The 72,089-nt window shown below is 38.8% G+C and overlaps 1 long non-coding RNA gene across 3 annotated transcripts; it reads left to right on the top strand.

Annotated features, from left to right (window-relative positions):
• Positions 1 to 22,500: 22,500 nt before the first annotated feature.
• On the top strand, positions 22,501 to 60,989 carry LOC136010933 (uncharacterized). Of its 3 annotated transcripts, XR_010611085.1 has the most exons (4): positions 22,501 to 22,727; positions 29,173 to 29,347; positions 58,244 to 58,554; positions 60,933 to 60,989. It is a non-coding gene; the product is annotated as an uncharacterized LOC136010933 (long non-coding RNA). The 3 variants fall into 3 exon arrangements; XR_010611083.1 differs by lacking the exon at positions 60,933 to 60,989 and having other exon boundaries at positions 58,244 to 58,820; XR_010611084.1 differs by lacking the exons at positions 58,244 to 58,554; positions 60,933 to 60,989 and adding an exon at positions 41,989 to 42,361.
• Positions 60,990 to 72,089: the final 11,100 nt, after the last annotated feature.

Raw genomic sequence — 72,089 nt, 5'->3', positions numbered from 1 at the left:
AGTAAGTTTTCAAAAGTGCCACGTTCTTTCAAATTTACAGATTACTTTTTAATCTCACTTTGGTGCTGTTGTAGATTTTCAATCTCTGTCTGAGACCGAACATCTGAAAACTCCTGACAACATTAATCCACTTACAGATAAGCAGAGACAGAGTTTGTTTTCAAGGAAAGAGATTAAGGAATGTAACGTAAAGTTATCAGTGTGAGATTTTACTATCAGTAATGACAAGTTTATATTGTTTTTCTCACTGCTTGAAAAGGATGTAAAAAATAACATTCCAGAAATGAAGAAATGGAAATGTTAAGAGTTTATATTCTACAACTGGTTAAACTTCCCTATAGTTATCTGTTCAAATTAATTTCAGCCTCCCAGGACAAGATCCTCAGACAGTACCTGTAACATAGCTCCATGAGCATTGGTGCGATAATGTAGTTTTTGTGCAGTGGACTTTCTGACAGAATCGAAGTTTTGGAATTCACAGATACATTGATGCAGTCTGCTCCCCTATAACATATGCAGAGAAAGGTTGGGAAAAAACAGCTAATGTCTGTGGTAACCAGTGCAGGTAAATCCAGTCTTCTGTCTTCTTTGGGAAAATTTATTTTCCAAAGAAAATTTAACTTGTAAGCCTTCTTCATTCTAAAATTTTGCATGAAGGCAAAATCTGCTTTTCATCTGTTCATCATTCTGAACATCAACTCATTTATTTCTCACTCCAGAATCAGTTTAAAGACAAATATTGGGAATTGCCCATTAATTTACTCTACTTGTCATGTGCAAAGCACCGGGAAAAGTTCTTTTTCTCTGCATCAGACCATACCTAAAGCAAAGTTTTCTTCTTTGAAAGCAGAAGTAACAATGGGCAAGCAGAGAAAGGGCAGACAGTGAAAAAATCCTCAGTAGTATGACTCCCTTTGCTTCCATTTTCTAGAAGAATCTATCTGGAAGGTTTATAAGCAACAAACTGGCATTTCTCTGTGGTAAAGCCCATCCATCACAGCAGAGCTGGAGCCAAATGCAACTCATAAGAGCTGGCAATGGGCAAAGTACGGAGAAGTGATGGCCCCGTGCTGGAGGGACAGTGGGAGAATTGGCATTTGGCTGCTAGAGCAGGTGGCCACGAGGGTCAGTTATCACTTGCGTGGTGGGAAGAGGTACTGCATTTGGAAATTTGGAAAATATTTGCCTGGTGCAAAATTCCATGCAGAATTGCAGGTCTTGCATGAATGGTAAAAGTCTCCGGGGAGATAAATGGAGATGCTGTGAAAAGGTTTGGCTGCAAGTTGGAAATGTTTCTGTGATCATAAACCAACTCAATTAGGCTAAGGAACATTAGCCTTCCTGAGCTGGGAAAAGGTACCTGGTACTTGGGGAACAGCATGAGCATCCATTGCATAGAGCAGAGGTGCTGTGGAGTGTGCGATAGCACAAGACTCAGAGATGTTCTCAGCATCATTCAGCTTTGTGGGAGGACAGCAAGGGAGAGGAGCCAGAAGTGGGAAGGAGCGAAACACATTGTTGCAGCTGGATTGAGTTGTTATTGAACTGAATCGTTACCTGTTAAGGAGCCACTGTTCACAGATGATAGAAATGTTTGTGGTCTGGATGCAGGTAAAGGCATGTGAGTGGTGAAACAGCTGCCTGGTGAGGGTGGCCGCTAGTGGGGAGCTGCAGAGGACTAAATCAGGGAAAGTCTTTCAATTTTTTACCTTCACCCCTGTCCAAATCCTACTACGGAGTCTCCATCTGTGAAGTTATCAAAAAATGCCCTGGACAAGTCCTGTGCAGCCCAGCCTGTGTGGCTCTGTGTGGGCATAGGGAGCTCCAGGGCTCCCTTCCAGCTTCGGCCCTTCAGTGAGCCTGTGAAAACATAGTGCCTTTAAGAATTCACATTTTGGACTTGTCTGCCTCTTCCTGCCAAAACATCACCCTTTAAATGCAGCCTTTTGTATCTTCTTTTTTTTTTTTTTGGCTTCTAATTCTTCAGATCACTTTCTGTGAACTATTAAAATGTGTGCTAAAACGTGCAAAGCTCTGGCTAATTATGATGTACTGATTAATTTCAGCAGACAACTGTGGCAATTCTGATGAATATTAATATTTTTTTTAGGCTGGGAGCTGCTGGCAAGAGGAACAAGTTTTTTGTAAGAGTAGTGAGCATGGCAGACCACTACAAGGTTGATCAACATCTTCTTGACTTTGTCCAATAATGATCGACTTTCCCCTTACAAACATAAACTGTGAGCAGCTACAAACAAGCTATGAATGTTTCTTATTAATTAGAATAATCCAAAAATCACTGCTATTGCCTGAAGAAAGGCAGAATGATTCGTTGTTACGTTTCTATTGGACATCACCCACTGTAAAGTATTAGGAATAACATGCTATTTATTGAAAGTTAAACAATGAGAGTTACATTTAAATGATTTTCAGGGAGAACAGATTTATATGGTAATATAGAACTTACCACAGATGCAGCAGCACACAAATTTGTACACGTGGGCTGCTCTGCTTACTAACAGCTCAGTCTGCAACATCAGCAAACATAACTAGCGGCAGGAGTAGAAAATTTCATCCTCCGCTTTGGTCATGTTTTCCTCCTTTGCCAACCACCGCTGTCAGAGCATATAAAAAGCTGTGAAAACACACATGTTAGTATGACTGTCAGTCAGAGCTAGTGCTCCATCTGTGGCCAAGTGTAGTGCAATACTGTGGCTTTAATCAAATGCAGCGATATTAACACAATGTTTTTTTGCAAGCTGACAATTCAATTATGAGTGAAAAGAAACTATTCAACTAAATTGAGAGAGCTATGGAAAAGTTTTTAGCTTCAAGGTTTTTGAAGCTCATGGCATGGAGGCAAAACCTCAAGACCTGTAATCACAGGAATGTGTCCTGGGATACTTCCCAAAAAAGTCATATCTAAGGGGATAACAGTGTCAGGGCTTGGTTTGTATTTTGAAGGGATGTAGGTATACTTATTCAACTTTATCTAAGTACTATCACACACAAGAAGTACAGAAGATGTTCCCTTCCACCCTGTCTTCTGACAGCTGAGGTTTCTGTGGGAAGGTCTTGGGGCATGAAATGCATTATGCATGTTGCAGGTGCCTGAGAAAGTGAGAACAAAGTTCCTGTGATGTTTTTAGGTGTTTCCTGCACTGATAAGGTGGCCTGGAGGCTAAAGGAAGTGGTTGTTAAGCTATGCCTAAGGTAAATTAAAGGAACCTTTGAGATATTCCTGCTAAAAAAGCCCACAAGTAAGTTCATATTTTTGTGAGGTATCAATATTTTTTTCAACTATTAAAAAAAAAACCCCACCCAAAACTATATGTGGTTGGTTCACTTTAACAAGCACAGTGTGTGGTAGTCAGATAAAGAAAACATAGGTGTTAATAAGAAAACACCTTTTTTTTTTTTTTTTTTTTTCATTACCTTTTTTTTTTTTTTCCCCCAAGAAAAGAGCTCTGGGATGCCCCCTGGTGCCAGTGAACACTGCGGAGGAGGTGAGGTCAGCAGCACAGCCCTGAACGCTGTGTTTGACCGTTTGGGTCTGCCTGCGTGTTTCTGCTCATGCCAGCTTTTTCAGGAAGAACTCAAATGAAAGTAACTCTTCCAGGATTGCAGGCAGTGATTAAGATGTTGGAAACTACTGGGTTGTGTGATTTTCTGTAAGGAGTCAGACTGGAAAGAAGAAGCATAAAGAGGGGTGTAATGCAGAGGGAGGTGGCATTTTGATTTGTGGGATGGTTTCTTAGAAGCCTCTTTCCCAGCTCAGCACAGGAAAAATAAAACATAGGTTTCACTGCTGAGAATAAATGGCAGAAAAAGAGTAAACAAGGTAAAAATTTATGTTAGGGTTGTTTTTTTTGTGGTTTTTTTTTTTTTTTTTTTTTTTTTTGCACTCAGGGTGAGGGGGAAGGCAGTGCTTGAGTAGTTCCTCTGGCAAAGGTGTATGGTAGAGGAGAAGAGTGAAGTAATAGCTTCAGATAAGAAAGGGTAAGACACATGGAGATATGGAAGTGGTGCTTGGATGAGCTGAAAGTTGCTCAATTGGTTCCAAACCATGCAGAAGGTAAATAACCATTGGTGCATCCAACATCTGCCATAAGTCTTGACCTGTGAATGGGATGGTATGTCTGCCAAAGGGTTTACTTTCTGCCTGCTGCCTTTCTGCAAAGCATATCTCTGCTAAGCAAAACAGGGGAGTTCGGCTATCCAGGGACTTAGCCTTTTGCTTCATGTGGCTTCACACCCCTTGAGATTTGCTGTTCACTTTTCTTTCATGTAGCACATATGTGGAACCAGAAACTAGGCTTAAATATGACATTTGTTTTTGAGGGAAACCTGAAGTATTTGCATTGTTTTTAAAACCTTTGGGAAATGACAGGAGAAAGATTAATAATCTCACCAATAACCTCCAGCCGCCAACAGCTGGCTGATGGCCTTCTATTCTTAGAGGTCTGGCAACTTAGATATAGAGGAGATGATTTACAGTAGTGTTCAGCTTATATTTTCTTAACAAACACCCCTCAAGAAATAACCAAAGGGTCATATGTAGTAGTTTTAGTTTGAAGATCACTGAAAAACCTCTCATAATTTGCTGAAGGTCTTTCAAAACTCAAGATGATTTTTAAGGTGATAGAGCTTGTGTCTGTGACTAATGCTGACTTCTTGAACTCTAAGTGATTTTATCTGTACCAAAATTAACCTGGACATTTTAATGCAGTTATGCGTATGCCAGGTAAATGCTTCTGGTATTATTTTGAGGCATGCAGTCATATTTAAGACAATATTCCTGTCATCTGTGTAATGCAGCAGAAAGGTGCGCAATAGAAAAAGAAGTGGCCTTACCTGAACCTTCAGCTTCCTGCTCAAATAGCCTTTAATTATATAAAACCGCGAGTGAGGCTTGGTCAGGAGGAATCACTGTTCTTTTCCCACAATGTTGGATTATATCAGTGTCGCTCTACAAAAGTCACTAGACTCGAGCAGCTGGCAGTTGGCCCAGCATAGTGTTTGAAGCATCTGTTTTAATAGCTGACTGCCATAGTCTTAAAAAAAAAAAAAAAAAGAGAGAGAGAGAAAAGAATATTATGGACTACAACAGCTCTTCTCATCAGGGAAAAAAACCACACAAAATTATGATTATATAATTATATTATGTAATATCTATTATCTACATAGAAAAGCTAATTAAATCATCAGAACACCTACAAAAATTCTAATCCCAGTTCTATCAATTAATTTCTAAAACTGTCTACAAATCTCCTTGGTAGCCAATTTTATAATTCTGGGAAGAGAAAATAAAAAATGAGTAACAAGTAAAATATGCAGAGGATTGGGATTTTTTTCTTAAGGCAGAAAGCTGACCATGAATTTAATTAGTTCTGTTTGATACCCTACCTTGGCATTCAGTGCAAGACCTTAACACTCATCTGCAGTGATAAAGTATACAAAACTGGGTAAAAGAGGGGAAAAAGGTTATTAGACCTGTTCTTATAATACATATGAAACGTATTGTGACCCACATTAGGTTTTACAACAGGGGGAGTGACAGAATATGGTGACTCAGCCTCATGGATACAATTAAGTTCCAGAATATTGTTTCTTGTGTGTGGAAAAAAAAACGGTATTACTGTAATTGCAACTAAAATCCAATGTGTTCTGCTGTTCTTAAGCTCAGATTGAATCAAGGAATTGAAATAAATTATATGGCTTTACATATTGTCAGAAAGTAGCTTTCTCCATTGAAGAATGTGGTCTATATAAGGATGTTTTACAGGCTTACAAACAGCATCCTAAATCTACGAAATCTGCTGCTGTACCTTATTGCAGCAAGATTTATCACAAGAGAACATTTTGGCTAAACTTCTTATCTGTCCTGAGCTTTGCTCTTTTCATTTGTTAGTTCTTTGGTCAGAGCACCTACAAGTTGGGGAGTGTTTTCGTGCAACAAACTAAAGTCCTTAGATGAAAAAGCTGATTGATGTTATTTACTAAAAAACCCTAACAACAACAGCAACAAGTTTCTGTTAGTTTTTTTTCTGCCTGAAAATCACAGTATAATTTTATATATGCTTTCTGCAGAGTTAATATACATATGGAAGAAGGAGACAAAACTTCACCATACAATATATACAGATAAAATAGGACTATCAATAGCCTGGATTTATTACATTTATACATAAACAATGAAAATCAGCTTGAAAATCATATGCAGACTTCCTAGCAACTCCTAACGAGTGCAAGAACCCACCTACCAAATGAGTGAAATGGGACACGAGGGAGCTGGGGGTGTGTTAGAAACTCCCAAGATTTTTAACCTGAAAGCTGAAGGACTTGTGCCATCACCTCTTTTAGAGACTAAACATTAGTTCATCCCTACCAGGTGGGAAGGGTATTCCCTGCCCCTCTGTTTTCTCATCAGGATGTGGTTGCCAGTCATCTGTAGGTTTGTCATTAAGGTAAACAACTGTGTATTGCTCTTGATGTTTCAATATTGGAAATACATTTCTGGGTTAGGCACCAGTGAGGCTGGTGGATGCTCCAGCTGCCTTTCAGTACCCAGAACTGCATGGTGCAATTAAGCTTTTCTATGGAGCCAGATGGAAGAAATAGCAGCTCCCATCCAAAAACGCTGGCACATGCCATGTTGTAAAGTAACATATGAGAGGCACTAGTACTGGGGGAGGTTTTCTGCATTTTAGCTGCTGGAAGGTTCTGGCTGCCTCCAAAGGAGCAGCAAAAAGGGTCCTGGAACCTGGGGGAGAGTATAGGTTAGGGAGTAACTTGAGCATGAGGTTCAGGGGTGGCTCTGTCCCTAAATTTTGGGCATCCAGGAGATAGGGGAATGCTCTGGTTTCTACTGGAGGGCTTGCACAGGCTTGCAGTGAAGAGGCCTCTGCCTCCCACATCAGTTCTCTGGGACTGAGACAAATTGCTCAGCTCCAAATTGTTTACTGAAAGTTTGAGGTCAGGAATGGACAGAAAGAGACTAATTTTTTAATGTGTTCAATCTTAAGTTTAAATGAAGAAAAAAATTCAATTTACATTTAATTTAATAGGTAATATATGATAGAGTGTAATTCACGTATATTACATTAAAAAATTAATCCCTAAAACCCTGAGGAGTTGCTGACTGTCCAGCAATCCTTATGATTTTTTTATCTTCCTTCCTCTTAGAAAAAAAATCACAGTCCTTTCTGGGACTTTGAATTGAAACTTCAACATCTGGATACAATGAAAATTATATTACTTTAAATAGTGGCATAAATCCCACCCCCCCCCAAAAAAAAAAAAAAAAAAAACCCAAAAAAAAACCCCCGAAAAAACAAAACAAACAAAACAAAACAACCCAAAAAACAAAAAACCCCAAACCTGAGCAAATCAGTAATTTACTGTTTTTAATGTTTTTTTTTCTTGATTCTTATCAGGAGACAGGGTTAGGGATTGGAGTGTGAGGTGCTCCCATCTGTCTCTCTCAGGCAGGCCACCTCCATCACCTGCCTGCTGTGCCCTGTGCAATAGGTCAGGATGAAGGACCCTGACACATTGTATTAGCTATAACTCCTGTTGAAGCAGTGTCTACCCCAGTCACCAAAAATCTACACTAAAATTATGCTGGGAATACTGATTTTTTGAATTCACGGGGAAGATAATTAAATCATGTTCTCTTCTGCACCTTCAGAAGGAAATCCCATCACCATTCGGAAAGTGAGAGTAAACAATAAGCATGCGTCTTTGTTCACATGACATCCACATAAGGATGATAAATCACTGCTTTATTTTTACTTAGGAGAACTGAAATAGCAGAGATGACGACATCCCTCCTTTTGGAGATGACTACCATAAAGAGAGGGAACTCTGATTAAATGCAACATTTGTATAGGTTATTCTCAGCTATGAGATGTTTTCAGATTATGGTCTTCGTACATTGATTTTTTTTTTCTTTTCCTTGGGATTTGTACACTTTGCAGCAGCTGACACAGAGAAAGTAAAACCCAGGAACTGCAACAGTTTTCCTCTCTAGCTCTTTATTCTCTCCTCCCCAACCTCACTGCTATGTGTCCCTTCCACCAAATAATCATTACTAATCATGACCAGGCAGCCAGATGGACCTGTTGCTGCCAAAACCAAGGCCCTGGGTCAGCTGATGTGGATGTCCCTGGGGAGCTGCAGGTGATGCCAGCTGGGATACCCCGGGCATGGGATGACTATCTGTAGGAGTCCCTGGGATGCAGGGCAGCATGTTTCCACTACTGGCCCCATGGGTCTCCAGGCAAGGTGGGTGTGATGAAAGGCCTTGGTATTGTGCTGGGTTATTTTTGTCCCTATTCAGAATGTCTTTTGTTTTCAGTCAGGCAAAGCTTCTGCTGGAGACAATAGGACTTTTATGGCAGCAGGGAATGCTAAATAGGGCCCTCACTGAGTAAACTGCAGTTATCTTTTCATTCCAATACATAGCTGGGTGCAACTGATATTATCAGAATTATAAAGGACTGTTCTTTCAATTACATGCTTGATTTAAAAAAAAAAAAAAGTCTAGCTTAAATACTAGCATTTATGTATATCCCTTGCCATAGGTAGCTAAGCCATATTGTGTGCAACAGGGGTGCTTGCAGTCCTCATCACCTCTCCCTAGGCCTGCTGAAATCATTGCCACACAGGCTGGTTGCAGATATTTGCTGACAAACCTTTTCAGTATAATCCTTTATTATCTAACCACAGTCAAGAGCCTACTTCACATGAAATATTTTCTGCTACAGATGGCAAAGCCTGAGACTGAGCCAATAACAGTGTAAAAATACATTTATCAATGCAGAAGCCCTCAACCAGCCAGCTTTTTCCATTTGTCATGTACAAGAGATACCCTCTATAATGTTTCAAATTTGTTAAGGGACTACATGGACAAAAGTGTTCTATTTTAATAAAATGTCGCAATCATACAGCACATATTAAACATGTTTTTGTGCATAGAATAGAAAGAAAGTGGGTTGTGGGCTGTTGGTTCAGGTTATCTATTGCTCTTCATCATCAGATATCCTTATTAATTCATTACTTTTATAACTTTATTGCTGGTAAACTTTAAAGGCTTTCCCTCCTCCCTCTGAAAAAAAGTCCTGGAACTAAGGTTTGGAATTGTTTATCCCTCTTTCCAAGTCTGACTTATTTAGAAAATGGTGATTTAATTTCTGCTGATGGTTCTTCCCAGGAAAATGAGTGTGTGAGTGGTGTGGTGGGATCAAGGGGTCCAGCTTTTTTACACTGTCACCTTCTTCAGGCTCTGGAGACACTGGGATCAGAGTGGGAATGGCATGGAGGGAGACGTGAACTGCCAGCTTCTTAGCATCCACCTCTTTGGACAACACAAACGAACAATTATAGCTGGAAACTTAGGTTTAACGGAGATAGTAAACAGAGTGATGAGAAAGCAATTTTGCATAATTAGGAGAATACCAGCAAACTACTTACTGACATGACATTTTACATTACTGTAATTGTTTTGATGAAAAGGGGAGATGAAGAGCATTTTGCTTGCAAAGCTAAAATACCTCCCCAGTTATAGGGGCAGTCAAGCAACCATGGTGATTCCCGTGCATGAAAATATTATAAGACCAAGTGCAAGAAAAATGCACAACAAAAATGAACTATTTGACAGGAAAGCAAAAGAGTGTATTTTGCACCATGAGCCTTTCATTTTGGCTTGTGCCATTTGTAACACTGACATTCAGGATTTAGGCACTGGCCTGGTATATCTGTCTCCCTGGCAATAGTAAACTGTGTGTAAAATCTGTGCAGGATGCTTCACCAGTGCTTTCACTCAAGACAAGGCAGTTTATTGAACAAAATCCATCAAGGTAGGAAGAAAAAAATGACTTTATTTAACAGCTTCCAGAAAATGCATGGTGTTAATTGACAGTGAAGAAAACCCTACAGGGTTGAAACTATAAAAGCTCAGGCAAAGCCTGTGCAGTGTAGCATTCACTTAGAATGTTGTGCTCTGTAAATAAAGAGTGCACACAAAGCCTGGAGCCTCACAAGTGGGATATGAGGGGAGTGTGCCCAGACTGACATCTTGCTCTTCAGTGATGGAAAGGCTGCCCATGGTACTGATGCTGTAAGCAAAGGGCGGAGCTTTGCACAGGTTCTCAATAAATGTTACACAAAAGGGCTAAGTTTATGCAATGCTATACTTAAAAATGATCCAGATTTATTGGATAAACCAAGTTTTTTAAAATTGTCTTTCAGAGCTGGCTGGTTGATTTTTCATCAGAAAATAATTTTTGATTTTCCAATAAATTTCTCTAAAGATAAAAAAATAAAATATTTTAAGGGTAGATTGAAGATCTCTATCAGCATATCTATGGGCACTCAGCTGTACCTGCCAGCATGGCACAGCTCCTCAAGGGGGCTGCGGATGATCCCTCTGGGATGGCCCCCATCTCTTCTGAATGGTTTTGTCTGGGGGATGGCACAGCAGAGATGTGACTGCAGTACCCAAGCCACACAGCCTGTCTCCTGGGGAGAAACAAGCCTGCAGCACACTATTAACCATGTGGTTAAGAAGTTATAGCTCAGTATTAAGCTGCCCGAACACAGGAGATATCAGTTTTTTAATTTTTCATGCTGATTTGAGATTGAAACACTCAGTATTAGCAATGTTCTAGGATGGAAACCTGAGGGATATTTCTGTTCAATTTTATTTTGAAAGACTTTAAAAATATCATTTTAGGCATTGGAAGAGATGGTTCATACTCCCTAACCTGTGTCCTTAGTTCTCACAGATTATAATTAAAACAGTCAAAATCCTTTGCTTTTATTCCCTGAAAACAAGCTTCTAGGTAAATACACCTCTGGACTCACACAGTTGATATGCAGGCATCAATTCATGCTTTATTACAGTATATGATGGACTTACTATTTTCCTATTGAAACTCTGACAATTCTGCAATTATGTTTTCTTATCACCCTAACCTTCTGGAAAGAAATGACTAAAGTAAAACATATTTTCATTAGCATCTCTTGTATTTTGATGAAGTCGGAACAAGGTTGTGCCCCTTATAACTAAATAATTTTGTCCCCTTACAACTGAAGGAGAGACTTCTGGCTCAATTCAACCACTATACTGTTTTCTAATTAACCCCCCACCCCACCCCAGTCCAAATTTCCCATTATCTTTAGTGCTGAAATCAGGCTTCTCTTCTCAAGCTCAGACAATCTTTATGTACTCTCAGCTGGGAAAAGAGGGGGTCAGATGGCTGAGATGAGTCTGGAGACTGAGAAGTGCTTCTAGCAAACCTGGGCTTGGGCACTATTAAATTGCCATTGTTCTATACCAGCACAGTAATGGATAGGGAAAATATAAAAATCCCAGGTAATTTCCTGGAAGAATTTGCCACATTTGCTTTGTAACATTACAATCTCAAAACCTACTCATATAAACTGCATCTAAGACCAATATTATTATCCAGCTTCGAGTATCTTGTATCTCTAGAGATGAGATGCTGTAGTCTGTTGTTTTGGGTTAACACAAAATAATGTCATGCATATGTATGTGCACAGATTCCTATATACCAAAACTGCTTGCTTGATCAAAGGATAAAATATGGATACTACTGCTTGTCTGATCTAAGTTTAAAATATGGATACTACTTTTTGTCTAACTTTTTCACCAATTCCTTAGTAGCTGTATTTCATCAGACTGAATCTTCCTGCCTAGGAACATCACAGAATAACATTCTGAAAAAGAGACGACACTGAAGTATTGTCTGCTTAACATAATGTTCACAATATTTCCCTGCTGAAATCTCCTACGTGGCTAATAAATATTTAATGAACAATGGTCCGACTGGTGACAAGATATTAATAACTCCAGAGGTAAGCTCTGTTGGACTTCAGCTGCTGATGGGAACTAGAATTTGTTTTAGTTTATGACCAGGAAGATAATTTTTAATATTTATGCATTTTGATGTTCTGCATATACTGGTAGGTTTTAGAAAAACAATATTAAAATTCATTCAGATCAGCTATAGAACTTTATAAGATGGAGTGAATTTAGATATTCTGGATTCCTTTGTTGCTTGAGCCTAAACTTCATCAGCTAGTTTGATGCCCCTCTTTTGGGACACCTCTACTTACATATATATAAAATATATATACTTTACTGCAATAATTTTTGTTTCATTTTTAACTGTCATGTGACTCCCTACCAAAGTAAAATCAAAACATCTGATATACTTGAAATCCTCTGGCTTTGGTGATGAGAGTTTTGTAGCTTCAGGAATCCCCATGCTGGGAGAGTACTTCCATAGATCACTACTATAATCTTTGTAAAAAAATCTCACCATTTCTATAATCTTTGTAAAAAAATCTCACAATTCATACGAAAACCCATGGACATACAGGCTCAGGCCCAGGTTTATCTGTTTTTAAAAGCCAGATTATGACTATTAGTCTGATCCTTCCCATAACCTGGGCTATAAACTTTAACCAGCTGCTTGGCTATCAGATGTGTGTTGCGGTTACTGGGTAGCTGAAAGTTTTCTAGCTTTCTCAGAAGGACCAAAATTTGCAGTTTTAGCCATTACTTAAAGCTGTATTTTTTTTCTTAACAGTAAATGGTGTTAAAATGGTGCTATGGCTAACTTTGTGGTACATCTTTTGTGGTCCTCTTTATTTAACAAGATTATCTTGTCATATCTTTATTTTCTTCTTTATGTCTTTATTTTCTTGTTAAGGCAGCTTCTGTGTAAATAAACCCTGTCATGGGCCACAATACAAGAGAACAGCTCTGGTAATTGTTTTCCACCAGCTGTAACACAGGTAGAAATGCTCACTGCTTTTCTAATGATGATTCTTTAATTATACATCAGATACAACCCAACCTTTACTTAAGATTGAACACAGAGTAAGTCCTAGTGAAGACAAATGAATATGACGTGCATCAATTTGAGGATTTTTAGGGATAAATATTAAATTGATGATGACTATGAGAATTAGGATAATTAAGATATTACACAGTTCAGCATTTATTGTTGTGTTGGAAATGGGATGATATGGTTTAATCTGTAATTATGGTGAGAGGAGTTAGGCAAATAATGTTTTGCACAAGGACCCAGCCAAATTTCCATCTCCAGTTCATTTTACAGCAGCAGAAAATATATAATTTTTTCAAAACTTAAATATCTTACACATTTCTTCCTACTCTCTTTTGAACTTCAGCATGTTTTTGCAAAGAGTGACAAACCAGACAAAGGGTAACCCTGCAGTGTCCCTCTTACCATATGTGCTCTTGCTCATGAGATGGACCAAGGACCTCAGTTTGTTTTGTTTTGGGTTTTTTTTTTTTTTTTAAATGCTTCACAAGTAGTATTTGAAGAATTGTGGAGGCTTTAAAGAGTTGGGGATCTGGGGTGGTTTCAGCCCATTTTCTTGGTATTTGACAGGACAGCTCAGCTCAGGAGCGTGTTCTGCCTTTTGATTCAGACAGAGGTGCAGGCACGTTCAGACACTCAGAAGCTCAACTTACTCTGTATTTAAGGTGAAAAAGTGAAGGAAACTCCAGACAGCTTAAACTCAAGAAGCAATAGCAATAAAGAAAACCTGTTTTGAATATACAAGGGTGACACACAGATACCCTCTAGATATAGTTGTGCCACTTTTTAATACTCCTCAGCTATCACATACCTCTGAAAAAAAAAGGCACTGACAACAAGCTTCTGTATCTCTGCTCACAAGGGTGATGAAATAGCCAAGCTCAGATTGTTCTGACTGAGAAATAACGTGGAATGAGCAAGTACCAAATCAGTTTGCAATGCACATCCTGCCACGGAAAATCACCAGTGCGCCTTTGCTAACTCAGCTTACACAGTAAGTTTTAACAACTGCATTGCTAGCTGTAAATTAGAAGTCAGATATTGGCTGATTAGACTATTTTTGTTGTGCATGGTGTCTGGAAAATTTCACAGGGTTGCTCCCTTTGTGTTTTCTTTGCAAAGAACACAAAGGATATTTTTCCTTCCTTTAACCTGTTTAACCATCTGCATATAGAAACATTATAATACTGTGTTTAGATATAATTACAATAAAATACATCAAAAAACTGCCAATCAATATGGTATAACATCTCCATCATATTTTTCCTTGTACCTCAGTTTAAATTTCAAAACCACAGATAGTCTGTGTTATTTCTGTTTCTCTGATTTATATTATCTGATGATCCCTTTTATAAGGTCCTGCAGAGCTGTGCACCTAACACGGGACATTACTTATGTTGACGAGCAAGACCAGGGCCCACTTTCCTTCCATTTGGCAAAGGCTTCATCTGCTGCTTGCATTTGAGACTTTGGAAACACTCCCCTTTGGCTTATTCTTTTCCTATTGCTACACATGATAAAAATAAGGAAAGGGGAAATTAAAATAAAACAAAATAAAACTATACTCCAAACTTTTAAATATCACTTAAACAATGCTCATCACTATGTCTGTACAAGAAATGGCCCATAGCCAAAGGCAAGCCTGAGCCTCTCACCCTCGTCTAGCAGGCATTCAAGACGCGATGCAGTTGTCTGTATTTGGATTTAACTGGTGGGTTACAACAGCCCTTGGAGAACTGGGTTTGTAATAGGAACCACCAAGAGGCCATAAGCTATGAAGATGCCTCCAGCTACTACCGTAATAACTTAAATCAACTGGGCGTCAAAAGTGGTTTTTCCTTTCCAGCCTACTGAAACGATAACAACCCTAACGGTCATTTGCCGAGGTGTCTCCAGAGAGGAGCCTTCAACCCCGGAGCGAGAGGAAACCCCGCGTCCGGGAGCCTCAGCTCTGAGCGGCGAGGCCCACCCAGGGAGCCTCGAGCCCTCGCCCGGGAGCCGGCAGCTCCGCCGCGGGGAGCAGGGACTCACAGGGGGCGGAGCCAGGAGGGACGGCCCCGCCCTGAGCGGGCAAAACCCGACCCAGGGGGCGCCCGAGCAGCGCGTGGCGCCGCGGTTGGTGTCGGCAGCGGGAGGCGTGGGGAGCGCTCGCCTCAGGGCCCGGGCCCGCGCTGGGAGCTCCGCTACGGCTGCCCCGGCGGTGGCAGCGGCGGCACCGGCCAGAGCCGGTGGGCGGGGAGGCGGCAGCGCGGAGCTCGGGGGCAGAGAGTGCCGGCACCGGGCTCGTGAGGCGAGGGTGCGCCCTGGGGGAGGCCCTCCTGCGGCAGGGGCTGAGCTGCGGGCGCTGTCAGTAGCTGAAAGATGTCAGGGGAGCTGAGAGGCAGCTGGGCTGCTTGCTCCAGGCCCAGACCGGGGCCACAGGCGGCCGCCATGGGGCATACAGAAAAGGAGGAGGGCATCGATCCAGGAAGCTGGGAGCTGGTAACATACAAAAAAGGAGGAAGAGGACAGCTAAACCCAAGGGGCTTCCTCTGCAATCCACGTCCCCACCCAGAACCACTTCACAGCTCTGCAGGGCTGGTGAGGAAACACCCATTGCAGCTGATGCATCGGTGAAGAGGATCACTACTGGTGCCTCCAGGAGGAAGTGGTGGGTCACAGTAGTAGGTGACTCTACTTTGAGGGGCATGGAGGCACCTGTCAGCCTGACCCAGTCTCGAGGGAGGTGTGTTCCCTAGGAGGGTCTCGCATCAGGGATGTTGCTGAGAGGCCGCCTGCTCTAGAAAGTCCCACTGACCATTGCCCACTTCTGGTGGTCCATGTGGGTGCTAGTGGTATAGACAGCAGTAGCCTGGGACTCATTAAGAAGGGCTATGGAGCCCTGGGAAAGGGGGTTAGGGGCTCTGGAGTTTTTTCATTGTACTTTTCATCATAGCTTTTTCATTGATCATCCAGGTCAAAGGGGAGGACCTGGAAAAGGCCAGGTGGATTTGGCAGGTTAATAAATGGATAGAAGGGTGGTGCCATAGTCAGGGGATTGGTCATTCAGAACATGGGACCTGATTTGGGAGGCCAGGTCTACTGGAGGCTGTTGGAGCTGGTCTAAGGGGAAGAGCTGCTTTGGTAGGGGACTTGCCAAGGCTGATCAAGGTAGCTTTAAGCTAGATGCATTATGGGAAGGAGACATCAATTCATCCCAACATTTCCAGTCAGTTGCCAGCATGTGTAATAAATGCTTGAAGCAATGCAGAGCTGTTTCAGTTGCTCCAGCCAATGAGTCGGCTTCATCTGGAGCTTCGCTTAGATGCCTCTAAACAAGCTCCTGTGTTATGGGGAATAGACAAAAGGAATTGGAGGTGTGTGCACATCTACATGGGTATGATATCATTGGCATCACAGAAGCATGGTGGGATGGCTGTTATGACTGGAGTGTTGGAATGGAAGGTTACAAGCTCTTTAGGAAAAACAGGCCAGGCAGATGGGGAGGGGGACTTGGTATTTATATCAGTGATAGGCTGCAGACTGTTGAACTGTGTCTGGGGACAGGTGAGCAGTTTACAGAGAGTTTGTGGGTCAGGGTTAAAGGGAGGACAGCTATGGGGGACATTACTGTGGGGGTCTGTTACAGACCGCCTGATCAGGAGGACTCTGTGGGTGAAGCACTCTATAGACAGATATGAACAGCCTCATGCTCACAGGCCCTTGTCCTCATGGGGGACTTCAACCACCCTGGTATCTGTTGGAGGGATGGTATGGCCCAGCACAAACAGTCCAGGAGGTTCATCAACTGTGTAGAAAACACCTTCCTCCTGCAAATAGTAGAGGAGCCAGCAAGGAGAGGGCCATGTTTGACCTTGCGCTCACCAACAGGGAAGGGGTGGTTGGAAATGTGATGCTCCAGGGCAGCCTTGGTTGCAGCGATCATGAGATGGTAGAGTTAGAGATCCTCAGGACAGTGAGAAGAGTGTGCAGCAAGCTCACTGCCCTGGTGATATTGAAACGGAAACTAATGTCTTTTTTTTCACATGTGTGGTCATGCTGGGAAAGATACCTGAACACTCAGACCTTGTTCATAAACTGAGTGCTCATCTGTTATTTTATCCAAGTGAAACAATATTATAAAAATATGCAGTTATGTTACCACAGAATTATGCTAAACTATAATCAATCTCATATGCACTATACTTTTAAATAAAATCAGACTTCTAGGTATAAAAATTTCCCAAGTGCAATCATAATGTATCAGGACAGAAAAAAGCTGAGGCATTAAGCAGCCATTCCTTTTTGCATCAGTTAAACTGTAGAATAATAGTTAAAACAGAAGTATATAGCTTTAGTATACAGCTATACTGTAGCTGTAAAAACTGGCAGTATATAAAAATGTATAATACTTTTGTGGTTAATTACAATTTTTGGCCACCCTCAGGAAAAAATGGTGTCTTTCGTCAAATTGCTTCTGACTGTACAGTTCAGCTTTGGGAAGATATTAACAGATGCAAGGTTATTTCCTTTTAGAAATGTGAAGTTGTTGAATTTATAGATTTTGTGCAATATTTTCATGGATGACACTTTCTCCTACTTGCTAAACCAGTGCAGAATGATTTTCTGCTTAGCAAATACCTTCTCGTGCAATAAACATTTCCTGTATAAGAGTAGGGAAAATTGATTCTTCTCACTGAGAGAAATTTTTCTGGACTTACCTACAGTTTTATGCTTCCTATATTATCCTGCTCTCCTCCACCAGAATTATGGATGAGTAGTAAGAAGCACATATTGGTAAGAGCAAAATATAGCCCAGGAACTCAGTTTAGGCTTCTCTTTCTAAGTGTACCATCCTAGACTCAAATTCACAACACTTAACTTCACATGTGTGAAGTTGATGATTAACCCTTAAAAATACAAAATCCTAGTAGGAGAGAGATTTTATGTCAGAATATCTGATGTTATGTTTTAAATCTTATGAGGCCAGGGAAGTAGAGGGATGCTTTGTTCAGCCACCCCAAAACAGAGATCTAATGTTTGGATCTGATTTCTAGTCAAAATACTAATCTATTCACCTTCCTAAGTAATCTCAGTGTTTGAGTTTAAATATTTGGGTTTGGATGTCTGAGCCCCATAGCTCTTTCCAGCACCCTGTGCAAGTCAAGGTGAACTGTGGCTACTTGCCTGGTGGGACTCAGTGGCCTAATTTCAAGAAATATTACCATGTTTATTTGTAGTTCCTCTAACAGAGGGTTTGCTGGAGGGCAGTGATAAATTTCAGATTTTCAGTCCCTGGCAGGGATTGGCAATGTCATTCCCAGTAGTTTAGAGAACTGTGGAGGAAGCAGGGAACATTAACGTGTTTTTGTATTTGCTGCTTTGAGTCTTGGCAATAAAAAAAAAGTACTCCTGAGGACTGTTGATTTATTTTGTTATTTCAGTACAGCATCAAAGGGTGCTTTGTTATTTCCTTATGATTATGAATATTTTCAGAAAGCTGAATAATCATTTGGTATCCAGTATGAAAATGCAGCCTGCTTTGTTGCTGGAGGAGTCGGTAAGTGGACAATGCACAGGGGGGAGAAAAGAGTTTGTTTTAGCATTAGGGTTCTGCAAGCTCTGCAAAATGCAACAAATAGACAAAAATGGCCTTTGCTGGTACCTCCTATTAGAAACACTGAATTCAGTAGGACTCTTTGGAATCAGTAGCTATCTTGTATACCAGTTCAGTATCAGTTAAGTACCGTTGAAAAGATGACTAATGTAGCAAAGAAATCTAATAATTTAAGGCAGATACAGCAAAACTTAGCTTCAAAAAAATGTCGTTATGGAGGCAGCGGATGAGGGCAGGGACTCTGCTGGTCAGGGATATGGAAAGACAGCTCTGTTTCTCCTTTGCTGTGCTGCTAGGAAGGATTGCTGGATGCCTTTGGGAGAATCGGTCAGTTAACTCTTCCAGAAACCCTAAGTAATAATAATGCTCCATATATATATTATTAAAAAAAAAATAGAAAAGAAAAGGTATTTGGTCACTAAGAGGACACCAGAAGTCCTCCCTGCCCTATCCCCCACCACCTGCCAAAAAAACTGACCACAAGCCAGAAAAAAGCCCATGTTCTAGGTAGGCTCACAACTGGTGAGATCTGCCTTGGTGAATCCTGAATCCTTATGCGTTTCTGGACAAGTGTGAAATCTTTTTTTGGTTTTAGAGAAGGGTTTCGAGAGCCAGAGTGAGCCATGATGGCCAAGGGAACCCTTGCACTCCTGAGTTGTCCCACTGAACCTTTTGTGGCTGTGATCTTCCACCCCCAGACTGCCCTTTCATTTCTGTTAAAGCTCTAATTTCCAGTTATTCTGAGACGATGTTCTCTTAATCATCATCTTTTAATCTAGTCTTAATCATCATCTTCTCTGCCTCTCAACATTTTTCTCAAGTTTGATATTTCAAGAGTGCTCATTGGTTCTTATTGGAAATAGCCTGAATTGCATAAAACCAGAATATGTCTGAAAAGCTACATATTCAAAGTCTGCAACAAGCTTCAGCACATCTTTTCACTCCCTGAACAAAAGGAGGGCCCCAGTATTCACTTCTGTGCCTACGTCTATGAAGAGCCTACAAAACATGCATAAAAGAAAGGTTAAAATGCAAATTGCTGTAAGACTCTGAAGTATAATAGCAGGCTGAAAATATTACTTAAAACTTTGTAAAGGCTGCATTGCTTTCTGGAAATCACAGAGAGGGGGGACCATGCTTTCCATAGTCTTTTATTACTGTACATCAAATGATGGAGCAACCAGGACTGATATTAACCCCTTTGCATTCATTGGTGTCATTCAGAGTCTTTCTGCAATTTGATCATTTTTTTCTGGCTGTAACCTTTTCTTTGGCCACTGGGCTGCCATGTGGTATGTCTGGGAAGCTGCAGAGCTCTCAGTGCCTAATGTCAGGGAATTCCCACTATGTTGCAGAACTGGAGTGCCTGAGGCTGGAGTTCTTCCCTAACCCACTTGCAAAGACAAAGATTGAGTTTCCAAGCACACATGGCTCCAGGCTGCATCCCATGATGATGTTCTCATAACTTTGCTTTTCAGTTCAGTGCCCTTCTTCAAATACAGTGGTCCCGTATTGACTATCACACTGCAGAATGGCTGCAATGGTGAGAAGGAGCTAGGAAAAGATTTCTCTCTCAAATTCCACAGGTGTAATGCGTTGTCAAAAAACCTTTCATTTTTAGAAACAAAATATCTGGTAAGCATGGCTATGACAATATCCTCCAGGTTTTGGTTCTGGTTTTCCCTAAAAAGTATTATTTCCACTGTCTGTCCTTTTCTAATGAAAAGTAACAAACAGCTGTTGAGATGTAATAACATTCCAAACCACTGCTTTCATGCATCAGTGTATTCAAATATATGAATATCTTCAGTGGAATAAAAAGTATTCTTATGGAATGTACTCTCAGGCTTTGGTTATGAGAAAGTTTAATATCACTTTTGTTCTTCTTATCTTCACAATAGTGTTTCCTAATGCCATAGGAACTTGTCTTTTGCTTTGTTCTATAAAATAATTTGCTCCTGAAGCTATGCATAATGCTCAGATAAATATAATTAATCATAATACTGCTTATTATCTTGGTTTCTATAAGGACAGAGTTTGTGCCTTTCCCAATGCCACCCCCACCCCCCAAGTCATGTGGGAGGGTTTTGAGGGTCTCTGTCCTTCCTGTGGACCTCCAGACTCTTTGGGCTGGTCCACTTGCCCGAGCCTACCTTTGCCCCAGCAGATGCCCTCTGTTAGCAACAAATCATACATGCCCAATCAGCACTTGTGGTGGAGAAAGGCTACTAGGAAGAAAATTAAATCTATTCCAGCCAAACCAAGGACATATCTGCATGCATGCAGGAAAATGAACCAATTGGGGAATGTTTATGTATTTCAAAGGGAGAATTGGGAAGTATTTGTGGGAGGAGTGGGGCCGCTAAGCAATCTGTGCAAAGAATTTAAAGCTGTCCCAGTACCCATGTTGCTGGTTTTGACCGTCTCACAATGGAAAGATTTCTCTTCGCTGAAGTAGTAATAATTTTCTTTAGAAACATAATTGCAGCACCCCCCCCCAACAACAACAAAAAAGGCAGCATTTCCAAATCATCAGAACAAATGCTCTGATTAACCTAATCATGCTTTTTTTCCTGCATATTTAATTAATGATTTTTGTGAGATGGTGATTATTTTGTCCAAATTCATGATCAGAAATGTGAATACTTTGCCGAAACAGAAAAAAAATCACACAGCTCTGAGAAATCCCCCAGGCAGGAGCAGGGAATGGAACTGCTGATAGATTTGTTTTCATTAGGTACCTGAATGCATTACAATAATTATATCAGTGCTGAGCTTTTCCCATCTGCAGCCCAGCCCTATAGCAGTTTGATTAGAAAATAAAAAACCTGAAGGGAGCAGGGTGGAAATATGAAACCAAGGGACACTGAGCTGCACAAGAGCAAGGAAATGATGAAGCAGGTTCCTCATTATTCAGCAATGGGTTTAATTCAGAGTGCTTTTGCAAGAACAAAAGCATGTACTTGACAATGATTTGTATGATTTCTGCACGACCATATTCTGGGCAGGAAACCAACTTCTGCTAAAAATGCTTCTTTAAATTACTCTGACTGGAAACATTCAGATAATGCAAACACTAACATCTGCATATCTTGGTTTTTGGTTTTTTTTTTTTTTTTTTTTTTTTTCTCTTAAGGATAAAGATTACTTTAAAATGAAATAAAAACTATAATGTTTCAAGACTCATCCCCATTCCAAATATAATTGTATTAAGTGACTGTCAGCAAACTGCATCTGCTGCAGGATGGTGCTCTGGAAGAAGCTTAAAATGATAATTTTCCTACAGAATTGCCTCTCTGGGGAAGTCTGAGACCCTTTAATTTACTCTGTGTTTCCCAGCTGCTAAGCAGGCAGTAGAACTTTACTGTCTAGTAATACGAGCAAGATCCCCATCTCTGTTACATTCAGGCTAACTCTGCTGCCCTGTGTGGTGTTACTTCAGTTCACCACCATGTAATGGGAAGCAGAATTTGGCCCTGAATTAGCTCATATTAATCTGGTACTAATGTCACTGATTACAACTCACTGTGATGATTTAGACAATAAAACGGAACTCATTGGTAATCCGTTAACATTAATGCAAGCAAAACTGTGAATTAATGTTGGAAAAGAAAAGCTCTGCATTTTCAGCTGCTTTCAATTTTGGCCTAATTAAATTTCTTTAATGCAATCAGAAATTAAAGGGAAGCCTAATAATTAGTCGTTGAGGTGAAGGGAAGTTTGATGTAAAGGCAGCAAGGGCACATGCTGAGCTCTGTGCTTCCAGCTTCAGCTGTGAGTTGGTATTTTAAGGTTGAAGAATGGCAGTTTTATGAATCATAGAATATCATAGAATAGTTAGGGTTGGAAAGGACCTTATGCTCATCTAGTTCCACCCACTCTGCCATGGGCAGGAACACCTTCCACTAGGCCATATCATCCAAGACTCCATCCAACCTGGCCTTGAACACTGCCAGGGGTGGAGCATTTATCACTTCTTTGGGCAACCTGCTCCACTGCCTCACCACCCTTACAGTAAAGAACTTCCTTATATCTAACCTAAACTTCCTCTCTTTAAGTTTGAACCTGTTACCCCTTATCAGTACAGTCCCTAATGAGTCCCTTTCTAGCATCCTCATAGGCCCCTTTTGTATAGTGGAAGGCTGCTGTGAGCTCTCCATGCAGCCTTCTCTTCTCCAGGCTAGTAGTAACAGTGTAGCATGTAGCATTCATTTCCCTTACTAAATAACAGCTTTTGGTCTGGCACAGAGAAGGTAAGTTGTAATAATTTTTCAGTACTTCTGGAATATGATACGATAAACTTATTTCATGTGCTTATTTTGCAAACACTTCTCAAAACTTCACTATTTTGTAGTGCTGGAGCAGGCAAAGAAGCACTGTTTTAAATAAAATATGCATAGATTCTACTATTAATTAGTTTGCCATTTTTAAAGGTTGTATTTCGTCTTCAATGCAGCCTATCCAATGCCATCTTTATAACAGGGTATGAAATATGGCATTCTAATACTTATGTCCCAAATCTATTACATTATCAATACAGACATTCTGTTCAGGTGTATAGAGGCCTACAAGGTAAGGTCCCAGATTTGGGCTATTGCTATGGAACTCACTTTAAAAAGTGTTTGGAAACTTTTTTTTTAAGAATTATGGAGGTGTTCTTTTTTTTTTTTATAATTTTTTGTGAGATGGGATTTCCTTGGAATCACAAAATGTGATTTAATAGTTAATCATTTGCAACCTACTGTCTTTAACTCAAATACAATTGTAACAAAATTTTAAATATTAATTTTCAGGTTTGAGTTTAGTTACTAACCTTTACAGACTGACCAATGTGGGAAACCAATCAGGAAATGTCTCTTAGCTATTCTAGCTATTGGTAATACTCTCTACATGATTACCATAGACAATGTAGTGTTTAATTGTTTTTATTACAATAAAAGAGGCCCAAATTTTAGATAATATTCACAAGGCTCAATTAAGCTAAAGAATGTGGATATTGTTCTTCTAATACACAATTTAAATGTGTTCAGATGTCTGACTACCCTACTCATCTCTTCCCTTAGCTGTTTAATACTGTCTTTAGGTACAATATTTATACATATCTTTTTCTGATGTAGCCTCTTAATTTTTTGTTCTATTTCAATATTTTTTTTAAATCTACAACATCTGGAGTATTGCAGTAGTAACTCTAATGAGTGGATGAGTGATTTTTTTCTCTCCTCTTCATTCTGTTCTAGTTTTCTTAACGATATAACTGGTGGGTCTTACAAAGACACTGTAATTAGTTACTGAATTAGTAATGACCTGTGTCATTTAACACTTAAGGAGACAGTGTAGTTGGAGTGGGCTCTGCAGCTCCGAGGCAGCTTATCCACAGTAATTTTAAGAGTGGTGTGTAATGTCTAGGAGCAATTAATAACATCCTGATGAAGCTCTTCCTTAGACAGTTGTGCCAGCTCATGAATGTTTAAAAAAATTAAAAACTCAATTAAACCTCCCCCCCCAAAAAAAAAAACCCACAAAACAACAAACCAAACAAACTCAAAATGAACTAAACCCCCCCTATTGGACTCTTACAAACACTTTCAGGTTTTGGTTAAGAGCTACTGGAGGCTAGAGGACAGTGTAAATTATCTGGTGCTTAAGCCAAGCACAAAACTAGCACATCATACCCATTTTGTTGCTTGGTGTGCTTAGAAAGCTCATCTGTGTCCTTTGGGAAGAAGGCTGAAGCAGTTTTTTAAACCTACTGATTATCCCAAATGGTGGTGTTGCCTTCTCTGTGGTTCTATCAAGCTGCAGGACTGCCCAGACGCAGCCTGAAGGTGGGTGAAAAGCAAAGCCTTTGCAAAGAATGGCGGAAGTGTATAGTAACTGGTTATGACCGCTATGAGATGCTGTGCTGCCAGGACAAGGCTTGTGGTGCAGGTAAAATGGTTTTATTCATGTGCAGCAGAAATTGTGTGCACCTTCAGGGAAAAAAAATAAATTATTCCCAGCACCATTTTGGACATTTTGGTTTATTCAGGTTGCTAATTTCCTCCTGATTTTTATTCTCTAGTCTTAAATTTCTGTTATTTTTATTTACTATTTTGGTAACAAAGGCAGGTGGCAGGATATCTGCAAGTATCTCCTGCTTTTCTGGGTAGGGAAAATGGGCTGAGAGGAGAGTAGTTATGTCCATGCCTTGGAGAGGATGGAGAGCTGTTAGTCTCATTTTTCCACTCCTTCCAGCAAATATTTGTTCAGTAACAAAAAGCAGTTACAAACAGTCATGAATGCCAGTAGGGTGGATTGACTGGATGATCTCAATTAATATCTGAATTTAGCAGTGTAGTATTTCACAGGACATGAGTGCAGACAAAGAAATTTGCTTTATCTGTAAGGGAGTCACAAGGGCGTATCTCTATGTAATATCTATGCCCCTATATAGTTCTTGCTCCTAAAGCATTTTCCTTTGCCCAGTATGATGATAATACTGTTAATCTGTAAATAATAAAGTATTTACAATATTTACGTTATATCTGAGGGTTTGTGGTGTCTGTTTGTGTGTGTGTTTTGATGCATTATGTGTAAGAGAGGAAAAATAAAGTTGGTGACATTTGTAGCCAACTTTAAGTACGTGTCCCCAGTCAGTAAGATGCTCTCCAGGTAATGCATAATGAGATATCTGAATCTTTTGAATTAATAAATGCTCTTGAAGCAGCCTTTATATAATGACAGAGATAGCTCTCGAGATATCAGAGAGAGAAGATTGATGGGCTATGCAGATGCTTATGCCATTAAAAAGACCTTCAGAAAGAAACAAGTAGACTTCCTAAAAGCGTTGTTTTAAATTAATGCCTGACTTTGAAAGCAAATTGATGCCCCCCCAAGGTAATTGAAAAAGTTAGGAAACAATAGAGGAGGAACAAACTGAGACTTTGTGAGGGACAAAACCCCCAGATAAAGGATGTCATTAAATTCTGGTTCCAGAACACAGATGTTTCTTCTATCTAAGCTGGATTTTTTTTTTATTTTCTTAGTCTTTTTTTTTTTTTTTTTTTTTTCCTGACAGTGCAAATCATGCCTTTGACACAGACAGGACGCAAATTAAGTTCCCAGAATGAGTTTTATATAGGGAAGTGGGTTGCAAGACCTTTCCTATGTACCTGCGCCAGACTCATGTACTATGACATAAGTGGTACGATGGTGTGAAATAGATGGCTGTGAATAAAGCTGCAGCTGTTTGGGTTGGCTTTGTAGTGTCAGGGCTGGACACTCCTGGACTGGTCGCCTTGACTTGGTACTCATCCATGCTTCTTCCAACTCTTTTGGCTGTCAGAGCTCCACTCTGCCACACCTCAGCTATCACTTCGCCCTGCTTCGTTTCAAACCAGATTATCAATTCTAATTCAGGTGGTTTTGTCTGAACAGATAAACCATCCCATCAAGCAATTTCTAAAATATTTTGGCCCTCTTATTGCTTACATTGTGGTTTCATGGCTTTTCTAACAATATAATATGTCAACCCGATGGTATTGGCTCTTCATATAGTTTTATAATTAATGACTGATGACTTATATTCTCACATTCATAAACCTGAATTTTTCTAGTGAACATAGCTGTTAAATACTGCAACTGAGCATGTAATGTTGAGGCAGATTAGAGAGGATACTAATATCAAAATGGTACTGAAATAAACCCCAAAACAACCCTGCCCCTTGGCCTTGAGATTTGGCTATATTTTAATAAATATTCCTATATGTCACTGTTAGCTGTGACATGATTAGTTTCACACTGGTATGACAAGAATATTTCCACTTAATTTTTCTGTGCCAATGCAAGCCCTCATTATGATCAAATTTGGTTTTGGGCAAGTACTTTCATGCAATAAACAAATTCATGTGAACTCATGAGCTATTACATCATAACTACCAATGGAATCAAATATTATTTGGTAGCCAGTATGGCATTTCAATAAATGCAGCTCCACTAAAATGTTTACTTCAGTAGGAAGAGAAGGCTAATAAATAACGGGGCTGGTGCAGTGCTCCCCCACTAAAACTGTCCATCGCTCTTGTGCTAGACCTTCCATGATAACTGTCTGTGAATTCTTTCCACTTTTTGAATTCCTGTCTTTCATCACTTGTGGGCCAAAAGCATTCGCCTACTCAAAGCTGAGGCTTGCTCTGCAACCTTGGAGCTAAGGTGTGTGCTGAAAACCCTGCCTGGCTTGGCAGGTGCCCATTGCTTTCATGATGGAAGCTTCAAGGCTGTAGGTATCCATTGTTTTCTGGTTTTGCAAGGGGGAATAATTTTCTTGGTTCAGGCTGGGATCTGAGAGCATCAGCATATTTCCTAAAATTCTGAGGGTTACATGAGGCAGAGCTCAGTGGAAAGGGAATATCTTCATTTATACTCTATAATTATAGCAGATACACTTTCTGCACTTGATTAAAAAAAAAAAAAAAGAGAGAGAGAGAGAGAAAGCTTTAACTTAGGCTTCAGCAATTGTAAAGCCTTAGTGTGTTTTTTATAGATTTACGAGAGGAGAGGCAATTTGCTACACCAAGAATGCTGCTCTGAGGGGCAGCTGGGAGCATGCTGGAGGCATTGAGGTAGTTTAAGTTCAGGATGCTTAAGGTAGTATCTTGAGAAGTGTGGCAAGGGACCGGTAATGAGTTCTGCTGAGTAATACACACAATAATAATATGAACTATTTGTATACTTATTTTTAAACGCATTTCTTACATCAATGCCAACACCTTCAGGGAATAATTTCATTTCCTATTTAATTTCAGATGTTGCAAATGCCTTAAGGTTGTTATAAATTATGTATAGAACTAAAAGTTACAGTTTCTATTCTTTGCTGGCTATGGATTTCATTTTAAGTTAAACATGCTGTAGATCCACAGTTGACCAGGACATTCGCTTGTTTCATTTGCATGTTTCTTGTCTTGGTGTCTGCAGTCAGCAGCTCTGAAAGGTGTGAAGTCTTTTATGTTTCACTGCAGGGTAATCTGCATGTTAAACAGCTCGTTGTGAAACTGTTCACTTGGGAGAAATTTGAAAATCTGAAAGCATGGAGGCCCAAAGTTGTATATCTAGGCTTTTGCATGTGATATTTTCATGAGTCACTTGTTTGTTTTTTGTATCTAGTACTAATATTATTAGTACCTATATTCTAATTAAAGCCCCAGATTCTGAACTTCCTGGGGATTTATATATATTAGTTTCATTGTCTCTTGATGAATTTAGGGTAATTGTAATTTTCACGGGTGCAGCAAGGCTCACTCAAGTTCAACTTGCTGTTAAGATGTTCAAATAGAAAATTTGTTGTTTACAGACTGTCCTCAGGGGCTTTTTTTTTTCCTTTTAAAAACTTTCTTGTTTTTTACAAGTGATGTAAGGAGAATTAAATCAATATGGGTTTCTCCTGTGTAAACCATGTGCCATTAAATGGATGAATAGAGCTTATATCCTCTGTTCTCATTACCTACCTATTACAGAAGATTTTCAGACATTGCAAAAGGAGCAGTCATATTGCTACTACATATAGCTCTGATTTATATCATTGCTGAAATAGCTGTCAAGACAAGCTGCTAATATCTGTGAGTCAAACAGTTTTGGGACTGGATATTTCCATGTTACTCACTTGCAAGTTAGTATAGGTCCATGCTATAGGATCACTTTGATCCCCTTGAAAGGCTGGAGGTGTGAAATGTTTCTTAGCTCCATCTTTAACTAATTTATGAGTGATTAGTAGACCTTACTTATATTCTGGGATAACAGAAGCATTTTATAAGTGAAGAAAAATAATACATATGTATATATATACACACACACAAAAGAATAGTATTTTAAGTGTGAATTATTAACAAAAGCTGAAAAAGATTCTTAATAGTTGCAATAAATAATGATAAAGCAGTAAATAAAATTATGCCAAGGTCATGGTAATTTATTAAATCCTGTTTGTTATTTTGGTGAGATTAACTTAGGCAAGTTGAGCTAGTGAAGAGTTTGTGCTAGTGAGCATTCATTAAAAATGATTGCAAGGATAATAGAAGTAATCATCATTAGCAATGGCTGTGCTATTACCTCATTAAAAATGTTTTGTTTTTAATGTCTCCTTCAGTCAAAATTGTAGTAGGGATAGTTGATATAATTTGTATCATAATAAAAAATATGGTTCACTTACATTATAGGAACTGAAGCCTTTAGCAGCTGTGGTATATGATCTGAATAGCTTTACTGTAGGTAGGCTTAGATAGTTTAATTAGAAAGGTGGAGTATTTGAACACTGAGGGCAATAAGAGTTATGCTTTTTCAGGATGTGACAGTTAATGATCATAAGATCATTTGCAGCAGCTTGTAATTAAAGACAGGATCTCTATGAGCAAAAAACTGGGGGTGAAAAATTGTTTTCATTTTTAAACAGTGCAAAGCATTTTTGTCAATCAGATTTACATTTTCATTAAAAAAAAAAAGGTTTGGAGGGAGAAATAGATCTATCATTTAGAAACTCTGCCTTCAAGCTGACCTTATCTGTCTATTGCAAGCGTGTCCATGACGGGATGTCTCAGTGTTGCCCTTGCACACCCAACCTTTCTGCTCTAGGTTTCTAGCACAGATCTTGGCATTGCATGGAAATTAATCTGGTATCTGATGACATTCAGTGACCTGTGTGACAGCATCATATTTTGTTGCTTTTTCCAGCAATGTCCTGACAGATGCCTTCTAAACAAACAGTACAATATTGTGAGAGACGATTCTTCTGCTGCTTCCCAGGGTCTGTCCCTGTACCTTAACTACCAATGCCTATCACCTGGCTTCATCCTTCTGTGACACTGTGAGAAACAATGCGGGTACAGAAAGAGATCTGCTACAGGGGGTATGTAGCCTCATTACTACCAGTAGCATTTAAGACCATGTTTAGAAGATGTCTTAATACAGGAAATTCTAATAGTATACATTTTTCTATCTATCTTTTTTCATTTGCACTCTAGAATTGTGTATGTTAGGAAGAAGCAGCACAAGTTTGTAATGGGATACAATCAACTGGTTTCTGGGTGAATTTGCCTGAACTTTTTTCTTTGAGAGATCCAGGTGTAGAGAAGAATACTAGCATTTATAATAGCCAATATTAATTAATACTAGTGAAAAAAATCCAACTTGGGGTTGTATAAATAGCCAAAACAGAAACTGAGAATACTATTTGTCCATTTTGAGGGCAAGGAAAGTGATATTTCCAAAAGGCCCTGGGCTTTATAATAGGGTCATGTTGAGGGTCACCATATGAAGGTTTTTGCTGAGCCGCTCCATAGAGTGACACTATAGAAGCCGGGAGGTCTGAAAACTAAAAGGGTAAGAAAAAATCACTATCATGCAGTGTGATTTTTCTGAAATACTTGGGAAATATGCTACTTTAACTAACCTAGGACTTAAAACTGCTGACTGAGCTGTGCAGAAAATGTGTGAGCCAGGCTATTAAACTATAACCATCTCAAAACAAAGTGTGGTGCTTCAACTAAAGAGCATCTGAAATTTTTTCCATATAGTAAATCACCTTCTTCAGCTGTGAAGTCATTATATAGCTGGTATGTGAGTACGTTATTTGAATTTATGAAAAAGTCCTGGCTTTGTGTATTCCTGAAAGAAAATATAACATCTGAAAAAGCTTTATTAACTTCTTAAAAATTAAGGAGAATTTTAACTTTCTTTTTTCTCTTTAGATTCCTCCATTATGAAATATTAGAATGAGTTCAGTTGCAAAGTAGCAGCTAATACTGTTCTTGGGGAGTGTGTGTGTAGGAAGCATGAAACATTTTCAGTGTTTTCACTGGCCTAGGCAGACCAGCAGCCAAAATGAATTGTCTCCATGAAGGCAAAATCTTGTTTTGTTACTGCCAACCAAGTTCTGTGACTCAAATACTAGATAACCTTGATCAGTAGAGGATCTATCTGGAGTCAAGAAAAAGTCTTCCCACCCCCTTTTATTCTGGCAACCTTGTGTTTCCAGGAGCTCTGGTGCAGAGCAGAATAAAGCTGCTATAAGCAAATACCAAAGCAGTAGTCTTCTGCTGTGACACTTTTTCTGAAGCCATGAGACAGCCATAAGCATTTGCAATGTTTTAAAGATACTTATTTAGAAACAAAGAGGAAAGCTTGAAGATCCAACTTCTCTATTTATAAATACTTAAGAGCACAGATATGATCCTCCTGGCTAATTCTTGTTAAGGATGTAAACAGTAGTTTCTGACCCATGACATGCTACTAGCAGATAATATTGTGTATTCTAAATTAATGAGCCTCTTATATCATTTAAATAAACAGATGCTGTCTGCTAACATAGCTAAGAGCATTTGTTAGTTGTAAATGATTTAGACTACATTCTTCATGGAATACTTTGAATATGTTTGTGGGTTGGAAATAGTCATGTCAATAAAGACAAGCAAGGGGAGCAGCTAATGGAAGAAAGCATAAAGGAAACATTAGAATTTAATGACTTATTAATGGTTCATAAATAAATAAATGAGATCATTATAATAATATCAACAGTTCTAGGGAGTTAAAGGAAGAAAACCGCCAGCACCATGTATCTCGATTAATGATGAAAGCTCTGACACCCACCTCTAAGCACGGTGCTCCCAGAACCCCAGGGGATTTCAGGGCTGGGACTGAGCAGAAGCAGCTCCCTGAGATGTGTTTCATCACCCCATGGCACTGTGCTCCTGCAGCCCAGGCAGACTCGGGGCAGAAGATCTCCAGGTCCTTAGGACTTTGACAGTGTCTGTGCTCATCAATTCTGTGTTTTCCACTCACCTGGCATCTCTCCCTGTTGGTAGTACAAGTAGTGCTGGCAGCACTCGTGGGAAAATGGGGTAATCCCTTCTGCTTCTCAAACCGCTGTCCTGTGGGTGTTTAAACAGGATGCTGAGTGCCCTGGAAGGTCAGAACTTGTCAGCTAAGGACAATTGTTGATCCAGATAGCTCCCTTTGAGCTGAAGGTGTTTATTCCTGAATTACATATTGCAAGAGATGTCCACTGTCAACCAGAATGCCAAGGAAAGCAAAGATTTGGTTTAAAGTTGGCCAGGGAAGCTGTGGCTGCCCCATCCCTGGCAGTGTTCAAGGCCAGGTTGAATGGGGCTTGGAGCAACCTGGTCTAGTAAAAGGTGTCCCTGCCCATGGCAGGGCGGCTGGAACTAGATGATTGCTCCCATCCAACCCAAAGCATTCTGTGATTCTATGATTGGTTTTGTTTATTTTGTTTTTGTTTTCCTACCTGATCCAGTTTGGGGCTTTACAATGCCATAAGGGCAGAAAGCTCTTTCATGTAAACTATTGCAGATGAGTAATATGTCATCATTAAGTTAAGACAGAGGCAAGGACATTTAGGTGCCTCTGCCTGGGAATCTTTTCCTAAAATGGAAACTATTTTTTGTATTGTTACGTTGGATAATTTCACAGTACTGGAAATTCCTCCAAGGCCAACTAAACAGTCTGAAACGTAACTTTGAATTAATTAACCCTCTTTAAGATATACCAGTTGCACAGAAATATACCTCTTTGGGTATTAAAAATGAACCTGCAATATTTGTTTCAGTAGGATACAATTACTTTGATTTTTAGAAACTTTGTACAGCACCAGGTTATTGAGAAAGCTTTGAATACAAAAAAACCCATGACCAATCAAAATGTGTAGGTTGCTTAATGAAGAAAAATTTCCATCTTATATAAATGTGCTTCTTACAGGCCTCCAGCTGATGGTGTGATGCAGTTTGGGATGACTCAGAGCATCTGAGTCACTATGTGGTACTTGACCCATCAGACAGTGAAATGAATGCACTCAGGATTAAATGCCCAGATATTTCCATCAAATCCATCGCTCCTCCCTTTGCCTCCTTTATGAGCTGCCCTTGAACATCAGGTCTCTCTGGTCCTGCATACCCTTCCCTTGTCTTAACTTAAAGTCCCACTGGTGTGAGAAGGGGGTATAAAAGGGCATTGGGGTCCACTTGCCTAAATCCAGTTCCAGCATCTGTGTCTAAATCAAACCTGTCTGTGGGGTATGGTTAATAAAGAGTTTTGTGGCATTGTCTAGGTTTATGGGCATAATTAACATACTTGGCATATGTCTGCTGCTTGATTCCTGGAGAACACATGTGTCTCACCAAATAATAGCTGTTTAATGTCAATTTTCCTGCAGGGTTAAGCATGGTACATGGTGCTCTAGCTTGTGAGTGCAGAGTTTTAATTATATTTATTATTATATTTATTTAGCTCACAACCTGGCCACCTCTTTCCCTAATAAAAAGTGCAATGAGTGTAAATGCATTTAGTCAGATTTAAAGAGGTGTGAGACAAGGGGTATGAAGACTGAGTGGGTGAACCACTGAGCAATTATTGTGAGTGGCTCTGGATGCCATTATTTGAAGATGCCTAAATAAAACTTGTATGTTATAAAAATTTCCAGGTCTGTGTGAAAAATACAGTTTTCCTCAGCGGAGAGCAGCCGCATCCAAGTTGCAAAGCACAGCTCCCAGATCAGCAACCCTTTCTGAGCAGTTTGTATGGTTAATGTGCTGAGTGTGTTATTCCCCTTAGCTCATAACAGAAATGCAGATGAACCCAAACTGAATGGGATTTGGCTCTCTGGTGCTGAGACTGATGTCTGTTAATTCATCTCTGCAAAGTAAAATAAATATAGACAGCAGGGACACTATTTGGTTTGTGATTAATAGGTGAAATCATTACAAAATAACTATCAGTGTGTCACTACACTGAATTTAAATTGCATGCTCTCCAGCCTATGATGCAGTCTACAAGTAAGTCTGACTTAAACATTTTATTATTGTCATAAATTTTAACAAACAATATCTCGTGGTATGCAAGTCAGCAGCTGCTGATAGGGAGGCAAAAAACCTCTGAGATAATTTTTTTTGAATACTAATTATGATTCTGATTTTTTTAAAATACAACACAATGAATTCTCATTATCTACCTGTATGTAATGAAATCTAAACATGCCCTGAGACATGAGACAAGTGTTTGGTTTTTTTTTTTTTTTGTAGCAAAACTCTTGATTTGGTATGATCCACATTTCCTGACAAAGAAGAGCGTGTTGAAAAAGTTAACGTTGTTCTGTATAATGAAAATCCAGCTTGTTGCCAGTGAGAAATTCTCCACTGATGCAACTGTAAATGGGTAATGTATATAACCAGGGAAGTAAGGCTCATCGTAGATTTGAGAATGATGTCTTGTGTATCATACCATAGTAAATTATCTTAGGTACTGCTTGATACTGCAGATGTTACAGCGAGAAAAATTAATGCAATATTTCTTATGAAATAATCAGGGATCTGGCATGGTTCAAGCCTCATTGACAAAATTGCCAACTAAGGTAAAATGATATCATTGATTACTGGCGATGAAGAGGAACAAAACATTTTTTTTTTAAATTTTCATATGCGATTTGCAGAGATTAAAGTTAGATAATTCATATTTAACATTCAAACTGAAAGAAAATAAGAAACCTCTTTAAATCAATTACACAAAATCCATTTGAAGCCTGTAATAAATTTCAGATGACTTCCCAGTGAAAATAATTTTGGAACTATTTTATATGAACAAGTGTACAGGCTGGATAGAAGACCTACCTGCATATTATCTGGACTGGGAGGCTGAATAAGATGGTTCAGCTCATTTTATGTGAATTTCCATTTAAAAATATATGTGCCCTAAGGAGAGCTGGACTTGTGTTGCTCTGGTTATCATAGAAAGTGTCTGACAGGAATATTCCTGTTTTTCTGCTTAATTACTGGGTCTAGCTACTTTTGATGGAAATCTGAACTAAAACAATCATAACTATATCTCAGTAAAAGAATGCATTCTTGGAAAAACCCCTAAATGCAGCTTGTTTTTTTGTTGTTTTTTGGGGGGGGGGTGTTTTTGCGGGTTTGTTTGTTTGGTTTTTTGTTTTGTTTTTTTGTTTGTTTTTGTTTGGCTTTTTGTTTGTTTTTTCTTTGTTGTTGTTTTGGTGTGTTTTTTTTTTTTTTTTTTTGTTTTTTTGTTTTCCTGTGGAGGATAACTCTTCATCATAAAATGTTAGAAGTGTTTTTGTTTGTTTTTTTTTTTGGTTGGTGTGGTTCTTTTTTTTTTTTTTTTTAATTTTTATCAGAATTTTCTTATTTTCACTTTTTTTTCAGGTTTATGAAAGGTTAGATGAAATGTATGTTTGTCCAGCTTTAATAATCATGAAGGCTGCATAATACAACCAATTCTGAGGCAAACTCTCTATCTTTTTAAAAGGCAGGTTAGGTTTTGCAAGGCAATGTTTTGATCCTGTCATCATCAAAATTATTTGTCAAAACATACAAGGCAATCATGAGGTGAGTCTGGCATTATTCCTTTCAGGTCATCACTGAAAGATCAAGGCTACAGCTAGAAGTCTATAGCAAAAAAACTCAAACAGTTGGGTAGCAAATTTCTTGCATGTATCTCTTGAAGAAAGTGTGACACTAGTTCATGGTTAAAGAAAGTCAATCTTTTCAAGTTGTGGTGTCATATCAGGTTTGCCTATCACATTATGCTATGTTATGTCACATAATCTAACATGACAGCTCAGCTTCACATGTCACAGCATGATGTCACTCTTGGGATAGCTAAAAAAACATTTTTTTTGTAAGCAAAGTTTGGAAAACACTGATTTGAGAGAGGCAGTAGGAAAGTGTGTGCAATGAAGGAAAAAGAAAACCCAAAGAAACTTTGCTTGAATAAAATTTTAATATCAGGATGTAGGCTTAAAAATATTTTTTTTTATTTAACTCTTCTTTTTCTTTTTATTATCACCTATCAAAAGGGGTTACACCTTCTGAATTCAGACTTGAGATCTGTAAGGACAGAACTACTGTCTGTTTGAATGCTGATGACAGGTAATGAAAGGAGACTTAGATGTCAATGTTTGGCAAATGGAAGGAAAGTTTGCAGAGGTGCTTTGTAAAGCTGGAGTGGTTTTGTGGTGGAAGTAAAGAATAGAAACTTCAGAAGCCTCAGCTTGAACTCTTTGGGCATTATATCCCTGTAAACTTTCATTACTTTTCTACTGAACCTCAAAATTTTACAATATATCACTGGAACACTAATGTTGAGGAAAATTGCCTGAATAATCGTAATCATGTACAATTACATTAAATACACGGATACAGCTGGAAGTTTTATTTTCTTTTTCTGTTTCTTAGGATTTTATTATTCATTAAACTCTAAGCCCGACTTCCTTCACTGATACCCATTTTACTAGAGTCTTTACCTTTACTTTATTGATTTCAGCGGAGTTCAATGGGCATAAAAAATTGAACTAAAAGGAGAATCAATTCCACATTAATTAGCCAGCATGCATGATTTTATGCTGCTTAATGACTCTTGTAATCATCTACAACTATACAAAGCGAATGGCAATCATACCCAGGCAGAGCTATACAATAATAGGTACCTCTAACAGTGAATTCACCCATTTTACACATTTTAGAAAGTATAGACTCTTCTATAAAATCATATCTAGATTATAAATGGTGTCAGAGAAGTAATAATTACAAACAGCCCTATATGAACTCAGACTATTTTATTCTTTTTTACCCAGTAGAAAGTGCTATGAAAAAGCCCACCGGCTGATGCCTAGTACCTTAATGAGCTTCCCCAGTCTGTGAAGGATAGAGCTCTTAGGACCTCATCTAAAGACCACTGAAGCAAGAGGAATGATTATTTGTTTACAGCCCATTATACTTCAGTTTTTTACAGCGATTCCCTGGCTTGCTTGTTTATTTATTTATTTGTTTATTATCCAAGACAACATTGTGGAAGATTTTGCATTGCAAGAAGGACTTCAGGCTTCCTCATACTGAAGCACTGAGGTAGAGGTGAAACTTTGGTGTCTGAAAGCCTTTGGACCTCTTACATTGGAAATGTGCCAGTTTTGGGGACTTCTGCTTTTTTGTTGTGGAATGACATTTCCCCCACTGTGCTTATTTCTGCCCTGTCCCACAATACCTATTCTATTTGAGGACTGGCTTTCAGTTTTTTCATACTTTATTCTAAACCTACTCTTTGGATTAGTAGCTTCTTATTCCCTTATTGTTGTAGGATTTGGTTAACCTTAGGGTTGAATTCCGTCTTGAAAGATGTGAGGAAGATTTTTTTCCGAACTTTTTTCATACTCTTTTGTTCAGAAGATACTTGGAATCCACAGCTGATGATGCTGTTTCACTGCTGTATTCAACATTGTTCAAACTCCCATCTAAGGTTTCCTGGTCTAGGATCTTTTTGTAGCAGATGTGTGTGAAATTCTCTAAAATTATTCTTTATAGGGATGCCTAATTACTGCCTGCATAGTAGGTGTGATTCAATATCGAGCAGTGACTTAGTCTTTGTAATCTATTCAAATGGTCTGTGTAATATGGATTGATATACAGAAATACACCTAGTGAATGTATTTTGTAATAAAATGTACATTCCTGAATAGCTATGAAAACATAATCCTTTTTGTGTTTAATATTTACTGTTCCTTTTATCACAGGGACACAATGAAACTGATTGCTTAGATACAGATGACATTATGGTCTATCTTTACTTTGCCATGATTTTTTTTATCTGTAGCTGTGCATTTACACATGAATGGGCCATTGGTTCTAAATGGCAAGAAGATCACAGTGAATTATATTCACTTTAGTGATACAGTGTCAAGTTCAATCTAGTATAAAATTCCACATCCTTTCAAATGGAAGAAACTGGTTTAATTTTTATTATTAGTAACTGAACTTTCCCTTTCATTCTTTCACTGGCAGCACAACTAGTTGAGGCTGGGAACTTCAGACACAAAGTCTACCAGACATTGATAACCTGAAAATTTTTGGTAACCAGATATTTTCATAACCTGAAAGTCAGAGTTATTCTGGGAATAATTTAAAAAATAAAAAATAAATAATTCATTTTCATAAATTAAAATATAGTGAAAACTGTTGTGCTCTGTTGTGGGAAAAATCAAGAAAGCTGTTGCTCAGAGTTGCAGTAATTGTCAGTAACATGTAGCACTACTATAGCTGGTCTTTGCTGATCGCTGTGTCTTAGTGCTGCTCTAGCACTGGTTGTTTATGTGTGACTGAGCATCTTGAAATATCAGGTACAGACTGATATCTTGTTAATGCTGGGTGTAGCGCTCGCTGACAGATTGTGTCTGCCCTGGAGGCTTTGCCAATTGCTTCTGAAGTCATTGGAAGGACCAAAATATATATTTGATTCAATACCTGTATGATCTAATGGAAACTAAAGGGCTGCCTTTATACTTGAAGTGAAACGTATTTATGGACTTTCCTGTGACAGGACCTTTAGCTATGAGATAATTAAAGTGTCTTAGAAACAGCAGAAATAAATGTAGGCCCAGTTTATGCTTGCTTTATCAGTTGCAATAGCAGTTGTTGGATGATGCTGTTAAGCATGACCCTTGCTGGCTGCTCTGGTAACTGTACCGCCAACTGCTCCCCTGGCTCAGGATGCAGCCTGGACACTGATGAAGATCAGTTGAGCACAGTCATCTAATGAGCGCAGTGTATTTCCAACAGCACAGTCATCTAATGAGCGCAGTGTATTTCCAACAGGGGTGTGTCATCTGAACCTCTGCCTGGAAAATAAAACTCTCTTTAGCATTTCTGTTGCAGTGCTTTGCAGGGACAAACTGCAGCTGCGCCACTGAGACGATGCTGAGGAGAACTTGCTGTATAATTTCTCTGGTGATAATTTTCCTTGTTCAAGAAGGCAAGAAGCTTGCAGTGACACAAAATGCTCTCCATGCCCATTTGGCAGCAAAGCTGCTCTGCTCCAGCAAAGGTGGTGGTGGTCCTGCACCTACCAGCTGTGCTGGGGAGCTGTCTGCACTTGCCTTTGTGCCATGCCTGGGTGGGGCTGGTGTAAGGTGAAGAGCATTTCAGAAAACTGTTTGGCATGGTTGAGCAAAGAGGGATGGGTGGCTGCAGATCAGAGCTCTAAAGATGCAAAGTGCTTAAATTAAGATAAAACAGAAAGGCTTGCTCCTTTTCTAGTGGCTAATGTGGTCTTTTCTGTGATAACAAAACTGTAACTGTGAAGGAGTAGGAGGTGGCAGGGAAAATCCAGATGGAGGAAATGGGCAAAAACTTTGGAAACTGAAGAAGTGTGGGGACAGGGAGAATGAGATGAAGGAGCCCTAAGGCAATCACAGCTACAATATACTGAATATATGGTTATTTGCTGAAAAGTGCTCAAGTGTAAGGGTGGGTTTTGGCCCCCTCCTACAGTCCTTAGCTGCCTTGCTAAGGTTTAGGTGCCACTAGAGGACTCTGACCTGTAGGGAATGTGCAGGTATTATCCACAACGAAAGGGAGAAGGATGACTAGGCATGTTGGGATAAAGGTTTACATATCCTGTGGAGCTGCAGTCCAGCAGAGATGCTCATACAAGCCATAGGGGCATGAATCACAAGTGGTTCAGCTGTCCCTTTCCCCCATCCCATTCAGAGTATGCTAAGTGCTCTTTATTACACTTTTTTGTAGTTTAAGTGAACACACATTCACACACACACACATGCACACACACTGATTGGCACATATTCAGGTCTCCTATATTATTTTCTTTGGCATGCTGACTCCACAGCTCTGCTGAAAATAAAAGAGAATCAAGTTTCACCTTCACATGTCTGTGTAACCAATTCTGTTTCTTTAATGCCTCTTTCTCTCCAGTGAATTTTCTCTAGCAGTTTTAGAGATGTGTCACTCCTGTGACTCAATACAGAAGAAAACAGAAACTATTTTAGTGAACATATATTTCTTGAAAGTGATTTGTGGTCTAGTGAGCTTGGTTGTGGTGTGGTTTAAGCTGCACAAGCCTTGGTCCCTATTGATTTTAGATGCTGGCCATAATGCTTTGCAGCACTGGTTCTTGCAGACTGGCTAGTTGGAACTCCATTGTGGAGTTTTTTTCGTTTTTGGACCCATATTTGTGAATTAATTCAACATTTGGGTGTGTAACACTGTCATGCTCTCTTATCTGGATTGCTGCAGTTTGAGAGGTGTGCTGCACCACTCATTAAAAAGGGTTCCCGAATCCAAATTCTTACAGTTTTACTGCCTTAATTCTAGTATCTTTTCATCTTGTTAAATTTGTATATCATCAGAAGTAACTTACAGCATGTGGGATAAGAGGAGAAAGAGAAAATAAGACCTTGCTTTTACATTTTCAATGGAATTATTGATTTTGTGTTGGTATATGTCCATTAATATGCTACTACAAATTATTCATAAAGGCTTCTTAATGTTAAACCTCTTCTTTTTGCCTTCATTTAAATGTCATGACAAAGTGATTTATCGGGGGGAGAAACTTTAGCAGTAGAATTACATTGTGATACCACCTGAAGAAGCAATACATCAGACACAAACAGCATGCAATTGTTTCTTGTGCCTGTAACTTCATTATCTGTGAAAATCCATAAAAAAGTTTATTTTCTCCTTATAGCTAAGGACTAACAAGTAAGAACTAAGAGACTTTATATTTTTATGCACTTGAGAAAATCTGTTCATCATCATCTTCAAAACGTTCTGACATTTAATAAGTCTACTAACATTTGTCTCAGTCTGTCATTGAGAAACATCAATAGCACTTCAGTACTATTAAGAAATATTAGTAATTAATTGTGCTATTATAAGACCATTACATTTCCTACACTTGCATAAATATTTTTTTAAAATATGCATATAAGGTACTTTTGTGTTCAAACCTGCAGCATAATGTGAATCAGGTGCAGTAAATATTCAACGTATGTTTGCATTGCCTGAGATGACTTAGTGAAAGGGGTGTTATCTGGTGACCTTCTTGGTTTGGATAACAGGAAGCTTGAGATAGGAAATATAGGAAGCATTTTGGGTGTAGCTGAAATATGATGTAGATAAATATACACACTTGTGTGAGTCATCAGTATTTTTTCTCCCTAATCTTACCATTTTTCTATGTTTCTTTGAATGTCTAATAGACTCATTGTTCTTTATTACCATAATTACCTTAATTTCTGCCTGAAACTTTGAATCTGCAGTATGAGGGAATAGTGCTACAGCACAAAGTGCTCTCCGCCTCACTGACTGATTCTAACAAGTTCTGCTTTAACTTCTGGCTGCTGTTTATTTTGGCTCTTGCATTCATTTATTGTTCTATAATCACTGTGGTAGTGTCACTGCAATTTTAGGAAAGGTTTATATTTCTGAATATAAAATAGGAAAAAAAAAATTTTTTTTAAAAATGTATTTTGAGGACCACGAAGATCAAGGCATAATAGGCAGCCATGAATTTAGGAGAAACGTTCCTATATTGTGTGTCGTTGGAGCTGTTTAGCATTTTTAGAGGAATTCTAATTTAGCATAGTATGTATTTTTGACGATTTAAGGCTGCCAGAACCCTAAATGGTGATATCTTTTGCCACCATGGAGTTTTCTGCTAGATTTAGTGTCTGCAATCATGAAGACATAATAGGAAAAGAAATGGGTTAGGGATGGAGCTATCAGTTTTGGCTCATTTCAGCTGCTGGGTCAGAAGGGGATGAAGGTGGGTGGGAAAACCCGAGAGAAACTTCCATTTGGGGACATCAGCAAAAGTTGCCAGTGCTGAAGATGTGATTGAATCTTTGATGTTAATACAGGCAGCTTGTGTTTAACTGCCACAAGGAGTTAAGAAACCACATGCAAAATGTTAGAAGTATATTAAATGCCACATTTGTGCCACAATTCTACCAAGCATGACGGTGCTGAAAGAACTTTTTCAAAATTCAAACGGCAAATGGCATGGAGAACAGGGAAAAATCGGTTTAAAAAGAAAGCCCTAGGTGAAAATAGAAGATGCATTTTGTATAAATTGCAAGCCATCTAATAATACCAGCTTTTTAATTGCTTCAAAATATGGACACATTTGCATTATTAGGTTGGAGCCATATGTTTCTTCATGGGACCTAATGGTCAATGGATTCATTTATGTGCCTTATTCCAGAAAATGAAGTAAACAGTTCTGCTTATCATTTATTCATTAGCATTTACACCAGAAGATTTGATCAGCTGTCTTTCTGTTTTTCAGTGAATCTTGATTTAGACTTCCTTTGAAGCATAATGCTTGGTATTTCCACTGAGCACTTTAAGACATAGTATGTGTGATGCTGTGTCGTCTGGTTTCCCAAGTGAATTGTCTTCAAATCTCAATGAATTTTTCATTTGCCTGCAAGTTTCTTGAAACCTTGCAGACAAGACAGAAGTTTTTGTCTACTTTAAGATAGCAAAAGCAGAGATTGAAATATTTTGTTATGGAAAACTAAGTTTAATAGTCATTTGATCAAGGATAAAGAAAATGTTCCCTAAGGATAACACCTTGGTATTCTTGATTATTTCTATTCTTGAAAGACAGCAGAGAGAGAAAGCTGTTTCATGAACTTTTTATTCTTTTTTTAATTCTGAATATTAATCTGTTTTTTAGATGTGACAGCCTTCTCATTGGATTGAACATCATTCATGGAATGTGAATCTCTTCCTCCACTGAACATGGGTTTTTTTGGAGGGTGGGAAATCTAGAAACAGTCTAATGAAGATGAGTACTACAGAGTACAATGTTTATAGTATCGTCTATTCAATATCTGCTAGGTTTAGTAAATTTTTGGCCTCATTCTGGAGTGGTACAGGGACTAATGTTTTTAGTGATCAAAGGCACTGGCTGTGATTGCTGTTTATATTCATGGTGGACAGATGTATTTATGAACAGGTTCACATCCTCATGAAGAAGGTTTCAGACTGTGAACTCTTGCAATCTTGCTTGTCCCAATTTGTTTGTTGATGGGTTAATTTATTAATATGTTTGTTTAAATGTGTGTTTAATAAAAATATAGAAAGCCTAACCTATCAAACTCAAATGAGGAAGTCATCCTGGTTTGGGGACTGTTGAGGGATAATTTATTTTGTAGCTCACATGAGGTTGTAGCCCTCCAGCATTCTGACAACTGTGGCCTTTTGCTAACATAAGGTGGGTCTAGAGTCTGACCCTTGATAATGAATTCTGTGTCTGTGTGGTCATGACTTTTTATGCCTAAATTATCTAAGTATTCTGCACAGATGAACAAAAAGCATTAAACTATTAAAAAAACCACAAACAAACCCTTAGCAATTACACAGGAAATATCATTAAACAATAAATATTAGAATAAAAGAATAAATAAACAACTTTAGATGAGATTTGGGCCAGTTAACAACATTGTACAGCAGTGCAGTTGTATGAACAGATAGTGTTCAAGATCCACATCCATAACAAACAATGCAGTCCGTCACATTTTAAATTGATGGATTTGCCTTTATTTATCATTTTCTGTTTGAGCGAGTTCATGGTACAATATGTAAACATTACAAAATTTAATCAGACAGTATTAGATGTGTTGAAGTAAACAAACCCCGGTGATAATAGCAGGATATTATGGATTTCTGATAACTTCTATAAATTTTGTTCAGTGTTGTGGAGCTCATTACTGAAAACAAAATGGTGACTTTTTCTGTGAGAAGTTATTGCAGCTTAGGACAAAATCCCTAGCTGTCCACTATAGATAGTATCTGGTGAGGAAATCATAAGAAACTGGACATATTGCTGATAGGCGTAAAGTAGTTGAGTACACCTGGAAGTCATACTAACTTCCAGAGTATATCTTGTATTGATTTGTACCGACATACACATATGTATCAATGCTCTTCTTCAGAGACTTATAGGAAATAAGGCTGGAAGAGATATTTAACCTTTCCCAAATTTGTAATCAGGTTGCAAATCTTCATGTTCTTAACTATCCTTGCAATTAGAGAATTTCTCCCAACTCTATTTAATGCCTGTTGGTCAGTCTTGGGGTCAGGAACCATGCTCAGAAAGGCTTTATCCCAATTAGTGAGGTAAACCAGCTGGAAAGTAGAACAGACTCTCCTAAAGTACTTATGTTATTGCTATCAGGTATTAGAAAATATATTTTATTACATTGACAGTGGTTTGGCTTTTTTGAAAGCACAGAGAAATCCGCATGAAATACTGTGTCTGGATGTGGTACTTCATGAGCGTGTAAACTGAAGACTGAGAAAGGTGAAAAGAGATACAATTTGTTGAAAGGATAAAATGGGAAAAAAGACAATGGGTGGGTTTCTGAGAGGATGAAAAGAAGTTTGGCTGGTAAGATTATTCTGCCTGGACTTTTTCATCGAGCCCTCCAGAATCATGGAATCATAGAATGGTTAGGGCTGGAAAGGACCTTATGATCATCTAGTTTCACCCCCCTTGCCATGGGCGGGGACACCTCAACTAAACCATGTTTCCCAAAGCTCTGTCAAACCTGACCTTGAACCCTGTCAGGGTTGGAGCATTTACCACTTTGGGCAACCTGTTCTAGTGCCTCACCACCCTCACAGGAAAGAGCTTCCTTCTTATATCTAACCTGAAAAGAAGACGACCCCTTAAAAGCACAAGTTTTCTTCTGACAATACAAATATTTGATATTTTAAAATAAGTTCTAATTTCACATAGAAACTGAGAAAATTGACTCATTGCAAAAGCTTAGAATCTCACGGTGAGATAACCTGATGGAGCTATAAGAGAAAGTTTCAGGTCCATCCTAGTTGGTCTAATGCAAACCCAGCCTTTCCACTTGGTGGTTCCTCCTGCTAGCAACAGCCATTAGCACCAGTCCAGCTCTCACTGTTGCTGCAGAGCTGACCCACTTTTATAGGGCCATGGTCCTGCTCAGGCATCCATCTGAGATGTAGAAAAGTAACCTCCAGTGACGTGGTTTAGGCATATGGTTTTCTCTGTCTGCTGGGCACTGTGCTGGCACAGGCTGGAAGAACTCCGCTGCTTATCCCCTGCAGAGGAAGTACGGCAGAGTGCACAGGGCAGAGTTACTTCTGTTGTCTCCTTGATAAATCAAAGCTACTGTCTGTGCTGATCAAGGATAGAGATCTTCATGGGGCCACTCTGTACTTTGAAGCACCTCATGAGTGCTATGCTCTAGATCTGTGTGTGCATCTGTGATAAATAGAGGTGGTCACTAATGTCCAGGTGTAGTGAGGAAAGAATTAATATGAGGAAAAAATGATTTAAATCTTTTTCAATTACACATTCAGACACAATATTAATAATTTCTAAGTACCCAAATGGGAATTTAAAGTTTATCCTAAGTGCAGTGATGGAAAAAAACCCACCCCATCAATGGCCCTATTACATACACAGAAGTGTTATTAGTGTGACATTTTGCTGAGCAAAAGAGAGTGTGTTTAAAAAGATTACTTCATTTAACTTGATCTGCACTGAAGAATGGGTAATGAGGGTAAAATAAGTAGGACTAGAACAGAAATGGAAAGATCCAATTTATAAGGTGGCATAGAAACACATCAATTCTTTTGAGATACTGAAAAAACTTTGCAGATAAAGATGCCAAAAGGGAACCATTCTTGCTTAAGTTTGGCTGTTTTGTCTAAGTTTTAGTCTAAAAGTCACACATGGTACATTGAAGAAGGGCTTGTGCCTCTGTAATGCAAAATAGAAGAAAGTTGTTCATCATTATCCTCAGAAGTATATTTTAATGGTAGGCTGATTTTTCTGCATATTATATAAAGTCCTGTTTTTCAAGAATTAGAAATGGTAAAATGTTCTATTAAGTGAGACACTGAAATATTTAATTATTTTTAGAGAACAAACACTTCAAAGGCAAAACAAAAAAAAAAAGAAACAGAAAATTCAGTGACTATTATGCCTCATATTTAAAGTTATCACTTTAAGGTGATCAGTGATCTTTGGAAATTGAAGTGTATAGAGGAGTCATGATTATTAACGTTTATTATTAAGCACAATATGGCAATATTTAATTGGTGTGCACTGATGGTTGTCCTATAATACACAAATGGTTGTTTTCTGCCTGGGAAGGTAGAAGTCTGGAGCAGGAAATCTGAACAGTAATTTAAATAATTTATCCAAATGAGCCCAGTGGGCTGCTGGCAAGCTGAAGGAGCTGAGATTCCCATGGGGGACTGTGTGTTCATGAGCACAGGGGACATGGTGCTCCCTAAACCCCAGCCAGCTGCATGTCTCTTCATATAATGTCTTTGCATCAGAAGATGGCAGCAAAATCTTATGAATTGTAACATTTGCTATCCTGCGAACATTTCCATTGTTAGGATACCACGTGTGCTGTTAGGGGTCCTCTGCAGACAGCTTTGACTTGACTTCCTTCTTCAGCCACTTCAGACAAAACCTTATTAGATGCATCAAATGCAGTAGGCTGAATCCTCTCCCTTTTTTTCATTTAACAGGACAGCTGTCATAAAGATGCTTTAACAAGGTCTCTTTTCATGCTGCCTAGCAAAAGCAGACTCTGTAAATGTCCTTTACCCAGCTGGGACCATGTGGAAGCTCTGCTGCACTGCAGTGCTGATGGGCTCATAAGTTGTGCAGTTGGGAGGGCCCCACTCCAGAGACCCTGGCCACAGCCATCCACTTGGTCAGGAGAGCTCCATCCTTGTGGCATCATGAAGCTGATGTCTTTGGACAAATGGATGAAGGTCTGATTCATGCTTCTATCCTTTGGCTGGACCAGCCGTGCTTTGGATGATCTGTCTCTGGTGGTATCACTCAGGGTAGACCATTTCTTGGCTAGTTTATCCAAGCCCTCTCAGTGAGGATTTGTGGATGGCCACCTGTGGGTGTCTGGCTGTTCATGCACTTGGCACAATGAGCCCATGGCTCTCTTTTAAGGTGTCAGGAGTCAAAACTTAGGTTTCTATATGCCATGTTTGCTCTGGCCTCTGTTTTCTTAGCCATCACTCTTTATTTTAGTCAAATACTTAACATTGTAGTTTTGCATTTTTGTGGATATATTTTCTCAAGGTAAAGTATTTGAATGCTGCAAGGATGCTACTGTTGTGATGTTGGTTCAGCTGGAGCATTCACTAGTTATTTTAATCTATTCTCGGCCCATAGTTGCTTTTTGGGAGCTGAGTGGCTATGTTACAGCTAAGATTTTCTTGGCGGGATTTGGTTGCCTATTGATGTGCATTTTTCTATAGAAAGAGGCACCATTCATTTCTCCTCCTACTGGAAACACCACTGCACAGCCCTTATGTCTGCTGGTTCTACACAGAAATGACAGATGTTGACTTTTTCAGTCTTTTAATAGGAATTAATATTTGTGTACGCAAGTGCCTGACAAGATCTTAAAAATAATTGCAGGTATTGCATGACGGGAATTTTTGATCCCCAAATTGCATTCCTTTTTAAAAAAAAAAACAACAAAACCAAACCCAGACCCATAAGGCTTTTAGATTAACTTCAAAAACAGGCATTGCATTTTTATATGGCATTGTGGGTATTTTCTCTCTAAAGAATTGTCTGTAATATATGATCTGTAATTAGAACCCAATTTAATAATTACATGTCCTGCAAAGAAATGTTTCTTGAGAAGGGCTTTGTTCTTCTGCAGCTGCTGGAAGCACAAAGATATGGATTGTAAGAAATAGTTCTGATGAAAATGAACTTCTGAGGGCAAAGTATCTTCAGAAAGGATCAGAACTGCTGAACGATGAGTATAGTATAACATATGGACTTTGCTGTAACATATATGGTGTGTAGAGATGTACATCTATCTCGTATGCATGCATAATAGAAATCACTCTGGATGAACAAGGATTAATTTTTGTGGTTGCTTAATGACATTTATATACGAAATTTAGCAAGTCAAAGACTGTTTGTATGGCTCGTCTTTCCTTTAGGCAATGACATCACAAAGCTAAACTAAAAATTCTGAAACAGGTTTTCTAAGGTTTCTTACCTATGTTTAAAAGGAAAGAGGAAAACCTTTATCAACTGTATTATTAACTTAAGGCTAATTCAGAATAATTTTAGCCTTAAACATGAATAATTTCAGACTGACCTGATGACAGATTAGAAATCATTCCTAAACTATGAAGTTCAGATAAAGGACTGTATACTCATTTCATTAACTTCTTCTTCCAGGCAATATTGTACCTAAGAAATTACTTAATTTGTTGAAATTCATGGCAAAGGCTTTTTGGAAAACTGCCTGCACTAGGGCATATAATACAGATACATATTTTTAGCTTGCAGGATGTGGTGGTGTATGAATTGATCATATAAAAAAGGCATATTTCTTGGTGAGATCTTTAGAGAATGTTGTGAAGTTTTAAATTTATGGAAATGGACAATACGTGTGCTGCAGGCTAGATTCAGTGTCTCCACACGTGCTTTTTACCCCAGCCATATTATAACATTGATAAAAGTTGAATGAGGGATGTCATTGGACCCAGATGGTTAATAAAGAGCAAATAATTTACTTTAGAAAACTGAGATTTTCTTTTTTATTTTTTTTTCCTTAATAGTAATTGATTTCTTCTGTGAAAAAATTCTTAGTGCCATTCATAATTTCTACTGAGATGCCTTAGCACAGCATCTGTGTCAGTGCAGCATCTGTGTCAGTGCAGCATCTGTGTCAGCACAGCACAGGTCACTGTGTTGGTGCTCTGAGCTGCAGAAGGTGTGGTCAGAGATGGGCCAAGTGGTGGTGGATGGCAGAGCTCAATGCAGATATTTGCAGCTGGAGAGCACAGTAGGACACGTCTCCGTGTGTGCCAGGGTATGAAAGCAGTTTAACAGTGGATTTCCAACTATGCAGAGACAAATGCACTGAAAGTTCTCTTTAAGGACTAGTGCTTAAATGTGATTTGAAATATTAATGCAACCTCATTTTCAGATGGCAGGACATTCTTGTGTAAAGCCATATGTTGTACTTGCTGGGGAGAAGAAGAGGCTCTCTCTGGGTTTGACAGAATATGACAGTGTTGAGAAGATTGACCTCCAGCACTGAGACAAGTTCAGGGTCTCCGCAGTTTACACCTCTCCTCTGTCCTTTCTTTAGCTTTTACAAAAGGAGATGCATAGAGAGGGCAGTCAAGTTTGTTTCTTTGCATTGTATCATGTGCTGAGGAGTCAAACTGCATAGATATTTAGGCTGCTGCTGTTCCTTCTCCTAGACTTCAAAAGATTAAAATTGAATTTGCTTTAAATAAAAAGCAACAGCCAGCCTGGTAAGGTAGATGTTACTGTGTGTTTCACTTTAACAACTGATATGTATGAGCAGAATCTCTTTTGCATGGGAATGGATTATTTGGCTTCTTCTTGGACACCTGTCTATAGGGACTGTGGGCTCATGGTAAGATGTCAGCCTAAGTCTTCCTGCAGTGATTCCTTCAATTGCAGAGGTAGACACACCACACCAAGACTTCTGGGGGCTGTTCCTGCTGTTTTTCAGGACTAGGGACTGAGTGAGCGTGTGTTATGTCCACCAGTGCAGGAATATCACTTGCAGCACTGGGGGCTTTGGCAGAAAGGAGATGGCTGGTGTCTGTTGTGGCTTTACTGAGGCATCTACAGTGTCTTCTGCAAGTCTGTCCTCTGAGAGCTGACTATGGCATTTGGTGTTGATGATGTATAGCTATAACCTCAGCCATCACTTCTCTGTTCAAATGAAGTGACTGTTTAAAGTAACTTGCATTTCTAGATGTAGTCCATCATCTCCAGTCAATTTTTTGAAGTAGGCTTGGTTTAGTGGAGCCATCTTTTGAAAACTATGGGCGATTATAAAACCCCAAATGGAGATGCAGGTAGGTTGTGATGACAGAAATATTTGTCACGTCAAATACCTGCACATCTGGTATGCTGGGACATTTCTACAGCATACCAGGAAAATCCCAAGAAGCCCAGTGCTAGGAAGAGATGTCTACTCACTGCTGACAGCCAAATTGCAGATTGTCATGGCTAGTTTTATATTCAAAGTATCTCTAACATTGCATTTCCACATAAAAAATTACTGTCTTTGCCCTAGGAGCATTATAAAGTGGCCTGAAACTATACTGAATGGTCTAGGTATTATTTTATACCTCTCACTGAACAAAGAGAGTTAGGAGTTGCTTGTCCCCAGATAGATAGAGGATGAATATGAAATAATACAACAGAGTGTTTTGGTCTTGTGTGAGGATTGATGGATTTGGGCAATGCGGTTTTTGTTGGTTTTTTTTTTCTTTTTCTCTCCTGCAACCAAGTTCTATTCAAAATCCTCCCATTCAGTAACTCACTGTCTAAAATTGAGCTGCTTTATGTACCTTGGACTAATTTCCATATTTTACCCTACCCTTTCTAAAACAAGTTAAAAATTAGTCACTTTGTAAATCGTAACATACAGAGGCTGGGAAACTAACAGACAAACATTCCAGTGTTTTTTCTGTTTAAAATATTTTATATTATTCTAATTTACTAAGAATCAGGATAATTTTTAAATAGCAACATATGGCAATTACTACTGAAAATGTTTCTAAGATACTTCTGGCTTGATTATGTCATTGCTGTAAGTGTTATAAAAACAATGTGAAATTCCTATGGAATTCAACTATTTATTTATTTCTACCGGGTAATTTCCTGAAGCATAAGAGATCTATTCAATTAATCATGCCATATTTAAAGGGCAGCATTTGCATTGGTATGACCAGTGAATTGTAACCAACAATTTACTTTTTATAGCTGAAAGGATAAGAGAACATACAGTATTTCTAAATGATCCATAAACATCTCTCTTATACAAATCACAGCTGTACATTTAAAATTCCCATTTAGGATAATGATGAAAAAAAACCCAAACCCCAAAAAACCAACCAGCCAAAAAACATCTTGATGACGACCACTGGAAAACTCCTGAACTCACTTGTTCACGTTGGTGAGTAATTTCAGGTTTTAAGTGACATGGAGTGGGTGGGATGGCACTTCCCAAACTGTGCACACTACAGTGTGGCAACTCTCAAAGGTCTGGTTGGTTGTTAGGGAATTTTTCATGGTGTTTGATTTGGTTTTAAGTAATTCAGCACAGATGTCTGTTAGGTTAATCTGGAGTTATTTTAACATTAAAAAGGATATATCTGGGGAAGTTCTTGTAGACTTTTCCTAAAGAAAAAAGTAGTAATGTGAGAATTGGTAGCTAGCAATATCAGCACAAATTATAGCTAGATAAATCTCACATAATGTAATGGGCTCAGGCCATGAAATGCTTAAATTCTAATATAAATTCAGAGGCTATCAGTAATTATTCTGTTTATTTTTGTGAGCTGGTGTGGCAGCGTCAGGAGAGATGTACTGTGCACAATGTTTCTTTCAGTGACTCACTTCTGGCCTTCAGCAAAGCATTTAATGCGTCCATGGTTTATCTGAAAAAGGGGACAGTGTTGCTTTTCTCCATGATGCAGCTGGTTCCAGACTTGGTGAATTAATGTCTGAAAGATGGTTTGAGTTCCTAAAATAAATCATGCCTTGGATGATTCAGTATTTGCCAGGGAAAATCATACTTTGCTAGCAGCTAATGCAAAAGGAGTTTGAGATACTGCAGTCACCTTCTGTTAAATGTAGAGAAATCCCAAGCTTCATAAAAAAATTGAAGGGGTAATTGATTATATCTATTTGAGTAAATATTAGAATTGAAGGAGGATGGCAGTCGGAATTTTTTTATATTAGAGACAGACTATATATCTCAAATTTACTGTAGTATCACCTTTGGGAGGTTGTGATAAATGATGACTTTTTAGCGGCAAATCTCTGCATATCATATGTTATTGGTTGCAGAAGTGCTGGGTTTGCCCTGCATTTCCCCTTGGTGTGCACAGCTGGTTGGACTGTCTCTCCAAAGGCAGCTCCTGTCCGCCCTGAGCCTTGCTCATACCCTGTGGAGGTGACACTGACTCTGGTGAAGAACCATGAGGGTCTTGAGGGAATTTGGATGCAGAGTCAAGGAATTCACACTGGGATGGAAAGAGTGATGGTGGGAGGTGGAGAGATGTTGACAAGTGTGCCAATGAGAGGATTAGCAGCGCAGAGCCGTTAATCCTCCTGCTCCTGCTTGATTGCCTTTGGCAGAAAATAAGACCGGGTAGACTTCAAATAAATGCAGCAGTTGGCTGTCTCCTGGCTGACTACTTCTGTAGATATATGGCATCAGTGAAGCTCTTGCCTCCGCTGTCTCCTAAGGTGTTCAAGCAGTGGCCTTCTGTGGCTTCCTAAATCAGTGATGTACAGTTTGCCCCACTGCCTAAAACAACATCTAGAATCTAGGTCTGTAGTTCCTGCTTTTTTTATCTGTTGTTTGTTTTGTTTTGTTTTGTTCTTTTTCTGTTCCATGCATCTCATGGGGAAAGTGAAGCTCAATCATGGTATGACTACATGACCACATGGTATGCCCACATGGGCATGTGAGGTAAACTTGGTGCAGTTTTGCCAGTTTTATTACCTCAACTAGAAGTAATAAACTGCCAAAAGCAGCCCCCTCTCAATTCTCGTCATTAAGAAAATAACCAAACAGAAAACAATGACAAAAAAAACCAAAACAAACAACCCCAAAACCACAAAAAGAAAAAAAAACCAAACCCACAAACCACCAAAAAAATCCCAAAACCAAAACCATACAAAAGAAAAACCAAAAAACACCAATAAAAAAACACACCACCACCACCAAAAATCCAAAACCAGTAACAACAACAACAACAAACACTCCTCCTCCACCACAAAAAAACCAAAACCAAAACCAAAACCAAAACCAAAAAAAAAAACAGGTCAAATATTTTTCTGTGACCAGCCTCCAGAAGAGTTAAAGAACTGAACTTTTAAAAAGAGAACACATGGAGACTAATAAAACCACGGCTTTGGTAAGTGAGGGGGAAACCCATATATGCATAGCATTTTGTGTATTGTCTGATGGGTGTTTCAGGCACACTTTATCCTACACTCAAAGATGCATCAGGTTCAGACAAATCCACAAACTGGCCTGCAGCCTTGCTCTTGCGTTAAAATAGGTGTGGATATAAATTCATCTACTCATCTGCATAAAGGCAACATTTCTATCAGTTCTAGAAATGGTCACTAAATTCCATGTTCTCACTGTTTTTCTTCTTCAACAGTACATGGTAGATATTATTAATTTTATATTTCTACATGGTAGATATTATTAATTTTATATTTCTCCTGCAGTTTTTGTAATTCTAAGTAACCTCCTAATTTCTGAGACTGTAAATCCTTCTTTTACAATACATTGAAAATGTAGCATTTCATGAATATAGATTTACAAATCTAATTAAGCTCCTAACAGCAAATGCTTTGGAAGATATAAAATAACCAAGTACCTGATTTTTCCAAAGAGGTGGAACAATAAAATTAAGTTAATGTGGCATTTAGATTTCTTTTCATAACCTTATTCAAACTCGTAAGTGTGCTCAGAATACAAATGTGATGTTATGGCCCTAAAGAGGGGATGTAATATGTTGGCCTTTTTTAATATCACATGATTTATGTGACCATAACAGCTTTCATTAGAAATAGAGCTGATGTGCAGTACTGATGTTGCAGAAGGGGCGACAGGAATAAAGAAGTAACTTCCACATGATGGCTAAAAGCAGAAGCAAGGATTCTCTTTTCCATAGCTCAAAGCCACTCAGTAATAGTTACTGTTAGCACGTAATGTCTGAACTGAGAATTGAATTTTACCTGATGCTTGCAGACAATCTCTAAGTTGTAGTGCAAATCCCCTCTTCCCCAACATGACACCAAGGTCCGTTCCCACTAAAAACACTATACAGTTTGATTTTTCAGATGTTCATCTGAATATTCTTAGAGAACTACAGTATTTTTTTATAATAACTTGAAAAGGTGATTTCTCATTAACAGCCCTGTGGAGCTGGAAAGGAGGAATATTGCAATTTTTGCAGAAAATAAGTTAAAACTAAGAGATAGGGCCAAAAGGTGCTTAACACCACTTTCCAAAAGTACTGGTTTCATTTGCAGTTTATCTCAGCTAGTTTTTCCCAGATTCAGGGCAAATCAGCAATGCTCTCACAGTCAGGAACTAAATGCCTGATAAAGTTGAAACTCCTCATTGGAAATCCCTGCAATGGGTTACCAAGCACATAAACTCTCCTTGTCTGTTCCAATAAAACATATATATTAAAAAAAACCCCAAACAAACTAGAATATATTAAATCCCTGCCTTGGGACAATGGCAACCATCTGATTTCAAGCAACCGACGTTCAGAGTCTTCCATGGCAATACACTATTTGAGGAGCAAAATTATTTATTATTTATTTAGTACTGATAAAACTAAAATTAAATATATATAAGTGTATATAGAGAAGAGGACTGTATTTTTGCACAGACATTTTTTTTTTTTTTCATTTTGTTTTATTATCTTTGCCCCAGTACTTAGGCACAATCTGGTAGTGTTTTGAAGTTTCCAAAATCCCTTTGGCCACTTGGGCTTTTAATTATGCTCAAACCTCTAAAAACTACACCAGCAAAAAGTGCTCTTTAGAGTTTGCCTCTTATAAAGCTGGGGAAAAGCCAAATTCTGTCACTTCTATTCTGTAACTAACACTTTTGGCAGAGCTTAAGACTGAATACTAAAATATTGAATAATTGACATTCTTAGGCCCAAGTGGAGATTTTCTTTTCATCAATACAAGGCGGCTGTTCCTTCAGATGCTTGTAAAGTGTTTGAATGGGGAAAAATGCTCCATGTTTGAGCCCTATTTGAGAAGCTGTTGCAGGTGAAGTGTAGGCAGCCATGGTAGGATGCACACCTAGCAGAGCTGTTACTTAACAAAAGAGGACTAAGGACTGCAAAATATATAAAAGCTAATTGAAATTAAATGCTGTAGCATTATTTACATACTTTAATAGCCATAGAATTTTATTTAATGGATAGAAATGTTATAGGAAGCAATGTAAGGGGACACTAAGAGCTAAAAGAGGAGTAGGAACAATTGAAAGGAATAAAACACAGAAGTAGTGGAGAATGAATATTTGTAACAGAAGTGCATATAAATAGAAAGATAGACATGCAGCACTGAGGTCAGGTGATTAGTTTGCTTTAGGCTTGTAGTAGTTCTCCAGTACATTCCAGCATGACACACCTGGAGAGGTTACACAGCACTGCCAGAGGTGCAGCAGGGTTTAGAATGAAGATGTTGAAAGACGCTCTGAGTCCCTAGCCTTGGTTTATATTATATCTTATCCTGCAAAGCAAACATTTTTAATATAAAATTCTGAATTCCATTTGAGTGGAAATGCCAATAAATTTGTTTGGTCCAAGCCAATTTTCTGTTCAAAGAACTAATTTGGATTACAAATGCACAGCTCTCGTGCTCCTTATTTTCATCTATGATGTAGGAAAAGCCATGCTTATTGCAGATGATTGCCTGGCATTTGGACTTTTTTATTTTAAAAATATATTTTAATATTTAAGGTGTTGATCAAACATAACCTGCTCCTGAAAAAAGAAAAGCAAAATATGGTAATGAATATTGTTTTTTTCTACTTTGAGAATGCATGTAGCCATTTAACTGGAAGTCAACTATATTGGCTGAATAATTAATAAAGTAAGTATTTCATTGCCATCTTTAATTGTATCTAAAAAAATTGCCTGGTAGACTTTGCCTTGGAGAGCTAGCTTTGTCTTTCAGGGAGAACTTTATTATTGAGCTCTTTTCAAGCTACCATCACTGCCTTTGACTCACAGGGCTATATTGATTTACCCCAGACTGGATGCCCACTGCTAATCTACATTCAGTTTAAAAACACTACATTAACAGAATATTTACATTGTGACACAAACTTCCCAAGGTAAAGCTGGCAATGTCTCCAGCTTTTCTTAGCCTGATAAAAGGCAACACAGTGAGCAGAAAGTGGTTGCATATGAGTAGAGGGGAGTCAATCACTGCTGTTTGCTTCTGAAACTCCTGTGACAGGGTTTGTGCAATGCCTGTCACCCTCCAGACACTCATGTTTTGCAATATTCTGGGGGAGGGTTTTGGTTTGGTTTTTTTGGTGGTTGGTTGGGTTTGGGTTTGAGTTTGGGTTTTTTTTAATGTTCCCCCTTTCTGGTATGTCAGAGTTCCAAGGTACTCAAAGTCCAAACCTATTAGAAATCGTTCCTTCCTTTGCAGAGTAGATAGTACCTATGAGTAAATACAGCATCCTTAAAAGCACTGCCTGCCTCTCAGATTGAGAATGGTAGGACACTCGGTATCCTGGAGTGGCGTGATGTGATTGAAAAGGAAATATCATCTTAAATAGCATCTTTGAGAAATAGAACATTTCCAAAGGGAGAAAATAGCATATCTTTTTATACAGTCTCTTGTCTCTCTTGTCTCTTCAGCACAGTTTGGTATTTAAACAAAATTTTGAATAATTGAAAATCAAGTTGAGGGGATTCACTAGCATGTGCACAGGACTCAGGCAGTTGCACACAACCCAGCTGGCTTCAGCTAATTTCTGGGCTCCAGATACTGCCTCAGCTGTAGAGGAAATCCTTCACAATCCTTTCTGATTGACAAAAACGATGAGTCAAAAGCCCTGACAAAATATCTAAGGGAAAATAATAGCAATGTTATCTGAAACTCAAAGACTGAAAAAGAAAGCACAAGGACAGTGTGGAGTCTCTTATAAGAGCATAAAAGAAAACTATCTAGGGCAACACACACTGCTGCACTCTTGTGATGAACATTTAAAGGGAAAAAGAGTCTTAAAACTGTTTAGCAGGGAAATAAGAAGCAGATTTAGTCAAAAGCCTTTAATGTTAAAAAGTGGCATAAAGCAAATAAAGAAACACGGGAAACCAAAACAAAGCCATTTGCAAAGCAACAACACCCCCCTCGCCCTGTCTCCCCCCCCCCCCCCCCCCCCTTCCCTTTCTACTGTAGAAGTTAGCAGATGGCATTATACCTTGTGTCCTGCCATTTCTGCAGGGAAGCTTCCTCACCTGTGACCTCCTCGCCTCTCCAAATCCCATTCTCTCCAAGCTGATGTAGATGAGCAATGTGGCTCCTTTTTTACATAGCAGAGGGGAAAGGTGTGGAGAGAGCTGTAAATTGATCCACACTGCTGCTGCATGCTGTATATACAAACACGTTTATAAAGGGGCATTCAGTGACCAAATTCAATGTGCTAATTCACATGTTCTAGTCTCCTTGCTTTTCCTCTTTAAATCACAGACTGCATCTCCTGTCAGTTATGGTACTCTTCATGAAAGCCTTGAAACAGTCAGAGAAGGGACTTTTTTTTTCTCCATTATTTCAAATATCGATGCAGTTTGGAGGCAACAGAAGGGAATTCAGTTTAGCAAACTCAGCTCATGCAGCAGATGTCAAAGTACAGAGCTTGTTTGTCATCACATTCGTTGGGCAAAGTTTGCTCTCAAAATTGCTGAAGAAAACAACCTTGCTTATATAGCAAGCCTAGTAGGCTGCTATATTTTCAAGCAGATGCATTCTTTCCCTGTATCAAATACTTGAAATATAATGTTTCACTAGGTAAAGGAAAAACACCATTGTCTGCGCCTTTTTCAAACACAGCTGAAAACTCTTTCAAGTTCTGCTTGGGCTATTTTCTTTCAGTTTAAGATCACTAACTGTGCTGTTCTGGCACTCATGGTATCAGTGATAATGAGCAAGTCTAGATAAAATGTTAAAATTTCCAAAGGAAAGTTTTTGGTAGAGCCACAGTTCTGCCAGGATGCTTACCTGTATTTATTTATGTAGAAAATAGCTTTGCCTTCATGAAAAGTGTAGCAAATTTTGTCAAATACAAGAGCTTTCAGATAGGATTTCAAAAAAGAAAAAAAAAAAGTAAGTCCAGGCTAATATTGTGCCTTTTGCAGAGTGCGTATTGTATACTGCAGATGGTTGAGTGACCTTTCATGAGCTAGCGGTGGGGACTTTTTCTGGGTAAAGGAGTGTTCATGTTGCATACCTAGAGAGGGACTCCAGCTTTTAAAACATGTCCTTCATTTCTTGTGTTTAAATTGCATGTAATCTAGAGTGATTCAGTACCAGTAAGAGATAAAAAGTGCTTAATAAATAATTTTCCTGCCAAGAGTCCCAAAACATTGGTTTAGCATCCTATTATAAATACAGAGCCATGCTGTACAAATTAATTAAGTCACACTAAACTTTATATGTAGTTATTCTAAAAGTAATGAACTGCTTTTATTGCAGTAATAGTAATTTGTATTTTAATACAAATTAATTGTATTTAAAATACAATATTTAATTATTGTAATTTAATATTGTAATTAAATATTGTTTATGGAGGCTCACTTCAGCGAATGATTGGAGAATAATTTTGTTTCAAACTGAGATAGAATGTAGCCCAAAGAGATTTCATTTTTCTCAATAATATCCACCTCAAGATGTTATTTCCATAGACTTTATTGGAAAACAAAAAGTGAATATTGTAGCATGGAGAACCGCAGTCATTGTGCTTTCCAAACCATGACTCTGGCATGTACTGAACGTATTCTTTTAGAAATTATGCTTGGATGTGAGGCAGGCAGATGAAAGAAGTAAAGTTAAAGGTTAGCAGCACCTCTAGTCCCAAGACTGCATATGTGTGTTTGCAGCAGGTCATGAAGGTCTAAAGAAAGGCTAGCTGTAAAGGAATGCTGTTGGTTAGGGTTTTTAGTTAAAAGCAAAAGGAGTGCTGTATATGTTCAACCTTAAATCATTATTTTTTTTCTAAAACCAAAATTCGATAAACTAAATTCTCTGGTGTGACTCATAAAATTTAAGAAAACTGAGTGCCTAGAGACAGGTTAGGGTTTACTGGACTTCTGTTTTTTTCTAGAAGAATGGATGTTGTGAGGCACAGATCCCACCTGAGCTCCAAGATATCTGGAAGAAACCACCTGACTCTTCCTTGTTGGAAAAACATCTCACCTGCAAAATATCTGTGTTGAAGAAAATTAGTGGCTGTGTCGTTACTGACTTTTCTCTTGTGAGCTTCAGCAGTTTGGTAGCTCAAGAACTTCAGTAATTGAGTGACAAATGCTGGGAGAATTTGCTCTGTTGGGAAAACATCCACATGAACCCAACAAACACAAGGAGCTTTCAGCAATCTGTCTCACTTGGCTTATTTCACTTGAACACAGTTGGAAGGTAAGAACAAATTTCAAAATGTCCAAATAATCCTAAAAGCTTCTTACAGTATCTTGCTGCAAAGTCCCCAAAGTCTTGATATAACAAAATTTATATTGGATGTCAAAACCCAGGAACTGATTTGTAGTTGCATTAAATCTAGTGCAGTCTTGGAACAAAATCCAAGTAACAGAGGCTCTTTCTTCTGGGAAGCATGCAGACTATAATTGCAAAAGATTTTATTTGCCTGTTTCTTTGGAAGTAAAAGGGCTTTTTGACATAAATATCCAAATGTTTCAATTAATCTTTCCCTTGTGCAAGTTGATTAAAAATCTTACCCTTGTTAATTAATATGTGTGTAAAGTACATTGGGTAGCTGCCATTTAGCATTTTCCTATTTCCAGTACTGACACAGAAGAGAAACAGGCATGCCAATTAATAATTTACCTAATTTAGAATCAACTCCTTGCAATTTCCAGCAAAAGGCTAGTGTGCATTTAAATGGCACAATTTGGAGTTAAATTAGCATTTATATTTTTCTAATTTGTAAATGGGTGAGGACTTTAAAATTTGTGATGTGCTTACAGGGGAATGTTCGCTTAATAAATGCAAGGGCATTCTTCCAGCAGACATGCTTAGGGTGTTGCGGCATTCCCAATACTTAGGCATTTTACCTTCATATTTAGTGTTGTAAACTTTGATCAGGAGTCAAATTTACATGAGAGAGGCAACAAAAAGCCCAAGATGGTACCTGAGTTTCTTCGTCATACTGAAAGTATGTCCAGCCAAGCCATTGGTACAAACTTTGCGACGATTAAGAATTTTTCCTGCATTTTGCATCCCCAAGGGTGTGCTATCCCCTTGCTTCTCAGCCTTTGCCCACCGGTGCTGGGACCAGAGGAGCATTTTCCTTTGAAATCACACCCCATGGTTATTTCTTGCTGTCTGCTGGGGACTGGCGATGTCAGGAAAGACAGATGTGCTTTCCATACTTTGCTTTTCAAATATATATATTCCCATTGCTTTGCAGATTCTCTGGATTTTTCTTCCCAGTTGTGACATTCTTTTAATTCCTACAAAGGCAATTTTTTCTAGTTTTTACATTTCTTCTTGCAGTGCAGTGCAATGTGTTATTATGCTTTCCTGCTGTAGATGAGGGAGGAGCAAGGTGTGCATCTCCTCCAAAAGGGAACGCATAACCCTATCTAATGCCTGGCCTGCATTTACAAGTGGCTGTGTCCTTTGCAACCATGTGTGAGCAATTTGGTAAATTCTAGTGACAAATGCTTCTGAACATGTTCAACCCCACAGACCAAATAAATTTATTTTTTAAATAATTGAAAACACATTTCTATCAGGTCTCTGTCCCTGCTGCAAGCACTCTCTTCTCCCTAGTCACAGCAGGGAAATCTGATTCTCTCTGCCTCTAACAGGCTGTGGCTGAGGACACAGTGTTACAAATAACATTATCAGCTATCATTATTGGCACATCTAGGCCCTAAGAAGTGTAATACACATTTCCCCTTTCAAACTAAATAAAAGAGATACTTTCTTTTTCAATTCCACAATAAAAAAACCACCCATATGCCTGATTGGGCAGAGCCACACTACCTCTTCCTCTACCAGTTCATGACACAGTTCATCCTCATCTGCCAGAAATTAATAAAAAGCTTTCAGTTCATCCAGACACAAAATCCTAGATTTGTAACCATTCAGTTACAAACCAGTGCAGTAAATGTTGATTGCAAAATCATTGGTGATGCATTCACAAAATGTTGAAATTGTGTAGCCAAAGCGATATTGATCCTACTCAGTATTTTGCAAATCGAACTCTTTTAAAGTAGTTCCCAGCTGTCCAAACGTAAGTGGTCCTTCTGTAGTTGTATAAATGCAAGGATTACCCCCATCTGCTCATTGACTTTCAAGGTTATTGTTCAAATGTCCCAAAGCAAAACTGCTGAAAAACAAATCCCTGAAAGTTGCTAAATGGCAGGAAATTACAGAACACATCACATAACCCATTGAAAAATGACAAGTGCTCCATCTAGCTACTAGTAACTAAGGCAGTGATAATCTATTTTCCACGTGCAACACTAGATCTTAATCATTACCACTGCCTGTATTCTGCAAAACCAGTAATTTAGAGCCTAAGTTCAGGTGCTGTTTGAGAAGGATTTGCAAAAATAAAGATTATCACTTGAATATCATATCCAGCATTTGCCATTGGCTTGGGACATTTTACAGATTTACTTGGCATTTTTGGGTGGAGTTAATGCTTCAAACACTTTTTGTTTTTCTTTTTTTTTTTTTTGTGAGACCTATGGCAAGGAAGAGGGTGCTTTTGTGAAGTGCTGGCCATATTGCAGGCCTGCAACAAGCCAAGTTAATTTGGTCTGCAGGAGTGGTGTGAGTCTCCTCAGAAACTCAGACTTCCTTCATGGCAGGCATATTTCTCCCACCACAAGTGCCACTGGGGCTGCATTTGGGCTGCACAGAACTAAGAATGGAGGTAAAATTCTAATCTGGTGTAACTTCATATGGATGCACTTTTCTGTGATACTCCTCAAATACACAAATTGATGTTTTTTACCAGGCTGTAGCCGCCAAATCCAGTGTCCTAGTATAAGTGATGAATCCAGTTGTGGCTGCACACACATCAGTGTGATCTTCTAACTTTGCTCAGTGCTTTAAATCTCATCTGTACCTGCTTCCACGTGCCATCCCATAATACTGGCATTGTCAAAAGTGTCCCTTGGGAGATTTGTAGGAAAAGAGGAGAAAGCAGGAAGAGAAAGAACAACCATGGTAGTACCTCCTCCCCCCTCAAAAAAAAAAAAAAATAATTTAGGTGTATATTTCTGAAGATTTAACTGTGACAGAAAATCCTGCATTTTTTTCATGTGTAGAAAGAAATCATACCTTATTTGTATCTCTTGAACTGTGCTTACTGTAGCTATTTTATCTCTGCAGTGCTGTTTTCATGAAAAGACAAAGATTAAGAGGTCCAATTTTATTTTATTTAGATTCGATTGCTTAGTGGTCCACAAAAACACACACACACACAAAAGAGGAATCAATGTATTTTTTTAACATGATTGAAGCTATAGAGCAGAGTACTATTTATGTACTGAAAAGTGAGGCAGGAGTGGTCTTTTGTGACAGAAATCAATCCCTAGTAGTAACCCAGAAACACTTTGAGGAGAAAGAGAATTTGTTTAGATTGTTATTTGCTGAAGTTGAGTGAGTTTGCAAGGTAAAAATGATTTTCTTATAGTGGTGGATGTAACTGCTTGTTGCCAGACCTATATTTGTTCAATATAGTAAACCAATACTTTCCTGGAGAAATTTAACATGAGAGTAGCATCACCTCTACAGCCTATCCTGCCCAGTGACAGCTGCACTCGGCTGGTGCTGAACACCCCAGGATCATATGGGAGATGGCATTTGTTTTTTTTTTCATTATTATTTTAATGCACAGAGATCACATTTCTTCCTACTTAAACTGCACATGGTTATCTTCTGCACATGTTAAGCTTTTCCTTATATCCTTTGGTAGACACACAACTTTTAAATGGACTGAGAAAAAAACCTGTTGAAAAGACAAAGGAATGATCAGCCAGAAGAAGCATCATGTATCCTGGGGAGTGAATGAAACTCCTGGAAAACCAGGAACTTGCCGAAATTAGCTGGATTGAAACAGGAAGGCTGGTGTAAAAGCATAACTGGGAAGGGGTGGGAGAGGGGTGGAAGTGAGTGGGTCAAGAACAGAGGAAAAGCAACTTTAAAGTTTTACTTTTGTGAGAGAGATAACAAAATGAAATGTCCTTTCAAAATAGAAGATGACCAGATGGAATCAAATTAACATAAATTAAACTTTTCATGGGTTGGATGGGTTAGAATCTGATTTATTGATGGGGAAAAAAATTTGCTTACCAATGTGCAGATCTTAAAAATATGTTGGTTGAGCTGAGATACTGCCTTGCAGGAGAAAAAGTTCCGATTTATCATTATTGAAAGGCATGTCTGAATAGGGGTTTTCCTGTAATGATTTTTTTATCCCCCTCTCAGCACATCACCACCTGAAATGAAAAAACACAATATAAACACAACATTTCGTCTGATCTAAAATCAAATCTAAATTTAAATGAAATTAAATAAGTTGGATGATTGTATTCTTAAATGGTTTTAGCACGTAACACTGTAGTTAACAGTTGTTGAGTGGATTCGGTTATGGTCAAGTGCCACACAGACTTGTAGCACAAGTGAGCATTTTATAAATTCATTTACAAATTCATTGTATTAAAAAGTAGGCTAAAAACCCTAGGCCTTTTGTACATTAGAAAGCTCACTACCAGAATTCCTAGATCACTATTAATTTATTTCACCGCTTTCAAATTCAGTTTGGATATTAGAGCTGTCATTGTAAAATTCTTCCATTTTTCTTTCAACACTGCTTTTAGAGGGTTCTGCTTTGAAGCTGTGTCAAAGTAGCTCTGAATCAGGAGAAACTTTAAAATTTTTAAGTTGAAAGTCTAAACAGCCTCAATATATTGTATAAAATAGTTCTGAGGATCGAACCTCCTACTATGGTACCCTGAAGCATTCAGTCACTTTCAATAAATCTCTTTTAATAATTTCTCACTTGTCCTTATTATTACTAACAGCCAGAGCATCTCAAGGCAATGTCAGAGTAAAGGCTTTGGCTAGATGCAGAAGGCTTATTTGAAAGTTAACATGAAGGAAAAGTAATCCAAATGTGAGCTTACTGGGGAAAGTGACTTTTTTGCATGAATTTATTGAGGGCTAGTGTCAATTTATCAAAAAAGTCACAATTTCTTTGATTTCAAGAAGTTATACTATAGGGTAAGTATATTGAGATGGAGTTTTGGAGGTCATTTTGCTCATCTTTAAAGCTTTGTTTTTATTAGCTTTCTTTCATTATCTCTGGAAAAGCTATCTTCAGCATCTGCTGAGAATATCTGCCATTAACTAATTTCTGAGGGATATAGATCTGGGCTATGTGACATTTTTCCAGTCCTTTAACAAAAAATACCTAACCACAACTTTCTATTTAAAAAAACATCTTGTGAGTTTGGGAAAGGGATTTCATGTCCTTTAAGTATCTTGTGTTAATTGCAAAACCCTCTATTGATTTCTACCATGTGGTGTAGAACTCAGGCTGGAGTGTGCTCCCTTGTCTTCAGCTGGATGCCAGGCTTGCCCTGATTTCCAATGCATTTATTCAGATAGTGATAAAAGGCTAATTCTTACCCAAGTAATTATCTGAAAAATAAAGGCAATTTCCTCTGTGAAGTGACCTGGATGAGATCAAAAGGTTGGGGAACAACTCTTTCAGCACCTTTTGTGGGGTTGACTCCTTACCACACAGACCACAAAGCTATTTCCAGGCTTTTTTCCCAAACAACCTAATTCTTCTGGGTTCTGTGGTCCAAATGATATTTTCTGCCCAAAAATGTATTCCCCCACCAGCATATTTTGTAATATTGCAGGAGCAATGTTTTTTAAAATGTGGCGGCTTAAGAAAACAACCAAAGTATTTTCTCACCTCTTAGACAAAATAAAAAATACCCAGTCTCAGGACTACACCATCAGTGAATGTGCATTTGTTTGACAGAAAACTACTGCAAATCCCAGTCGAAGCCATCTTACTCTGCAGAAGATGCAGGGGTCCTCTGCAGAACATGCAGGGGTATTTGAAAAACGACAAAAACAGTGTGCTCTTGCAGCCCAGAAAGCCAACTGTATCCTGGGCTGTGTCAAAAACAGCATGGCCAGCAGTCTAAGGGAGAGGATTCTGCCCCTCTGCTCCACTCTTGTGAGACTCCACATGGAGTACTGTGTTCAGATCTGGGCCCCTCAAACATGAGAAGGATGTGGACCTGTTGGACTGACACCAGCAGAAGGCCATGAATATAATCAGAGGGCTGGAACACCTCTTCTGTGGAGACAGGCTGAGAGACTTTGGGCTGTTCAGCCTGGAGAAGAGAAGGCTGTGTGCAGAACTTAGAGCAGCCTTCCAGTAAGAAGCAGACAAGAAAGCTAGAGAAGGATTTTTACAATGACATGTAGGGATTAGGACAAGGGATGTTAGCTTTAAACTGAAAGAGGGGAGAGTTAAATAGACTGTGAGGGTGGTGAGACGTTGGAACAGGTGCCCAGAGCAGCTGTGGCTGCCCCATCGCTGAAAGTGTTCAAGGCCAGGTTGGACAGGGCTTTGAGCAACCTGGTCTAGTGGAAGGTGTCCCTGCCCATGGCAGGGGGCTGGAACTAGATGATGCTTAAGGTCCCTTCCAAACCAAACCATTCAAGGATTCTATGAAAATCAGGAAGCAACTGTTCATTTTTGGTGTCTTTCTGGTTTGTGGTGTTTTTTTATTTGCTTGTTGTACAACTGCAAGAAAAACTTCCCAAACAAGGTTTGGGGAGAGCAAGGAATGCTGATTCTCTCTTTATAGTGGCTCTTTTCTCATAAACAAACAGCTTTGTTACCAGTCTATCAAAGATGAGATTTAATCTATATAAAACTCTTGACAACTGCAGTGATAATTTCAGTCTCCCAGTTTATGAGATTGTAAAAGGCAATTTACCCTCACCAGTCTGCAGCGGGCTGGGTTTAGGCATGCTGCAGTCAATAATTCAGACTTTATTTTGAGGCTAAGATAGATGCAGAAGCCTGGTAGTGCCTTGGGACCAGTTGCTGTGGTACGGCTGTATGCTTTTGAAGGAAAGGAGCAATTTTATATGAAGTCATAGGTACTATAACACAATGAAGAGGGTCTCACTCAAAATGAAGCTTTCAAAATACACCAAATATAACTAATGATTACAGGGGGGACAACAACATGGATATGGTAATGGATTGCATTAATATTAGATAATGTAAGTAGCAGGACATTACCACAGAAAACAGCAGATCTTTGGTCCAATGAACCTTTTAATTAAGCACAATTTTATTCACACTGCTTTTGAACTCTGGTGGCTTTTCTTGTTTGGGCTCCTGTTGCTTTTCTCTGCAGACAGATGTGCAGGTGCAGACTGATGGAGACTGCACCACTCCAGGGCTGTGCAGTGAAGCTCTCCTGCACCAATGGGCATGGGGAAGTATCTATATCATATTGCTGCCCTTACCCTTGGCAGCTGTACCACCGTTTACAGCAGACACTGCTGATAGCAAGCAAAGTACAGCAGAGATTGGGGAGTTAATGGAGCAGAACCTATTTTTCACTGTTTCTGTCAGTATCTCACAGTACTGAGGGGAAAAGAGAGCTGTAAAATAGTGGAGCATGCCTTTTGAAACACTGTTTTTGCTTTCTCTCATGTGGCTCTGGGTGAAGCTGTTATGAATCTTGAAAGTTTTATGATTCAGAGGTCTGCAGGCATTAGCTGCCAGGGCACTTGTCTCAGCCTTGCCGCTCAAGGAGAGTATCTTGACTGCGAAGACTTCCAAAATGCCTCTCTACTTGGTCACACTGGCTGTCCTGGGCTGTGCAATCAGGAAATAATGTTTTTGTTAAAATACTTGTGAACAGTTCCAATCTGTCTGAGAATTACTAGTATTTGGTGAATTAAAACTGGTAATCTATTTTGCCAAGACTGTGTGCGTAAGGGCCTTCTGCACATGATCACTGTCCCTGGGTGCAAACCATGCTCAGGGAGTACACAAAAACTCAGCCCAAATGGAAAAGCTGTCAGAAAATAGGACATTGATGTGCATCCCTTTCCACTGCCAGAATATGAAGTTTCATGAAACATGGAGAAACGCAAAGACATCTTCTATGCTGTCAAATTTGATTGAACTGGGTCAAAAGCTTTAAGTGGGAAAGAAGGACACTGCTGGAGGGAGAGAGAAATGCCTAAGCAACTGATAATCGTGGTCCCCTCACTGCTTCTAGTAGCAGAATGAATTTGTTTTATAATTTGAGCATCAATCTTTTCATTTGATTTAATTTAATCTGCTGCAGTAGCTGTGGGACCTCACTGACCTCACTGAATCCTGGAGGTAGAGTAAGTGCCACTGTTAGTGTCTTCATTCTCTTCCTTAGAACGGAAGGGAGAGTACGAAAAACTGCATTAAAACTTTTGAAACAATGATTAAAAAGATTGTATTTTTTGGCACAGTCTCATTTGGTCTTTTAAAAGCCATCAGAAAGGATAATTACATCAGATCCAGGCCCCAGATCTAGGACTGACAAATACCTTTAATTCCTTTTGGTCTCTGTGGAAATTGTGAGCATTAAGCACATTTCAATATCAGTCTTTGGACAGAAGATCATAAGTCTTTCCATTACTAAAATTGCCTATTTTTAAAACACATTAGGCAATAGTACTTAAAGAGAGAGGGAAAAATATTAAATCCTAAAAATGAATAACAATTATTTTTTCTGCACATTTTAGGTGAGCAGTATGTAGTCATTGTCATAATAAATCATGAAATGTCCAATTTTGTGAGCTGAAGGGACCTTTGTGCAGTTCAAGGAATTTTAGGTACCAAAATGAACTATGAGAGAACAGCAGTTTTATTAAACTGCCTACATTTGTAAGACAGATTGTGTGGTTAACGGACAAATTGGTGAGTCTATAAAATATGTACGAAGCAGCAGGCTGCAAACTCCTTTTTTTTGTACACAGACAGTTTGTCCCTCTCAGTAAATATGTTTTAAAAACTGTTGTGTAGTTGATAAGAACTGCCTTTTCTAGTCATTCAAGCATCTGTTTGAAATTATTATGTCATCACAGCACCAAATCTCATTGTGCCAGTGATATTATTGGATGATATGTTATAATAAATGTATTTGCTGTTAGCATTGGATAATACCTCTAAGGGACCATTTTCCTATTCGTGAAGGTAATTAGACCTAAAATTCTCTCTCTTGGTAACAGATTTTCCGCAGCTCACAAAATATGGAACATACTAATAGAAAAGTATGAATTTAATTTTGTATATTACTAAAAGTACTTTACTTTGAAGAAGGCCCATAGATACCATCTACCTAAATGAAACAGCACTAGAAAAGAGATGGAAAATGCCTCTGAATTAGATTTATTGATTATTATTTTTTAAATACTTCAAGACTTATCTTTTTTATTAAGATTTTATTTTATTAAGATTTGCAGAGAAACTTAAGCAGGAAATTCAGCCCTGTACAGTCTACAAAAACCTTGTGTGAAGAGTCCTTCAGAAAGGGCCATCTGTATTGTTGCATGTGGAAACCCTTTTGGGCAGGGTCTGCTGTGCCCTTCTCTGGGGTAATAACCACTATAGGCTGAAAATGACATTTTCTGCTTCCCATGCAGCTTTGGGGGAAGTCAGGATTTTATACATGTGGAGGATTGGCTTGTCGAAAAAGGTCAAAAGGTCACATTCCCATCAACGAGCTGAAACAAGACATCTGTGTAGAACATGGTGCAAACCTCTCACGCCAGATAATGAGGAGCTGAAGGACACCGGCAAACAGCAACATACTATGACCAATCACAGCCAAGGCCACTAAGCGATAAGTGCATGAAAAGGAGGATGGTGGGGGGGTGCACGGTGTAGCTGCAAAAATATAGAGCTTACACAATGCCTTATTTGTGCCAGAACCAATCAAGTGCCTAGTATTTGCATATTCACTGTTATATTAACCGAAGGTAGAAGCCCAATAAACGAAGCTTGCTGTTAACTCATATTGAGTCGTCCAAGTCTTCCTTTCACGACAATACACTTATGTCTTTCTAGAGTATCTTATGGTCTGAAATTATTGAATGAAATTTCCTCTGAGCTTAGAGCTGGAGTCTGTCTTTCCCTTAGCTGAAAGTATGTAAGCAGATTTTCCTCCCAAGTCCTCTGAAGCCAAGCCAGACCATTCTTTCTGGCTTTCCTTGAGATGTGGAAAGCAGAGAACCTCCTATTAGTGGTATTTATTGTCTCTTTCCAAAGGAGGAAGAACCTGTTATACACAAATTGTACCTTTTAGAAATTTGAAAATTGTTGCATCCTGAAAATTTCTAGTGCCTCATTAAAGTCAATGGACACTGGATGAAGCCTAGAAAAGGTTAGGAAAGTAATAATGATAAACTGCTTTGGTGATCCGTGAACGAATGAGACATTATTGCAGCATTAACTAATCTGTTTTGAGACTTTTAAATCAAATCTTGCCTTCTTACATGCTAAAAGTAAAGCACTGAGTCAGATGCCCTCCTTTTTTTCTCAGACGGTTAAGTAGCATCCTTGTCTTTCTTCAGTAAGTCCAAATATTACATGCCATTAAAGCTGAGTTTGTTGCCTGCATGCTGGTCATTAATAGAGGCAGGGAAAAAAAAAAAACCCAAACCCCACAAATTATTAACAGAAGTCTGATTTAAGCACAAACAGGTCTTAGAAAACCTGCTCAGTAAGAACGTTTACCAGAAGTCACTTGGTGCTGAAAGATTACCATTTAAAGATAAAATGAAGACTTTGAGTTACTAAACATCACAGGAACTAGAGTCCCAGCTCACTAAGAAAAATACAGAGCTGTAAAATTAAAAAGTAATCTAGCCTAGCACAAGGTTTTTCAAAGCTTGCACTACTTTCAGTGAACTGCTAGTGTCTGATTCCAGCGGCTCGGAAGTTCCGCATTTTTTCCTCACAAGGGTAAATAAGCCAGGCTCAAAACTGAAAAACATTACTAGCAGAAATAGCACTGATTTCTATTAATTCAACGCTATTGACTAGTTGAGGTAGTTATGTGGTCCTCAGCCCCACAGCAGAGGAGCACAAATAAGAACTGGATCTCCATTCATGGTTAAGGCTCCTGGCGCTTGTGGTCATGATATCTGCCCTATGCTGCAGCCAAGCTGCAGGCCTACATAACAATGATGTCTGGAGATAAGGCACTTCTGGGAGTCATTTGCAGGCTGGATATTAAAAGTCCTGGACAGTTTTAATGTTTCTTAATAAGTGCAGGTTAATAATGAGTATGTTCTCATTATCCAGTGTCACACCACACAAATATAAGTTTTTAGGAATGTTACCCTAGTATAAAGGGTAGATTCCCTATATCTTTATGTATAAAAAAAAAAAAAAAAAGGAAACTTGACAGACTGAACTGAGGGTAAAGTTCTAGGTGGACAAGTTAAGAGTATAAGAAAAAGATAAATTTCTAGTAGTATTTCTAGTATAATTTCTTGTATTATCTAGTATAAATTTCTATAGTAAATTGTCTCCATTGGACCTTATTTCCAAATTCTTTGTATTCAGAACCCTGATCTGTCTGTATGTAGAGTAGATATGGGATGCCCATAAATCAGCATAGCAAAGGTGCAAATCCCTTTGGCCTGTGTTTTGCAAACCTTTTTCCAGGTTGCTCCCTGCTCCTGAAGCGAGAGAATTGGCACAGGCAGCTCACTGTGCTCTACAGATGAGGTACCCGTTGCAGCATTTAGCAGTATCTGGTGCCTAGGGTTTGGATTTTCCTTTCATCAGCTGGCAAGGAACAGCAGTTGCATTTTGGGGACTGATCCAAACCTCACGGTCAAACACATACAAGCAGAGCAGGAGTCTCCCTGGCTCTGGTCCACTGCAGCAGGATGAGTGCTGGAGCCAGCGCATCTGTTACCCTCTCCGACTTTGAGGCACCACTGAATTTATTCCACTCTCTACAAGCTGTCCTCTGAATCTCTGCAGTACATGTTAACAAGCAGCTATATGTCAGTGCTGCGAATGCTACATAGGAACATTTAAACAGGTTTGGAAATAGAAAATCTGCTTTCAGTGGTAGGAAGGACTTTGCTAGGTGCAAACTCTCTCTGCTACCTGTATACTTTGAACTCTCACTAAATTAGTTATTTGAAAGAAACAGATGAAAGTTTCAAATAGGAATATATTTCAATTTGATTACATTGCCCATAACTAGCAATATATTTATATATATGTTGTTAGAGTATACCTACAACCCCAGACTGCTTTTACCTTTATAATAATCTCAATTTGATCAAATGGGAGTGAAATCAGGCACTGCTGCAGCTATGTGTTGTAGTGACAATATTATTTGAAAGTTTCTCTAGAAGTTCCTCCTATAAGAAGTTGAATGGCAGACTTTACGTAGGCTTTGCCAACCAATCCTTAGACTCCCAGAACCGTATATTATAATGTACAAAATATACTGAAATAATGCTTACCATTTCTCATAGCTCCCCTCTGTGGCCCCTAGTTTGTAAACTTAGAACCAGACCTTTCAAAATATCTTTCAGACTTGCAGAGAACAGAACGATTTATCAGCTGGATCCAGCAGCTCTGGGGTGTTTGTTCTAGTTTGTTCTGATAGGGTTTTTCCTTCTGCTAGCCTAAATGGAATGTCTCCATTGAACCTTCCACGATAAGGCACTACAACTTGTTTTTGCAAACTCAAGAGAGTAAACTGGCCCTGTGTGAGGTCATACTGTGACGGTCTTTGTCACTTACAACATCAGATGCCCAAATGACTTCATTTTCTGCTTTTTTACTTCCAGATTTTGCATTTTTTCCAATGAACTGTAAGTCAGCTAGGGTAAAACCAGGTAACTTGTCATGATGAATCAAGGTGACAGAACTGCATCACAAAATTTTGAATTTCAAATTTCTTTTAATTAATCTAATTAAAATTAATTGCTTCTGTTTCTTTGGAGAGTCTAGACTGGAATGAGTATATTCATCTTCCAGATCTAGCCTTTTTTCTCTCCTCATTTGCTTTGAAGTGAGTCTTTACAGCACTGACATTAGCTAAGAGGGCTATATTAAGAAAGTGGAAAGGCTCTGCTTGTCTATCACATCCCAGGATAGTTAGCTGAATTTTATAAGCACAGTTTTGGTAGAAAAATATTCACTAATGGGAGATGCAATAAAAAAGGTATAGTTTGAGTGAAAGCTCTCAGAGGCATTATAGAGCACTTCTCTTTCCCCTTTAATAACTAAGCGCTAATATGACCATTGATTTTCTACATATGCTTGTCAATAGTTTTTTATTAATTTTTGGTCAAATACTGTGAAAATTCAATTCATTATATATATATTTGCATTTGAGTCTTAAGTGAAACTGACTTAATTTAAAAATAGAACTGCTCAAAATGATTGATAGGTGCTCCAGTTTCCATCAAAGGAAGGGATGCCATCCAGAGGGACCTTGACACGCTTGTGAGGTGGGCTGATGCCAACCTTATGAAGTTCAACCATGACAAGTGCAAGGTCCTACACCTGGGTCGGAGCAATCCCAGGCACAGCTACAGACTGGGCAGAGAAGAGATTCAGAGCAGCCCTGCAGAGAAGGACTTGGGGGTGCTGGTCGATGAGAAAATGAGCATGAACTGGCAGTGTGCACTCGCAGCCCAGAAAGCCAACCGTATCCTGGGCTGCATCAAAAGGAGCGTGACCAGCAGGTCGAAGGAGGTGATCCTGCCCCTCTACTCTGCTCTTGTGAGACCTCACCTGGAGCATTGTGTGCAGTATCCTCAACATAAAAAGGACATGGAACTATTGGAACAAGTCCAGAGGAGGGCCACGAGGATGATCAGGGGACTGGAGCACCTCCCGTATGAAG

This window comes from Lathamus discolor, chromosome 3 (assembly GCF_037157495.1).
Source record: "Lathamus discolor isolate bLatDis1 chromosome 3, bLatDis1.hap1, whole genome shotgun sequence".
NCBI lineage: Eukaryota > Metazoa > Chordata > Aves > Psittaciformes > Psittacidae > Lathamus > Lathamus discolor.
The sequence above is the reverse complement of the archived record's forward strand: the minus strand, read 5'-3'. Positions and strand labels throughout refer to the sequence as shown.